Raw genomic sequence first — 72089 nt, forward strand, 5'->3', positions numbered from 1 at the left:
CTTTTATACAAATATTTATCCCCCCCAAACCGACCCCACTTCAATCTGCCCCACTCAAAACCAAAACAATCTTCTCCAATCCAAAACAATCTGCCCCACTCCAGTCCAAAACAACCAGCCCCTTTCAAATAATAAACAACCCAACCCACTACAAACACTCAGCCCCACGCAAATCTGCCCAACTACAATATAAAACAATCTGCCCCACTCAATCCAAAACAATGTGCTCCACTCCAATCAGCCCCACTCCAATCCAAAACAGTCTGCCTCACTCCAATCCAAAACAATATGCCCTACTCCAGTCCAAAACAATCCACCCCACTCCAATCCAAAACAACCTACCCCACTCAATCCAAAACAATGTGCCCCAATCCAATCAGCCCCACTCCAATCCAAAGCAATCTGTCCCACTCAATCCAAAACAATCTGCCACACTCCAATCCAAAACAATCTGCCCCACTGCACCCCAATCCAATCCACCACCCTAGTTCACTCCATCTCACTCAATACAATCCATCTAACCCACCATACTACAATTCACCCCACTCGAATCAAATCTAATCTAATCCAATCCAACCCATTCCAATTCAATCCAATACACTCCACTCCAATTCAGTCCACTCCCCTCCAGTCCAATTCACCCCCTCAACTCTAATCCACTTCACTCCAAACCACCCTACTCTAATCCAAATTACCCCACTTCAATCCAGTGCACCCCAACCCAATACAATACACCCCAACCCAAGTCAATCTAATCCACCCCACTGCAATGCACCCCACTCCAATCCAACACAATCCAATCCACTGAACCTCATTTCAATCCACCCCACTCCAATCCAATCCACCCCATCCAGTCCACACACTCCAGTGCAACCCACTGTATCCCAATACAATACACCTCAATACAATAAACCTGACCACTTCAATACACCGGTGAAAAGACCCCCAACTTCATTCTCTAGTCGTTGGTTCCCTTCGTCCAGTCTTCTGACTCCAGCCTGCAGTCCTTTTCCTCGACCGGCATCCTCCATAGGAAAGCATTGGCCTCCCGACACCTCCTAAGCACCCTGCACCCGGCTGCCCTTGCGCTGCTGGCGGTGTGGACTTGGTGCCAACCTGCGAAGTGGCGTAGCAAGGGGGGGGGGTCCGCCCCAGGCGGCACAAGAGTTGGGGGCGGAGGGCTCATCACCCACCCTATCTGTGGCCGTGGTGGGCGGCCACAGCAGGAATCACCAGAACCCCACGCCGCTCTTTGAGACTGCAGCTTCAGGGTGGCAAATGTAGGGGCTGCCATGGCGGCCGAAGGTCTAGCTCTGCCACTGAACCTAGGACCCCCTTTGCTGTACCCTTAACCCAGGAGCTTGCCTCCAAAGACCAAGGGGACTGCCTGTGAGCAGCCCCCAACTGGGGTGCCTCCATCCTCATTGGCTAACATTGGCGCTCTGCACCCGCCGCCCTGTTGCCATTGGTGGTGCCCTTTGAGTGTCCACCTGAATCTTGGGGAAACTTGGTTCTACCCCCCCCCCATAACTCCATTCCTAAAACTGTTTACTTACCTGTAAACCTAACCCTTCGTTTTTCTCCATAGGTTTGTATGGTGGGTTTTCTAAGTGTTGAACTACCTTCTACTGCCCAAAAGTAACTTAGGGGCTAATTAGGCTGACAGGCGGACTTTGTCCTCCCGCCATCCTGTTGGAATTCGGGACCGCCCGCCATTAGGGCGGGGGACCCCTGGGGGTATTAGGATGTGCCCACCACAGTGGCGGGCACATCCTACATTTATATGCTATAAATGAAGGGGGGGTACCACAGGTACCCCCCATGTGCAACCCCCACCCGTCCTTCACTCTGGGGGCCCGCAGGGGGCCCCCAGAGTGAAGACTCCATGCCCCACTTCAATCTGCCCCACTCGAAACCAAAACAATCTTCCCCACTCCAATCCAAAACAATCTGCCCCACTCCAGTCCAAAACAACCAGCACCTTTCAAATAATAAACAAACCAACCCACTCCAAACACTCAGCCCCACGCAAATCTGCCCAACTACAATATAAAACAATCTGCCCCACTCAATCCAAAACAATGTGCTCCACTCCAATCAGCCCCACTCCAATCCAAAACAGTCTGCCTCACTCCAATCCAAAACAATATGCCCTACTCCAGTCCAAAACAATCCACCCCACTCCAATCCAAAACAACCTACCCCACTCAATCCAAAACAATGTGCCCCAATCCAATCAGCCCCACTCCAATCCAAAGCAATCTGTTCCACTCAATCCAAAACAATCTGCCACCCTCCAATCCAAAACAATCTGCCCCACTGCACCCCAATCCAATCCACCACCCTAGTTCACTCCATCTCACTCAATACAATCCATCTAGCCCACCATACTACAATTCACCCCACTCGAATCAAATCTAATCTAATCCAATCCAACCCATTCCAATTCAATCCAATACACTCCACTCCAATTCAGTCCACTCCCCTCCAATCCAATTCACCCCCTCAACTCTAATCCACTTCACTCCAAACCACCTTACTCTAATCCAAATTACCCCACTTCAATCCAGTGCACCCCAACCCAATACAATACACCCCAACCCAAGCCAATCTAATCCACTCCACTGCAATGCACCCCACTCCAATCCAACACAATCCAATCCACTGAACCTCATTTCAATCCACCCCACTCCAATCCAATCCACCCCATCCAGTCCACACACTCCAGTGCAACCCACTGTACCCCAATACAATACACCTCAATACAATAAACCTGACCTCCTCAATACACCGGTGAAAAGACCCCCAACTTCATTCTCTAGTCGTTGGTTCGCTTCGTCCAGTCTTCTGACTCCAGCCTGCAGTCCTTTTCCTCGACCTGCATCCTCCATAGGAAAGCATTGGCTTCCCGACACCTCCTAAGCACCCTGCACCCGGCTGCCCTTGCGCTGCTGGCGGTGTGGACTTGGTGCCAACCTGCGAAGTGGCGTAGCAAGGGGGGGGTCCGCCCCAGGCGGCACAAGAGTTGGGGGCGGAGGGCTCCTCACCCACCCTATCTGTGGCCGTGGTGGGCGGCCACAGCAGGAATCACCAGAACTTCACGCCGCTCTTTGAGACTGCAGCTTCAGGGTGGCAAATGTAGGGGCTGCCATGGCGGCCGAAGGTCTAGCTCTGCCACTGAACCTAGGACCCCCTTTGCTGTGCCCTTAACCCAGGAGCTTGCGTCCAAAGACCTAGCTCTGCCACTGAACCTAGGACCCCCTTTGCTGTGCCCTTAACCCAGGAGCTTGCGTCCAAAGACGAAGGGGACTGCCTGTGAGCAGCCCCCAACTGGGGTGCCTCCATCCTCATTGGCTAACATTGGCACTCTGCACCCGCCGCCCTGTTGCCATTGGTGGTGCCCTTTGAGTGCCCACCTGAATCTTGGGGCAACTTGGTTCTACCCCCCCCCCATAACTCCATTCCTAAAACTGTTTACTTACCTGTAAACCTAACCCTTCGTTTTTCTCCATAGGATTGTATGGTGGGTTTTTTAAGTGGTGAACTACCTTCTACTGCCCAAAAGTAACTTAGGGGCTAATTAGGATGACGGGCGGACTTTGTCCTCCCGCCATCCTGTTGGAATTCGGGACCGCCCGCCATTAGGGCGGGGGACCCCTGGGGGTATTAGGATGTGCCCACCACAGTGGCGGGCACATCCTACATTTATATGCTATAAATGCACTTGCATAAACAAAGCGGCAGGCACCGCGCGGTGCCTGCCGCTTTGTTTATGCAAATGAAGGGGGGCACCACAGGTACCCCCCATGTGCAACCCCCACCCCTCCTTCACTCTGGGGGCCCGCAGGCGGCACAAGAGTTGGGGGCGTAGGGCTCCTCACCCACCCTGTCTATGGCCGTGGTGGGCGGCCACAGCAGGAATCACCAGAACCCCACGCCGCTCTTTGAGACTGCAGCTTCAGGGTGGCAAATGTAGGGGCTGCCATGGCGGCCGAAGGTCTAGCTCTGCCACTGAACCTAGGACCCCCTTTGCTGTGCCCTTAACCCAGGAGCTTGCGTCCAAAGACCAAGGGGACTGCATGTGAGCAGCCCCCAACTGGGGTGCCTCCATCCTCATTGGCTAACATTGGCACTCTGCACCCGCCGCCCTGTTGCCATTGGTGGTGCCCTTTGAGTGCCCACCTGAATCTTGGGGCAACTTGGTTCTACCCCCCCCCATAACTCCATTCCTAAAACTGTTTACTTACCTGTAAACCTAACCCTTCGTTTTTCTCCATAGGATTGTATGGTGGGTTTTCTAAGTGTTGAACTACCTTCTACTGCCCAAAAGTAACTTAGGGGCTAATTAGGATGACGGGCGGACTTTGTCCTCCCGCCATCCTGTCGGAATTCGGGACCGCCCGCCATTAGGGCGGGGGACCCCTGGGGGTATTAGGATGTGCCCACCACAGTGGCGGGCACATCCTACATTTATATGCTATAAATGCACTTGCATAAACAAAGCGGCAGGCACCGCGCGGTGCCTGCCGCTTTGTTTATGCAAATGAAGGGGGGCACCACAGGTACCCCCCATGTGCAACCCCCACCCCTCCTTCACTCTGGGGGCCCGCAGGGGGCCCCCAGAGTGAAGACTCCATGCCTTTCCGTGGCGGCATTGACTCCACGGAAAGGCATTAGAGAAAAGGCATCCTAATATGGCAGGCTGTGTCTGACAGACACCGCCACCATAGAAACCCTTTTCCGTTCCGGTCGCCTTGCGACCGGGGCGGAAAAGCGACGGACGGTCTTTCCGTCCGCCGCGGTCCCCCCGCCATTCTAATATGGCGGGGGGGGAATTCTGGAGAGGATGTCGGGCAGATTGCCCCCGCCAGGCCGGCGGTGGCTACCGCAAGCCTTTCGGGGGCAATCCGCCCGACATCCTAATGGGCCCCTTAGTGTCTTTAAAAGAGTTAGCCTGCCTGGTGATGTTTTGTAATGCTCAGACTGTGTTATTAGTTTGTGTCAGGCCAAACTAGAAAAGAAACCACAAAGTAATCTGAAAGTAATTTCAAGTGTTTTGAACAGCTTACAAGCCATTGTCTTGATTGCAGAGCCTTGCCCAACTAGGCAGAAAATGACAATGAAAATGATAATAAAACACTTTTATTTTTTTTGATAATAAAACACTTTTATTATCATTTCATTTTTCATTGGCTAGGCTGAGTATGCGGAGTCCGACACATCTGGGGAGAAGCCAGGTTGCAGCATCACCAACAGGAGGAGGAGGAGTAGTGGACACTGAAAATGCGCATATCGGTTTTGCCAGCCGTCCATGGCCAGCCAAACCAACATGCGAACTTGGATATCTCGAGGCTATCCCTTGGGGATATCTGCAGGGCTCAGGAGCACAGGCTCCCAGTCCCTGTTGGAGCATGAAACCGGTCCGCTCTTCCCAATCCCAGCGCTTCTCTCATGCTGGGAGTAATAGCATGAAAGAAGTTGTGGGATTGCGCGGTAAGCAGGGAGTCTGTGCTCATGGGAACATCAGTGCTGGAAGCAGAGGAGCAGCAAGGCGTGGCGTGGAAGCAGAAGTTAACTGTATATTTATTTATTTTTACTTATTTTTCCTCACACTGCCTCGCTCTGCCTCACCATGTAGAATGTGCAGCAGCCACGACTGCTGGACACCCAAGGAAATTTGCAGCACCTGCCTTTAAACCCAAAAGTAATTTTTAACACATGCTCTCCCCCCACCCCACAAGGTCAGTGCCAGGAGCCACTGCACAATGCCCTAAATCTGGCCCTGATTGAACACACCCTGCAACAGAGCAACTCCACCAAAAAAATCACAGGAATCCATCGTGTTATCAGGTGAAACAAAGAAAACATTTTAAAAAGCAGTAAAAAAAAAGCCATGGTGAACTTTTGAAAAACAGCAATATAGCAAAATGTACCACCTTCATGCTGGGGCGAGGTCTGTACATGAACCCGGCTCCTAGTCCGATCGTAAAACACAGCAGTTTCATTATTTTATTTTTAGATTCCTCCACTGTGTTAGTGTAATCTTTACAAGAGGTTGTTCCGTACCTTAATGGATAGGGTGTGGGGGTGGAGGTGGTGGGGAGAGTCCTCAGACCTTGGTCAGAGGATGTCATTCCCCACACAGCTCAGCGGTGCTCTGTGCTGCCTTTAGTCCGTCCAGCCCCCGCTGCAGGGTTCGAGCCCCCTGTTCCCCTTTTCCACCGCAGGTCCAGCCCCGGTATTTTTCCTGATACTGTCCCTTCCTTGTACTGCCTGCATTTTGTGCCCTTATATTGTTCCCCTCACTGTACTGTCTTATTTTTTGCCTGACATAGTTATTGTGTCCTTTTCTTCTGTTCCCCCTCACTGTTGTTTCTTCCGCCCCCCCGTTTTCCCTCCGTTGCTCGCCGCTATCCCCGGACCCCTCCCCTTCGGCCCTGCTCCCGCCTCCCAGCTGCTCATCTCTCCCACCTCTCCTTAGATTGCGGCTGCGCAGCGGGCGTGCCGCTGGCGCGCGGAGCCCGTCCGTGCCTCGACCGTGCCCAGCGCCAGAACCCCTGGCCCCCACGAATGCCACACCGCCTGTCTCCGCTACAACTCCAGCACCCTCCACGCCCTCAACGCTGGACGATCACGCACCTGCTGCCTGGCCACCCCGAAGCACAACCAAAGACCCTTCTCCTGCCGGGACTGCAGCTTAACCAGCATCCGGCATGCCAACCAACCTACCAAAGAACCCAACAACCTCCGATGCATCCTTCTCAACACCCGCTCCGCCCGCAAACACTCCGTTGAACTTTGGGGACCTACTCCACACCAACACCCCAGACGTCGCCTTCCTGACGGAGACCTGGCTGAACCCCTCTTCGGCACCCGACATCGCCATAGCCATCCCGGAAGGCTACAAGATCACCCACAAGGAGCACACCAACGGAGTAGGAGGAGGAATTGCCATTGTCCACAAGAACACTCTCAAATTCTGGACAAACAACAATGACACCCTCAGCACCGCCGAACACCTCCACTTCCAGATCCACACCGACCCCAACACCACCCTCATTGGAACCCTCATCTACAGACCCCTGGACGTCGACCACAGTTCAGCGACTCCATCGCCGATTCGTCAGCACACACGCCCTCGCCTCCATGGACAACATTCTCCTCGGGGACTTGAACTTCCACCTCGAAAACAACACCGACTCCAACTCCTCCACCCTGATCGACAACGTCGCCAACCTTGGACTCAGACAACTCGTCACAACACCCACCCACTCTGCCGGCCACACGCTTGACCTCATCTTCTCAGCAAGCTCCCACATCTTCTTCAACCACACCACCGATCTCCACTGGACTGACCACCGTTGCATCCACTTCACCTTCCGGAAACCCACCACACACCACCGCACCCAACAGATGCCTCGCCGTGGCTGGAGCAAAGTCACTGAAGACCAGCTAACCACCCCCCTGGCCCTAAGCCCTCCCGCAGACCCAACCGACCCCGACGCCACAGCCCGCAACCTCAGACAGTGGATCGACGACTGCGCCAACACCCTTGCCCCGCTCAAGAAACCCTCCAACAGCCTTACCAGAAAGAAGGCGAGCTAGTTCTCCGAAGACCTCCAAGCCTCCAAGCAAACCTGCCGAAAGCTAGAGAGGAAATGGATCCATGAACAAACACCTGAAAGCTACACAGCCCACAAGAACGCCACCCGCAGACACCATCACCTCATCAGATCCGCCAAAAGGGCCTCCTTCAAAGACCGCCTAGGCAACAACGTACACAACAGCAAAGATCTCTTCAACATCGTGAAGGAACTCTCCAACCCCAGCTCCAACACCAACGACATCCCACCTTCGCAAAACCTGTGCGACCCGCTGGCCACCTTCTTCCACCGTAAGATCACAGACATCCACGACAGCTTCAACACCGCGACCACCCCGGCAACCACCGAGACCTCCACTCCCACGACCCCCACCCGCACCAGCCGCCTGATCTCCTGGACTAACATCAACGATGATGACACCATCAAGATCATGAACTCCATCCACTCTGGATCCCCTTCAGACCCATGCCCACACCACATCTTCAACAAAGCCAGCACCACCATTGCACCCCATTCCGGAAAAGCCATCAACATCTCCTTCGAAACCGCAACCTTCCCAGAGAGCTGGAAGCACGCCGAGATCAACGCCTTACTCAAGAAACTGAAGGAGGACCCTAAGGACTTCAAGAACATTCAACCCATCTCCCTGCTCCCGTTCCCAGTGGAGGTCATCGAGAAGGCCGTCAACAAACAACTGACCAGATTCCTCGAGGAGAACAGCATCCTGGACCCGTCCAGTCTGGGTTCTGCAGCAACCACAGCACCAAAACTGCCCTCAACGCCGCCACCGACAACATCAGGACCATGCTAGACAACGGAGAAACCGTGGTCCTCATCCTCCTGGACCGTCAGCTGCCTTCAACATGGTCTGCCACGGCACACTACAAATACACCTCTACGACGCCGGATCCTAGAGAAGGCCCTGGACTGGACCACCTCCTTCCTCTCCGGCAGAACACAGAGCGTCTGCCTCCCCCTTGCGCTCCGAAGTCACTGAGGTCATCTGCGGCGTATCCCAGGGCTCATCCCTCAGCCCAACGCTGTTCAACATCTACATGGCACCGCTCGCCCACGTCGCACGACTGTACGACCTCAACATCATCTCTTACGCCGATGACACCCAGCTTATCCTCTCCCTCACCAAAGACCCCTACACCGCCAAAACCCACCTCCACGAGGGAATGAAGGCCGTCGCCGACTGGATGAGAAACAGCCGACTGAAGCTGAACTCGGACAAGACGGAGGTCCTCATCCTCGGATCCACCCCCTCGGCCTGGGATGACTCCTGGTGGCCACCCGCACTAGGAACAGCTCCAATGCCCACCGACCACGCACGCAACCTAGGGGTCATCCTCAACTCCACCCTCTCCATGACGAAGCAGGTCAACGCCGTCTCTTCCTCCTGCTTCAACACCTTCCGCATGCACCGCAGGATCTACAAGTGGATCCCCACAGAAACAAAGACAGACACCCAGGCCCTCGTCAGCAGCAGACTGGACTACGGAAACGCCCTCTACGCAGGAGCCTCGGCCAAACTCCTGAAACGGCTCCAACACATCCAGAACGCCTCTGCACCCCACCTGAGAGGCCTGCACTGGCTCCCCATCAACAAAAGGATAACCTTCAAGCTCCTCACCCATGCACACAAAGCACTCTACAACACCGGACCAGCGTACCTCAACAGCCGACTCAGCTTCTACTCCGCCAGCTCCGCTCCGCCGACCACGCCATCGCCACTGTCCCCCGCATCAGAAGAGTGACCGCCGGCGACAGTTCATTCTCCCACCTCGCCGCCAAGACATGGAACGCCCTCCCCATCCGCCTACGGCAGACCCAAGAACTACTGTCCTTCAGAAGACTCCTCAAGACCTGGCTTTTCAAACAGTAGCAGCACTCCCCCTCCCCTTAGCGCCTTGAGACCCTCAAGGGTGAGTAGTGCGCTTTACAAATGCTTGATTGGTTGATTGAAAACATGACCTGCACTGTGGGTAGGCATTTAAGTGGGCCGGGTCTCACCAGTGCTAAGGACCGGCAGTTTTTTAAAGGGGGGCCTCGTAACGGGTCTCTGTCGGGCTCTGTTCTGTTCCCTGGCACAGGCAGACTGCAGTGACAGCAAGCACATGGATGTGCGCTGCTCACACTGCTCACTTCTCACTAGTGGAGAAGTTACAGCATGATGTCATTCCAGGTGAGCATTGTAGGGGAAGGGAAATCCTTTAAAGAGGGTCATTTTCTCTCTGGATTTCCCTTCTCTTTTTGGAACTCAGGAGCAGAAACATTGTCGAGGTGACACCAGGACTTTAGGTGGATGCTTTTTCAATATTATAATAAAGCCACAGTTGCTGCTTATTTATCTTATGCAACTAACAACCATTGACAAAGCCAATAGATCGGACTTGTTGTAGGTATGATGTTACTTGTTGTGTCAGACATCTGGAAGCAATGACAGAAACAGCAAAATACAAGTCGGGCGGCACACTATGCTAAGCAGAGATTTTTTGCTTATCTGTTTTTAATGCTCCAAAAGAAAAGGAGTGACCCCAATAGCAAAGAGAGGGGGTACCACAGGTAAACAAATGCAAAAGCTCTCTTGGCTAAATTATTTGTTGCACAATAATCCCTAGTACACCAACCAAACTCCCATATTCATACCATTCAGTCAGAGACTCCCAGACCCTACTAGTCAATTATCATATATATGAGAAGTGGTAAAGCAATACATAAAAAGGTTTCTTTTATTTTAAATTCAGTTTCTCTATCAGGTTCTTCAGATAAAAACACTTCCAATACATTAAAAATTACATTAAAAAACAATATATCATCATTAAAACTGTGAGAGACAGCAAATTTCTAGTGCAAACAATAAATCACATCAATAATGGGTTGCTGGGAGAAACGTGTGACAAGCGCCTGAGCAGCATCAAACCTCGTTATTGGTATACACGGCCACCTATTTGTGAGCTTCTTCCAGTTATTAGTATTTTTTGACTTTGACAAATATCTTTCTCACCTATTAAGGATACTGAACTATTCAGTGGTTGAGCCCTCCGGCCACCAATGTAACATCCATGTGACCCTGATTGGGTGAGTTTCTTCGGATGTTAGGAGATTCCACACTCTACATGTATGCTCCTTAGTCCACATCATCATTTTTAAACTCTGCTGTTTTCTCATTGCAGTGGATGATCACTACCACTGAGTGATGCATGCCTTTTTATCACTATTTTAGAACACTGAATATATTAAGATGGTTCATACTATGCCTTGATGTACCTTGCCTTCTAATTGAAGTAGTGGCAAGAAACATGTTGACCCTAAATGCACACAATCTTTGACCTACAACAGGGGTGTGCTAACTTTCATGTTTTTAATCAGGATAGTGGCCACAATCATTAAAATAGTTCTGGGGTGGACCATTACTTCCTGTTTTAACCTCACTTCTACACATCTACACTCACTAGGGCCCTCACACACATGGCACCTTACAGCAAAGGAAATAAAGATCTCCGCCAAAAGGCCCCCGCCAAGGGCGCCAATTGGGTATTGCAGCGCTGATCCGATTAGGAGCAGAGCCGATGATGAAGCAAGACCCCACACTGTTGGGGGATGTGTGAGGGTCTCCTTTCCGAAAGGAGGAAATTTCCTCCTGTCTTCAAGTGTGTGTCCCACCGTACACCCACTGCATGTTGACCTACAGTGTTCGCTAGGAACTGCATACCTTTCTGCTTATAATTACTCTGGGAATGTATGCTGGACCTGGATAAATACTGCCCATAGTCCTCCCTTTTTGTTCAAAAAGCTAAAAGAGAACTCAGAGAAAAATCTAAATCAACTGTACGTAGATATTGCTCAGGATTCTTTGAACAAGGCATCCAAAGGCACCTGATTACTGTAACCAAGGTACAATACAGGTTTTATCTACCCCAAAATGGGGATGAAAAAGCCCATAAATGCCCTTGTGATGGGAAAATGACACAATCCACACTGCACTTTATTTTGTAAATTGTATAAAGATGTAAGAAAGCATTTTTGCAGCGATTATTATTTTATAGCAGGCGGGGAAGCTGAAAGATGCCAGAGAGGATGCTGTCATACAGCCGTAAGCCCTCACCCAGCACGAAGTCGGTGATCCCCAGATACCGAGGCCCGCTCAAAGATGGAAGGAAGACGGAAGCTGATGTCCTGGCATGTATACCCAAGGGAAAGGGGAAGAAGGACCTGTGGTACACCTCTTGGAGTCTCAGTCGGACTTACCCAGGTGTGTACCACTACTTCCTTGGTTGCATAGATAGACTGGGTATTGTGGGAAGGACTGGGGGTATAAAGACCAACAAGACACATATAAAGAAAGGAAGGGAGGAAGCAAAAGGAAAAAAAAGGACCAGTCCCATTACCTTATCTCTAAAGACACTGACAGGAAGGGGGCAACAGCTAAAAGGTGAACAGTTACTTATTTAAAAGAGGGTTTTGAGGAATCCGAAATAGGCTATAAAGCACCCCAGGTATTGGTAAAGTCTACCAATACAAGTAGAAAGAAAGGACAGGGGGTTAAATTACATATAAAAGCTGCATAACAAGCGACTAAAGGGAGGAAAGACAAGACAAACTTACACCTACCTAATTTGTTGTTTTTTTGCTATTATTTAGGTACCTACACTTATCATGTTTCTTTTCCTGAGAACCTTAGGAGTAGAAGTGGGCACCTCACCAGGAAAACAGATCTACCACCAGCAGAACTCCTAAAAGGGAAAAGAGATGGAGAAGAACACATTGTTCAGATGCTTCCATAAGAACCAAGAACTTCACAAGGGCATTAGGGCTGTTTGGGTTGCTAATTGTTTTGGACAAAGCCCCCACTCACAAGCCGGAAAAAAGTATTTGCTTTATTTTTATTTTTAAATCCTGTTATTTTGGCCCTAATTTGGGGACAAGGTCACATCTCTTTACACACTCCCACTGGATCCAGTAAAATAGCAAGTGCTCATTGACACCTATAACACCTTGCCTTGTGCCTCACAGAACATCTCTAGCACACTGGCCTTCAAGAATTTCTCATTGTCCATGTTAGGCACATACCAGGGTAGCTAATGTATATATTTGGACCCTCCAGCGCTAAGCTAAAATCAGCACCCTTCCAATCATGTCAGGTTTTACTTTTAATACTGTACTAATGAAGCCTGCTACAAATAGTTGTTACTGTCTTCTTCCTTTATGGTACATGAGCATTTACAGGGGCTCTTGGTTTGCCACTGGCAATATATTTGTTCAGTTTGTGTTCTGCTTCTTCCACGAATCCCAAGATTTCTTGAACTATCATTAAGGATCATACACCCACCATCTTATTTGCCCAGGTGACCATGAACCTCCGGGGCGGTCCGAGTAGTATGGAATGTCCTGCTGCCTAATATATTCTATGATCTCTATGATCATGTGCTGTTGTTATGTTATGCGGATTTGTATGGCACACTAATCACCAGTGCAAGGAATCCAGGCGATGGAGTAGGCATAGGTTTTTGGGTTGGATGTTAGGTGTCTGACCTGCAAAGTTACTTAAGAAGTGAGGAGTAGGCCCTGATGTGTTGGGGGTGGTTGTTCCTCGTCTTGGGTGCAAAGCAGAGGAATTCTTGACCTCCCGTTCTGCTTCTGTGGATGCGGGCAAGGGGTGCAAATGAGACAGTGGCTGAACGTAGGTGTCTGGTATGTTGGTGAAAGTGCAGGCGTTATTTAGGTATGCTAGTCTGTCTGATGCTGTGCAGTCTTCAGTGGGTGTATTTGTGTCACAGCCACAATTTTATACCACAGGGTATTGGGTTAGCACATATACGGTTTATCATGGGGATTGATGTCTTTCTCTGTTATTTTATGATTTTATTTACAGATGGATGTTTAAATGTTATGTTTCTGTGTTTTTATAGATATTCTTTTGGGAGGTGTGAAATTATATATTTTTCCTGAAGAAGGTGGTATATTTCAATTAAGGCCACTGCAACGCGTCAACAGATTTTACAAACATGACCCACAGTTTTTGGAAAAGTATAATATGTCATTGAACATATTCTATGATACCCAATGACACATTTAGTGGGAGTGTAACTCTTTCTGAATAACTGATTGGAGTTTTCTAGATACTTTGCCTCCCCCTGGGGTTTCAACCATTTGGGATGTATTGTTTTTATCTACATCTGCTGTATTGTTGATCACTGTCATTTATATGTGATGTTTTGTTGACTGTACTATTTATGGTACATATGAAGATACACTATTGGATATCTTCATAATATTTTTGGGATTTTTGTTTGATTAAATATTTTAAATTCATTATGTAAATGTGTTTTCATAAGGTCCAGTGATAGCACATTTTGGTTGAGCGTGGAGACTGGATGTAAGGAGGTTGCTTCTTTAAGGTCTTGTAAGGGAAATCTTTTGGTAATTTGCTGATGTTGTGCAGTGCCCTTAATGCACGCGTGTGGAGTCTGAATTGGCTACGTATGTGGATGGGGAGCCAGTGGAGCTTTCTAAGGTGTGCCAAGGATGAGTCTCGCTGCTGCGGTCTGGATGGTCTAGAGATAGTGTAGGAGTTGGTTGGAGATCCACACATAGAGAGCAATGTTATAGTCTATTCTGCTTGTGATGAGGACTTAAGTGACGTACGTCTGATGTTCAGGGGTACCCTTTTAAATATCTTTTGGAACATACGAAGACTGTGGAAGCAGGAGGAGCTGACAGCGTAGACCAGAGCTGTCATGTTAAACTTGTGATCCAGGATGATTCTCAAATTTCTTATGTGGTTGGTCAGTGTGGGTCCAAGCTCTGATGGCCTCCAGGTAGAGTCCCATGGGGAGTTCTTGTTCCTGAAAATCAGCACTTTTGTCTTCCTAGGGTTTAAGTTTCAGGCAGTTAGATCTCATCCAGTCTGCTACGTTGATCATGCAGTTGGAGAAGTTGGTTCTAGTGGTGGTCGGCTTGTCGGTTAGAAAAAGGATGAGTTGGGTGTCATCAGCGTAGGATATGATGGTGATGCCTTGGGATCTGAGGATGTTGGCAAACAGAGTCATGTAGATGTTGAATAGGGTTGAGCTGAGCGATGAACCCCTAGGGACTCTGCATATCAGATTCTTGGATTCCGATGTGTAGGGTGGTAGCCTGTGCTCTTTCTACGAGGAAAGAGCCTAATTATTTGAGGGACGGTCCTTTGATGTCTATGTCGTGCAGTCTTCTGACAAGGGTGTTGTGGGAGACTGTGTCAAATGCTGTAGAGAGGTCGAGTAGGATGAGGGATGAGGGATGAGGTTTCTCCATGATGCAATTTAGTGTGGATGTTGTCTGTGACCACGATGAGTGCTGTTTCTCTGTTGTGGCTGCTCCAGAATCCCATGATTCAACACACCTACTTGAAGGGAATGGGGTTATCAGACACAAAATGATTTGTGGGTAGGTTGGTTTAATTAGGGTAAGGCTAATAATTTGGAATTCAATTAGAGGTATGCTGTATTCTAGTTATTATGTCACCAGATGGTTGTAAGATGTTAAAACCTTCTGAATTGTTGTGACTGCAATGATAAAGTAAACACAATAAAATAACTTGAAAAACCACTCTAGCTCTTCCCTGATCTCTGCAATGAAAATGTGGAAGAGCAGAGACTTTCATGGGATTCTGGAGCAGCCACAACAGATAAACAGCACTCATCGTGGTCACAGACAACATCCACACTAAATTGCATCATGGAGATCGGCGGAGGGTGGCCTGTGCCTGCGGGGCTCCCCTGGCTTCGGCTGCCGCAGGAGCGAGCCGGGAGAGGATTGCGGTGAGGAGAGGCGGAGGATCGGTGTTGGCCCCGGGACCGGGGACCAAACGGGAGCCGAGACGGGCGTCTGCGGAACGGCCCAGCAGCGCGGCACCCAGGAGGCGAGAGGGACGGCGGCCCACCACAGCAACTGAGCCCCCGGCTTCGGGCCTAGTCTGGGCCCGGAGCGGAAGGGGGTGCGATCACCGCGAGAAGCGGCCCGGCGGCAGAGACAGTGGCAGCGACCCCCCCAGTGGCAAGAGGTTCCTCCGGTAAGGTGTGGAGGGAGGCACAGCGGGACGGCTGAGAGAACTGGGGAAGGCCGAGCCTGCGCAAGAGACCCCCGAACGCGCGCAGGGCGCGACACTGGCACCGCTGCACCCAGAATTCATGCTATGCCGGCGATTGCTCCCAGGACTGTGCCTGAGTGGGGGCCGCGGTAGAGTCTAAGGGGAACGAGCGGGCAGCTGCGCCACCTGGCTCCCCGGCTTGGAGCCTGGTCCTGGAGCAACACGCGCAGCACTCACCGGGCGGCCCATGCGGGCCCTATGGACAGTAGCCCTCACAGGAGTGGGTGGGAAAGGCATGTCGGCTCACTAGGGTGCGAGAGGAAGCCAAGGTCGGTGTGACAGTCCCGCCGCCAGTATACACCAGATAGGCCCTCCCTGGGGCCCAAGACGGTTGGGCCCAACGTGGCGAGTTCTGGTGCTGCGGTCGCTGTCCCCGAGAGTAGGCGAGCAGACGACGAAGAGTGCTGACACCCACACCGGAAATGGACGACGTGGGGTCCCCCCCCCCCGACCCGCGCAGCAACCTCCTAGGCCCGGAACGAGCGTTGGCGACCCGGACTGAGCGGGCCCTTCCTGGGACAACCAACGCAACTGGACCAGAGCTACCTGCAACTTTTTGCAGCAAAGGAGCAAGGAGCCCGGACCCCCGGGCCGGGAAGCCCGACACGGATAGAAGGCCCAGCTCCCTCCACTCCGCCACCCCTGCCTGATCACCGACATGGCCAACGCGGGGCGCAAAGGCAACCGCACCATATCGGACTTGCTCCACAAAAATGCCGCTAAGACGGAGAAAGCCCCGGCGCAATCGCCCCCCAAGACACCGGTTGCCGCCTCGACCACGGACAACGACTCTGCACCCATCATGAAGGCCTTCTTGGCCTCCCTCTTCAACACCCTGAGAGATGACTTTCAGACCTTGAAGCAGGAGCTTGCGGGAGAGCAGAAGGAACTGCGCAGAGACGTGGACGGCCTGGGAGAGCGGGTGGCGGCGCTGGAAGAGGCAGATCAGACCCGCAGCATGGAAGTGGAACGGCTCCAACAAGAGATCATACGCCTACAGGACCAGCAGGTGGATCTCCAAACCCATTCGGAGGATCTGCAGAACCGTTCCCGGCGGAACAACATCCGAGTCTGGGGAGTTCCATCGAAATCGGAAGGGAACAGCGTCACAACGTATGTACAGGACCTTTTACGGGAGATCCTTGGGGAACCCAGCGAATTTGAAATCCGAATTGACCGCGCTCACAGGGTCGGCCCAGTGCGCCGAGCACCAGCCCCCCCTCCGGATACACTGGCCTTTCTCCCGGACTTCCTTCTGAAAGAACGTATCTTGAGAGAGGCCCGAGTGCGACAGCCGGTCATCTTCCGAGGAGACAAAGTGGCCCTCTTTCAAGATCTCTCCGCCATTACCTTGAAAAAAAGACGCTCTTTCAAGGTGGCAACTGACTTCCTGAGAGACAAAAACGTGCCCTACACCTGGGGCCACCCGTTCCGTCTCATCTTCAAATGGAAGGGGTCTTTACATCAGCTTCGTTCCCTCCAGGACACTTGTGCCGTTCTAGACATTGACCTACCGGAGGACGAGGCCACGAACGAGACCCCCCCACTCAGATCTACGGACGGAGCAAGCCAGAGGTCCAGGGGCAGCTGGCAGACAGTGCGGAGACGACGATCCCCTAAATCCTTCCGGAGGCCGGACCCTCTCCTAGCCGCCCAGGAACGAGAAGAGGCAGTGCAAGAGGTGGCAGACAATACTGCTGCTAAACAGTGATGTGTCAGACACAGGGGTTTGCCCTCATTAGCCTCTCTCACCGGGGGGGAGGGGTCGGGGGCCGAAGGGTCGTCCGCCACCATGCCCTCACTCTCTATGATGATCTACGGACCTGGACTCTGTCCCGATAGGCCCGAGACTTTGGGAGTTGTTTTGGGGGGGAGTTCAGGGGGGTGATGGAGGGAGGGGTTGGGAGTTGGGGGGGAGTGGGATGGGGAGACAGTTGGGGAAGTTGGGGTCAGGGGTGGGTGGGGAAGGAGATATCAGGTCCCTCCCGGTGTGGTACAATAGAGTCGGGACAGGCCGACATGGGGACCTGGCAGACCCCGGGCAAGCTGTACATGCTGCGCTACTTACACTACTCCCATGAATGGCTAGCTCCACGCTGAAGATTCTCACCTTAAATGTGAAGGGGCTTAATAACCCCGTTAAACGCAGGGCTGTCCTGTCCTTCTTAGAAAACTCAGGAGCGGAAATTTGTCTGCTCCAAGAAACTCACCTGCTCTTCAAAGATTGGCACAGGATGCGCTCAAGGGCCTTCCTGATCCAGCACTACTCCTCGACCCTAGAGAAGAAAGCGGGGGTGGCCTTACTGGTGGCACGTCATTTTAAGGGGACAGTTGGGGACAAGGTGGCTGAAATTAAGGGGAGATTCCTAGCCCACACCTTTCATATAGGGGGGTTGGAAATGGTTGTAGGCTCTCTTTATGCTCCAAACACCAGGCAAGAACCATTCCTCAAGGGGGCACTGGCAGACGCACTACAACCTAACACTAAGGCAATACTGGTAGGTGGGGACACAAACCTAGTGATGGACCCCAACATTGACAGGTCCGGCCACCGACAGGGGTTTGCCGGGGCGATCACACAGGAGGGGAGCCAATGGTTATCGGAGGAGGGGTTCGTGGACCTATGGCGCAAACACCATCCCGTCACCCCGGGATACACTTTCTACTCCCACGTACACCGCACTTACGCACGCATCGACCATTTTTTCGGCAACGCAGACGTGTCTTACCTGATAGAGGATGTGGAGGTGCTCCCGGCGGCTTTGTCCGACCACGATGCGCTCTTGCTACACATGCAAGCCCCTAGAGTCACACAAAGGAAAGGCAGATGGCGCCTCAATGATGCACTCCTGCAACATGAGGGGGTAACGCAGCGGCTTCAAGACCACATCACAGAATATCTGCAGACCAATGACACTCCGGAGGTTTCCCTGGCCGCGGTGTGGGGGGGCGCTTAAGGCGGTAGCGAGGGGGGAACTGATTTCGGTGGCCGCGGCGGAAGCCTAGGTACGGAGGAAAAGGAGGCAATCCTTGTCCGCACAAGCGCTTGAACTTGAGCAAGCTCACAGTCGAACCGGGGCTCCCAGGATATGGAGACAGCTTAAGGCGGTCAGGGTCCAACTCGCCAGCTTAGATTTAGATAGGGCAGAATACGCAGCCCTGCGACTGCGCCACACTTACTATGTGGGTGGTGATAAGACGGGGCGCCTGCTTGCGAGTTGCCTTAAAGCTAAGACCCTGCGGGCAAAAGTCCCCATCATCCGTACCCAAGACGGGAAGGTCGTCCGAGACGATGACCAAATAGCAGAAGCCTTCCGCGAGTTTTATGCCTCGCTGTATACGGCGGAGCCACCAGACGAGCGGATTTCCACCGACGCTTATCTCCAAGACACGGAGATAACGCCCCTGGATGAACCCACCAGGGCCTCCCTCGAAGCTCCCATCAGAACTGAGGAGGTCATCTCCGCGATCGCGCGTCTCAAGCCTCTGAAGGCCCCAGGCCGGGATGGCTTTTCGGCAAGCTTCTACAAGGCTTTCTGACCCCAAGTCGCACCGGTATTAACCAGACTTTTCAACTCATTCCAGGGCAGAGGCTCCATCCCTCAAGACATGCTGGAAGCTGACATCGTGGTCATCCCCAAGCCGGGCAAAGACCCGTCCCAATGCAAAGCATATAGGCCCATCTCCCTACTTAACCTCGACCTAAAACTGTTCACAAGCGTGCTGGCAGCCAGACTGGGCCCGTGCCTACCGGGAATCATTGAGCCGGACCAAGCGGGATTTATCCCCAACAGACAGTTTGCGGACAATACCAAGCGCCTGCTTCATGTCATTGATAAAGCCCACTACAATGACTCCGATGCGGTCCTACTGTCAGTAGATGCCGAAAAGGCATTCGACAGGGTGGACTGGGGATATTTGGACGCCGTCCTGGCGCGCTATGGGTTCGGAGACCGGTTCCGCACCTGGGTCGCCAGCTTCTACGCTGCCCCGCAGGCCAAGATCACAGTTAATGGGGTACGCTCTAGACCTTTAGACATCCGAAAGGGAACCAGGCAAGGGTGTCCTCTTTCACCACTGCTATTCGCTCTGTATATCGAACCATTAGCCCAACGGATCCGAGACAACGGGTCCATTACAGGCGTCCGTTTAGGCGGAGAACAGCAGACCATAAGTCTGTACGCAGACGACGTCCTGGCGGCCCTGGAGAACCCCTCAGCGTCAGTACCGGCTTTCCTTTCGGAGATAGAGAGTTTCGGGAATGTATTGGGGTTCAAGATGAACGTGGAGAAATCCCTAATCCTGCCTCTTGGTCAGAACGCAAAAGCGACGCGGCGCGACCACCAGAAATACGTGGACCTTCAAGTTCAGATATCCATACCCTACTTGGGCATCTCTCTAACCCCGAGCACAACCCAAACGGTCGAACGGAACGATACGGCTCTACTGGCTGCCCTAAAAGGGGACCTGGCAAGATGGAGTCGTCAACCGCTTTCCTGGTTGGGATGGGTGGCAGCGATAAAAATGACCCTACTACCAAAGGTCTTGTACTTGTTCCAGACCATTCCGGTAACTCCCCCGATTGGCGTGCTCAAACAATTGCAGGACTCCATCACACACTTCGTGTGGGCTGGTAAGCGCCCGCGTCTACGCAGGGACCTGAACACGCGGACCACAGCGGAAGGCAGACTCGGGGTCCCTGACTTACTTTGCTACTTCCACGCGTCACAACTTCGCTACCTCCTAGAATGGAGCAGGCCCGAATCGGAAAAGCGATGGTTATCTCAAGACCTAGCCATGGGTCAGATGTCCCTATGGAAAGTCCCATTCCTGAGACGAAAAGACAGGCCCTCATACCTCAGGAAATCACCTATTACGAGGACGGGAATGCAGGTATGGGACAAAGTAGCGGTTCCGAGGGGCCTTACCACATTCCCGTCCCCGATGTCCCCTCTGTTTGAAAACCCAGCGTTCCCTTCGGGATTGACCCCCGGGTCGTTTTCGCAGTGGCGGGAGTCAGAATGCAAGTCAGCCGGCGACCTCTTCGACCCCATGGGCTTCATGCAGATACGCACTTTGCAAGACTGCTACACACTCCCACAGATCCAACGCTTCCAATTCTTCCAGATCAGACACTGGCTCACAGAGAAAAGTGTGCTACCTCACGTGAGCAGACCCCTAACAGACTACGAAAAATGGCTCCACACGAAAAAAACGGACAGACACGCAATCACTGACCTCTACATGATGCTCGGCCCACCTCCCCCTGCTGCGCGATCGGCGGGACAGAATAGATGGGAACGCTAATTAGGACGCTCCTTCACAGATAAGGAATGGCAGGACATATACTTCAGGGCTCATCACACCGCCCGTAATGTAGCCAGTAAGGAGGCGGCGGTGAAAATAGCGTACTATTGGCACCTTACACCGGCGCGGCTCCATCAAGGCAACCCACGTAGGGACCCTGGGTGCTGGAGGGGATGCGGCCAACAAGGGACACTCACTCACATCCTGTGGGAATGCACAGAGGTTCAGGGGTACTGGGAGGAGGTGCTCAAGAGCTTTGACACACACTTTGACACCGAAATTCCCCGGTTTCCGGCATACATGCTCCTTGGCCTTCCTAACGCCATCACATTCCCTCTCAAATCGATCAGGGGGAGACAGATGGGGCTAGCGATGGGGGCAGCCACCCAACACATCCTATCTCTCTGGGGCACCCCTAGGAAACCTACCCACACGGGATGGCTCCATCGCCTGTGGTATATTATGGGAATGGAGAAGATACAGGCCTCCCTTACCCAAACACGGGACACATTCCTGGATACATGGCAGCCCCTCGTCTCTCTCCTGTCAGAGGAATTCAATGAAATCACCTGCCCAAAATACCTTCGGCTTCCAGACGACTTCTGGGGGGAACCTCGATCACCCAACTGAATGCCGCCTACCCTGCCGGCCTTATGAGAACTGATATCACTGCACTTACCACACCGGGGAAGGGGAAGCGTGGGTGGGATACGGGTGGGAGCGGGGAGGGGGAGGGATGGTTGGATGTTCATGGGACCGGATCAGAGCTTCACTTCGCCTACGGGGCCTCCCCAGAACTCAAGGACACATTCTACGCAGCACCAATGGGCCCCGCCATTTGGGAAGGGCGGGATAGCTGTTCCTTGATGGGCGATCGCATGCACGCCCGTTTTATTGATGTGTCCTATGTCTGTCCTATGTCTGTCTTGTCAAAACTTCAATAAAAAGACTTAAAACAAAAACAAAAAAATGTTTTAGCAAATATTCTTGGCATGGTATGAATGTGTACTGCTGCCCCGAGCAGGAATGTTCTCGAGTGACAAATACCAATAACAGATCAGTGTACCCTTCCCTGGGCTCCGTCTCCTCAGATGCTCTTCAAGGGTCGGGTGCAAAGGTTGGAAGATGATATCTGTGGACTGAGCCTAGAGCCAAGCTCTTTCTTCGCATTCTAGAGCGCAGGCAAAATCTTGCATTTCAGTATTCTTTTTTTTCATCCTTCGTTTCGCCATTTTCTTACTTTCCTTTTCCTTAATTTTGTTACTTTTTACTATTTACTTTTTACTCTTACTTCCATTTTCACTCTCGCCTTTTGAATATGTTTGCAAACTGCAGAAGCTTCTTTACAGGTACTGAGGAATTATGCTATAAAATCGCATCTGTGAAACCCTTTCAGCAACAAAATGTATTATTCAAGCTACTGATAACACTTTCAAAAAGAGAAATCAAGAAGAATTATTGCTTTTTAGCTTGCAGGGAAATATTAACAAAATGAATTTTAATAAAACATAACTAATCTTCGCTGTGGTAACATTCTAAAACCATCACTGTTCAGAATAAAAAACAATGTCTAATGGGGACTATACCACATATATAAATATATGTCTATATGTTTGTGCATATTTATATAAGAAAGATGTGTTAATATTACAACATACATATTCGAAAAGGGGCAAAGAACACACATTATTTAAAGAAAGCACTAAGGGCCAGATGTAGCTAAATCACATTTACCGATCTTGAAATACCGAATTTTACCGATTCGGTATTTCAAAATCGGTAAATGGGATGTAGGTACCAACATCTGGATTTTTTACCGATACCTTAAAACTCGGTATTTACCGATTCGGTAAATACCAAATCGGTATTTGCTATTGAATCCTATGGGCCTTGAAGCCCATAGGATTCAATGCAAATACTGATTCGGTATTTACCGAATCGGTAAATACCGAGTTTGTCAAGGGTGCAGGGGGTGTCACTTTGACACCCTCTAGCACCCCAATACGGGCATGTGTGCAATGTGGCACACAGACATGCCCTAAGGGCACGTCTGTCTGTCACATGGCACATGTGTACATGCACAGATGTGCATGTACACAGGAATCGGTATTTTACCATGGATTTGTATTCCATGGTAAAATACCGATTCTGAAAGCCATGTGCCAATGGAAAATTGGCTACCCACATTTCAATTTAGCATTTTCGGTAATTTTACCGAATCGGTAAATATTACCGAATCGGTAAATATTACTGATTCGGTAAATTTACCGATTCGGTAATAATACCGATTCGGTAAAATTACTGAATATGTGCACCTACATCTCCATAGCCCTTTACCGATCGGAAACGGCCGAAAATCGGTATTTTCGGCCGATTCCGATCGGTAAAGGGCTACCTACATCTGGCCCTAAATGTGTTTGCTAGATCAGTCCATTTAAATCAAGAATTCAATGATACTTTTATGGTGGTCACTTTATTTGGGCGACTCAGGCAATAATCTCAAATAATCCAGATTTTGAATTAATGAAATAGCTGGATAGTATTGTTTTTGCATTTTAAATTAAAGAATTCATTGAATTCAGTTACAACATGGCATTCAGTGAAACCTCAATGTAAAATGACACCAGAAGAAAGAAAACCACAGGTGCGGAATCAGTAACAGCCCTAATCCAAGAAGTGAACCCGGTGATGAGCCGCCTGGAAAAGACTCGTCATCTTTGAGGGTACGTGCCATTATTTTAATGGAAGCAAAGTAATAATTTAAAGATTTACCTGTCCGGAGGCAGCTTTCTTAGTGCAAATCCATGTCCCTCTTGATTCAGAAAAGCAGTTACTGCTGGATTACGTGTTTTAAAACCACAACCAACAGTAAATCAGTGAATCTAAACAGTAAATCTCAGAGAAGCGCATTCTCCTCTGGGAGGTTTTATCTAATAATAGGGCAAACAGTGCAGTATATATAGAGGAGGCGGGAGAGCCCAGCCTGTGTTTAACCAGGTACTATGCATTACAATTTCACCTGTGGGTGGTTTGGGGATTAGCCTGAGTGTGAATGATAAGGGTACCCCCGGGACTCATCCCTCTGCCTTGCCTCATGCTGGGAGCAGGAATGGGTAACTGCGTGTTTTAATCAGATATGCTAATGAAGGGATTCTGAGCAGCAACCAGCTCACAGCGGCAACCCTTTCACGAAGAATGTACCTCTGCGGTATTCGTCCCTGCAGCCTGTTTGCAGCTTCGCTACCAGTGAGAGTCTAAAACGCCTCACCTCCTCCTCTCACCAGGCACCCCACCACCCCAGGGTGCACACTGACCACATCCCGTTGTGAAGATACGACAGGCTGCTGACAGGCCCGCCACTCTCCTCCCAAAATACACTGCAGTCCCTCCAGAGCCCTCTGCGATGATTATTTCTTGTGGTGTCAAGGATGTACTTTTAAAAGGGGTCCACCGGTAAACTAGAGTGGCACAGACAAACAAGTTCCTATTTTGTAATAAAATCAGCACCAACATGTATTTCACGAAGCGTTCTCCGAGGCAGAGTTTTAGAATCAAAGCTAACCCTGCTAATCAGAAAGAGAGGGAAGGCAGCTGAGATCGTTTACGTATTGCAGGATTCCGCATTTGAACCTCCATTTAGTTTTTTTTTGCTGTGCAATTCGTACTTACTGTAATTAATTTAGAGACATTATTTTTCAGAGCACATGGGCCCCTGCGTTTTATGCTACACTGCACAAGCAATTGAAAGATGCAGATGACAAAAAATCGAAGTACCAACTATTCACAAGGCTTTCCTCCTGCTTCAAACGAGCAACCTATTTAAATCAATTCCCAGCTCAAAATGAGCAGCCTCGTCTAATTAGCGTTTACCCCTAGGGGGTTACTGAATGAATGGGGTGGGGTGGGGGGTTCGGTGGGCAGACGGACGCTACCACTATCTTCTTTCTTTATGGACACTGCTCTCGCACACTCACACTGGCAGAATCGGGGCATGTATTAAATACTTATACTTTCATCGACTATCGTGGTTCTGTAATAAATGAAAATGTTTAATCATGAGGATTGTCACGGTCAGAGTGCACTGAGGGGTCTCCTGGAGCGCAGGGGCCTGTGTTACGCTCCTGGGGATCTAAGGGTATTTGTGGATTCTCTGCAGCTTCAGCCCGGACAAAACCGATGATAATTGTCCAGTTTCTACAAAGCTGAAAGTTGGTTTCCGAGGGGCAGGGAATGTGTTGTGTCAACTGCTATTTAAACGCGTGGGCAGGAAACTCAACTGCCTCTTCGTTAATGCCAAAGTAAGTATCTTTTATGCGGTAAAGCTCACATTCACATTGTAATGATTTGGCTCCATCAAGTGGCCAAATGGAGCAACAACTATGCAACAACTATGAAAATCAGTGAGACTCTGTTTAAACCGGGTCAGCTGATTTTCATCCGGTAGGGTACTGTCGGGCAGAGTCGGGTTTTAACCGAATTCCGGACAGCCTAGATATGATGTTTAGTCCATGGGTCCTGACAATGTTGGCCAAAGGCGTCATCTAAGCACTAAGCAAGGTAGGGCTGAGGGAGTACCTTGGGGGACGCCGCAGATGATGTTCTTGGAGTCCGAGATGTAGGGTGGGAGGTGGACCCTCTGGGTTCTTCCAGTGAGGAAGAATGTGATCCCCTTGAGGGCATCCCCTTGAATCCTGATTTGCTAGAGCCTTTTTATTAAATGATGTTGAAGACTGATGAGAGGTCGAGGAAGATCTGGGCGGCAGTCCTTCTAGGTCTAGGTGAGTCCTGATGTTGTCCGCGGCTGTGATTAGGGCAGTGTCTGTGCTGCGGTTCGACATAGAACCCAGACTGAGATGGATCAAGGAGTCGTCATTCTCTAGGTAGTGTGTGAGTTGGAGGGTGATAGACTTGGCTTTTTCAGCGGAGTTACCAACAGACTTTTTTGGCCTCCTGTTTTTGACCATGTTTTTGTTGGTTTTAGCATTCTGGGCACTTTACCACTGCTATTCAGTGCTAAAGTGCATATGCTCTTCTGGTAAATTATGTAAATGATTAGTGCCTCCATGTTTGGCTTATTTGATTTACTACTAAGTCCCTAGTATAGTGCACTGTGTGTGCCCAGGGCCCTGTAAATGAATTGCTGCTAGTGGGCCTGAAGCACTGATTGTGCCACCCACACAAGCAGCCTTTCAAGTGGTTCTCAGGCTTGGCACTACAGTGTCTGCGCGCAGTTGTGACTGCCATGTTGACCTGGCAAGTACACCCACTTGCCAGGCACTAACCTTCCCTTTTATTACATGTGAGTCACCCCTAAGGTAGGCCGCAGGTACCCCTATGAGCAAGGTGCAGTGAATGTGAAAGGTAGGCCGCGTACTGGTGTGTGTGACATGTCCTTATAGTGAAATACAGTGTATTTACTTTTTTTCTATTGAACAGCTATCTGTCCCATAGGATAGAATGGGAGGTACTTTGTAACATCTTACAAGTATAACTTCCCATTGGGAAGAGATTGAGAAATGGAGTTTAGTATGCTTGAACTCAGAATGTAAAAACGCATCCTTCAGTAAAAATGATTTTTATGTTGTGTATTTCTGTACTCGGGAGGCACACGGGAGTAACGAGAGAGGCGGAATCAGAGGATAAACGGGCGGCGGCGAGACGTGCGGTTGGTTTACAGAATCATGGTAGAAAGATTGGATAATCACCAATCTTACATAAAGTGGGACACACAGAGAACTAGTGATAACGCCGCATTACACGCCCAGCTTGTCATATACAGGACAACGGATTTGTTATTGATGGAATCTAGATATTAGAGAGAGGATACTGGAGAGGAGTTTATTTCCAGAACAGGAGGTTGAATTACTAAGCAAAGTTGAGCGCTGATGAAGCCGGAGGGTTATCAATAACCTCAGGGAAACGCGTTGGGATTGGAGTTGGATATATAAAAAAATAAAATAAGAAATTCTCAAGAGCCTTTGGACTATTTGATATTGCTGGAGTGCTAAACTAATTAACGAAAGACTTTATATGTTGTGATAAGCGGAGTGCTGCAATACTATATTTTTGTCAAGTGTGCCTAACCTGTTGATTACGCGGTGGGAAGTGGGGTGCTGCCTTCCTCAATTGCATTGCAAGCACCCTGACCTTTAATAGTAACAATATCATGATATTTTGTGTATTCCTTCTAGAGCGCCGTAAATCTCCGTTAGCACCTGAAGTTGATATAGAATGGGAGGTACATTGTACCATCTTACAAGTATAACTTCCCATTGGGAATAGATTGAGAAATGGAGTTTAGTATGCTTGAACTCAGAATGTAAAAATGCATCCTTCAGTAAAAATGATTTTTATGTTGTGTATTTGAAAATACGACTTTCAGAAAGTCTGTATTTTCTAGTTTAGCCATCCTGTGTGGGATCAAGGTGCGTCCTGCCTTTCTTGGATGAGTCATGGCTGGGCTGAGTAGATCTGGACTGCATTTAGAGTAGTGGGAGGAGTTTCACTAGCACCTGAATAGGCCTGGTCTGCATTTAGAGTGGTGGGAGGAGTTTTCCCTTGCACCTGAAGAGGCACTGTCTCCCTTGCACAATGCTGCCTCCACCTCCTGCCAGGAAGCTGGGCCATAGAGGACAGAACTGGTTTAGACTGAATTGAGAGACTTTTACCACAAGAGAACAAAGGAAAATGTGGTATAAATATTGGGGCCCAGACCCCAGAACTTTAGATTACTGCTAACCTCAGGAACCTGCCAGGAAGAAGAGCTAGAAAAGCTGTCAGGAGGAACTGCCACTTTGCTGCGTGCTCTGCTGTGTTGGCCTGCTGCTTGCTGCTTCTGTCTTGGGCAGGGAAAGGACTGGGTTCTGCTTTCATCATCCTGGTGTTAGAGTTTTCTCCAAGGGCTTGAAGTAGAGCTTGCCTACTGTTGAAAGTCTCTGGGAGATAAAAGACTTCAGAGAACCTGCTTGGATCAAGGAACCTGCCATGAAGAAGAGCTAGAAGAACTGCCAGGAGGAGCACTGCCCCTGTGCTGTGTTGTTGATTTGCTGGGTTGGCCTGCAGTTGTTGCTTCTTTCTTGGGCAGTAAAAGGACTGGGCTGAACTTTCTTCACGTGTCGCTGAGTATCTCCAATGGCTTGAAATAGAGCTTGCCTCCTGTTCACAAACTCTCAGGGACAGCAAAGATTTCACTTACCTCTGGGAACCACCTCTGGAACCATGGGTTGAAGTTGCCATGGAGGAAGAAAGCAGTCAACACCGCCACTGACACCACTGCTGGTTCAGGGTCCTGAAGACACCACAGAAAGCGTTGCACTTCGCACAGCAACCCTGGTCTTACCGGTGACAATGACCGCCATCGCCACCGTGCCTCTGCGTGCACCATTACCTGTAGGCACCGCACTCTGCACCGCCTCTGATCACTCTGCTGCCATAGTCTCACTGACGACCATGTGGAACGCTGACCTCGACACCTGTGGTTTGGGGGCACCGTTCATAAGTCACACGATGCACCTCCCTGTCCCACACCGCAGCCGGGGCCGACCAACGCCAGTGATGGAGCAGATTTCCTCTGCAGTCAGGCATTGTTTTATTTTTTGTGCTTCAGACAGACTGCATTTAAATTGCCACGCACCTTTTGGTGCAAGTTATAAACATGGCACTTGAAAAATATGAAAGTTAGGCCAAATCAGTCTGACATGCTTTTGCTGAATTAACATGTGTTTTTGCAGTGTAGAGAAAAGTGGCCTTTTTAGCTTTGAAGATTAATAGAATGTGTTTCTCTCTTCCCAGTGCATCCCATGTAATCTAAATCCACTATTTCTGTCTAAAGAGACTTTGACTTGTTGCATATTTTGATAAATATTTTCAGTTAATAACATCTCTATTTCTTTGTGCACATTGCACATTTATTTTACATTTTGTCATAAATAATAGAAAAACTGCTTTACACTAGTAGCTTGGCTAGGAAAACATTTATAATGAGTATTAGTATGGAGTTTGGAAACATAATGTGCTGATTTACATGAAACTAATATTATCTTTGTGTTTATTTTATTTTGGGGCCTACCATTAAATGGCTGCCTGTGAAACCATCAAAAGCTATGGCTTGCTTTGAATGAGAAGGGAGCATGCGCAGACTGTGGCAGCTTTCCTCATGCCAAGAAGTCAAGAACACCTTGAACTGTACATCCTTGTGATTCTGCTAAATGTACCAGTGTTAGTTAAAAGTGTCCATCTGACTGCGCTTTGGCAGGAAGGAAGACTATTGAAAATTTTCCCTAGCAATTGTTGCAAACTTATAAAATGTATTTATTATGTATGCTTCATTTGTTAAAAACTGGCATGGTCAGGTTTTTAGAATGCGTCAGGGTGATGAGAACTCATGCCACCATGACTAACCAATCAACTTACAGGTTTTCCTGAAATGCAACATTTTGTGTAGTCTGCCAAAATTTTGTGTATAAAAACTGACAGGGGCGGGCTTTCTCAGCTCAGCTGGCTTCTTGCTCATTTTGGCTTAGGCTTCTATGGGTTAGGTACGAGAAACGTCCCGGGAGATTGCTGAGGGTTTGCGTCCGAGGAGAATCAGGGGGAGGTTTCTTGCTTCCATGCCATATCTTGGCCACATTCCTTTGAGGTCTTGTGAAGGGCGGGCTATCTCACTCCCTGCTTGCTCTTTAGACACAGACAGATGCAGAAGAACAGCTGATTAAATAGAATTAGATGCTAAACTTCAAGTTATGCTTAGACAAATTAATTAGGTCTGAAAGGATTTATTTGACTTATGCATTTATTTTTCTTAATGGGAGATTTTTGCAAACTATTTGATTTTTGATTAGCCTTGCAAGACTATATTTTTCTTAGAAACTCTTTGAGTCTTGAATGACATTTTGCGCCACATTCCTACATGTTATGCCTATATGCAGACTGTAATGTGCTCTGTATTAATGCTATTTTTCCTGTTTTCCAAATTCTGTAACCTGATTGATATTTTATTAATGAATAAAGGGTCAGAGAAAATTAACTTTTGACTAGAAAATAAAACCCTTTAAATACTCAACAACTCTCTTTATTGGCTTAAAATAATAATTGCATTTTTGACTGTTCATCTTTATTTAAAGTCTCCTGAAGGTATTACATGGTGTGAAGGGCCCAACACCTTTTGAGCGGTAAATTAGAGGTAGCATGAGGGTTTTGCATTGAGAAATTACCAGAAGAAATTACCGCTCCATCAGTTTTTGGTAATCAGAGGATGGTCATTATTGATTAGTTTGGTGATTAATGATTATTGATTTCACCATCAACTACTCAACTAATGGATCATTGACCTTAAGTAGGGAAATAAAATAATTGCCCAAGTTAGATAAATGTCCAAGTCCTGATTCCTGACTCCAATGCTCAAAACCTGAAGACTGGCAAAGCAGTACTGAAAGGTGATGCAAGAAGTGGTGTGAGTATAAATAGGGTTGTGAAATGTTGTTAATATGCTAGCATGTTTTTTTAATGCATGTTTTTTTAAAGTGTTGAAAATAGTAAGGATTTTTACTGTTGGTGACATTTTGCTCATTTTGAATTGATGGTGTTATTGATTATATTGGTAATTTCATAGGACATAATTTTTTGGTTATTGATTACATGTTTTAACTCTTTATGTTAAGTTAGTGTTGTGTTCCATGTTGTCTGAACACGCAGGTATGCACACCTGTGGAATCCCGGGAAGGAATAGCGGGTGGTAAATGGAAGCCACACTGCACTGAGGTTACTTGTCTGTTGGAATAGCACTGAGAAGCTAGGTAGGGCTGGCAGTGTTAAATTAGGGACTATTTTCTGTGTGAGTGATTTATAGCAAAGAGTTCGCTGGTGAAACTTTGGTCTGATATCACCTAGAAAGGGTCACACCAAAGGAGTAGCAGGTTCTTCTGAGCTTGAGTGATAGCAAAAGGGTTCGCTGGTGAAACTTTGGACTAAGATATATCCTGAAGGATAAGTCCAAAGGAGTAGCAGGTTCTTCTGAGCTTGTGTGACAGGTAAGCGGAAGGGATTTACCTGTAGTGTTTGAAGAGTAAACGGAAAGTCTTACTTTGTGAAGGGTAAGCGGAATGTGTTACTCGCAGTGAATATAAATCTATCCTTTATTTAGCACAACAGACAGAGTAGCGAATGTATTTATGTTGTTACTAACAGAGTTATTGATTCAGAGAAATATTGCAGTAAGATTTTGTGGAGGGTCAGTAGTAGGAGTAAAACTGACTAAAATTGAGATTGACAGCTTTGGAGAAAAGAAATTGCATTGAACTATTGCAAAAATGAAATTGTTTGAAGGCTTAAGGAAGCTGTTAGGAGGTAAAGTGAAAAATTCGTTTTTCATTGGTGATGCTCCTGAAGGAACACCTGTGCATTTTATGTCTACCAATTTGGGACAAAATACATGTATGTGGGTTCACCAATGGTGCAAGATTACTGAAAACGAGGGTGTTTTGAGGTTTCCAAAAGATGGTACTTTTGAATTGCAAATTATTGACAAATTAAGGGAAGTGTTATGTGAAATAAAGACACCATCCAAAGCTGTACAATTTGAGGCCTTAAGCATATGGGAAAAGGTAGCAAGAGAGAAAGCAAGTGAGGATAAAAAGGTAAAGCACCAAATGCAGGAGAAGAGAATTAATGATGATAAAGAGCTTCAAATAAATAATGATTCAGGTGATGAAATAATGGATGCATTGTTAACTGAGTGTCCACCACTTTATGTGGTTCCCATTAAAAATACTGAAAATAGTGTACTAGTGAGCACTACAGTGGCTACTGCTTCTGTTGAGCAGAGAAAAACACAGATTGAGAAAACTGTGCAAAGATTTCAGATTGACCCATTACCTGTTGATTCAGCACTGACAGTGATACCTACAGGTGTTACTGCTTCAAATGTGCCCGATTCAGTCCAAGAATTGCTAACTGCAGATGCACAGATAATGCATAGAAAAATTATGACTGTCCCAATTAATATGGTCCCTACTGAAAAGGTTCAAAGAGCTGCAGAAGGAGTGATTATGGCAGAGTTTATTTCAGAAACTCAGAATACACAGATTATTGAACAGAAATTACCCCAAGCACTGAAAGGTGAGGGAAACATGGTATTTACAACATCTGCAGCCCCAAATAAAATAAATGTAATTGAAAATGTTATTTTTCAAACCTGCTTAGAGGAAGCAGCAGTGATTAAAAAGATAGAAAACATGGGAGAACATATTAACACAGGCCCTGAAAAAGAGAAACAGCGTAGTGTTTTAAATTCAGCACTTGAACATGGAGAAAATAACAGTCCATGCTGTTTAAATAATGAAAATGTGAACAAGTGTCAGGAAAAAGAATTAATTTCCCTGAGTAAGGAAACAGTTGCATGTGCATTACCTACCCATAATGACCTGACAGATTTGTCTCAAAAATATGAAATTGATGTTTCAGGAAGTTTCCCATTTCAGAAAAGTTTTAGGGTACATATGGATGATGAAGCCAATGAGAAAATGTGTTCTTCAGGAATGCAATTGCGCATTGCAGAAATAAAGTATATTTTTAAATGCAATGGGTTTGAGAAATTAGGAGACAAATGGGAAAGAAAACATGAGAAGAAAAAGAAACCACCAGACCTAGCTAGGAAACTGGATAAGGAAAAGAAGCCACCAGATTTAATTGAGAAAAATAATAAGCAGAATGAGGGAGAAGCTTTTGCTTACTCATTGAGAGAAATAGTGGGAGAAGTGCATGTTCCTATGCTACAGAATAAAAGTGAACTTGCAGCATTTCTGAACACACTCCCACAATTGAGAGACACATTTATGCTGGGGTACCCACAAGTTGATGGCTTTGTTGAGATTTTAAAAGAGCTGTGCATTAATTTGGAAATGTTCTTTTACATTGTCATGCAGACTGAATTGTGGTTTGAATCTAAAGTTTGGCAAAGGCCAGGTGAGGAGACAGTGAAAAGGGTTTGCATGAATGCACCATCATTTTCTGTTGATATGGAGGAAAATATAGCAGTGATTACTTTCCTGAAGGGTGGAGTGCCAGTAAAGGATGTTGTTTGGGTACAGATTAAAAGAACACAGGATGGAAGTAAAGTTGGTTTGGTATGTGCATATTCAGGTATGGATGTTGTACTGCAGGAAAATGTGTCCTTTTGCCATCTTTATAGCAGATGTGAGCATTGGAAGAAGAAATATAAATTTAAACATGATGCACAAAAACATGGAGAAATGCAGATGCAAAATATGCAAGCTAAGCAAATGCAAATGTCAGTTCAGAAACAGGTACCTATGGCAGGAATTTTCCAAGCAAAGATGGTCCCACAAAATATGGAAAATGCTAAAGTTAATTTAAATAAGGTGTCCAGAGCGAGAGTGAATTATTTCCAGAGGCAAAATCAGAACCCAGTCCAACAGGTTGCTGTGTTTGAAAATGAGAGTTTTAACCCTCACAATTCTGAATTTACCAGGTTCATTGTGGAGGCAGTGGAAAGTCCAGATTTAATTGCAGGAGTTGTAAACAAAGAAATTATAAACCAAGTTTTAGAAAAATTTGCACCAAAATTAGGCCCATTTGAGGAAAACTGCAAAACTGTTGTCTGTGACTCTGGCCTAGCAGAAAACCAATTATTTTGCAAATTAAACAGCACAGAATACTGTACACCAGATAATGTTATTTTTCAGATTCCTGATGAGGAGGTACATTTTAAAAAGGCCCAACAAGAAACAGCTGTAGCATTATTTTCAGAAAAGACAGTTGAAAAATTACCTTCTGTTTTTGAAAGAATAATAAACACAGAAATAAGAGAGTTCAAAGGGAAGGATGCCAAATTAATAAAATGTGCAGAACATGTCTTATTAAAATTAGAACCAGATGACATGTATTCAGGTACACCATCAGTTGCAGACATTTTACCAATAAAAGGATTTTTGATGGAATTGATTGGGAGTTTTTGTAACTTTCTGATCACAGGCTCACAGAAAATAAATGAAAAGAACAGAATAGTGCAGGAGATTAAAAGCATATTTTTTCCATGTTGTCCTGTGGTACCGAATCCAGCCAATATATTTTTTCACATTCCATGTGCTGAAGAATGGCTTACTTTTATTGATTTTTGCAAAGTCCATGTAACAGTGCCAATGCATGAGAATAGTAAGGAGTACTGTCAAAAAGAAGACGAATACCTGGGACACAAAATTGGAAAGGGAGGTAGAAAGGTGTCACCAGAAAGGGTGGAAATGTTTTCCAAGAAAAATCCACTTCAAATTCAGAAAGAAGTCAGGACATTTTTGGGAATGGTTAGCTGCTGTAGAGAGTGGTTACTAAACCTTTCCCTAGTGGCTAAGCCTTTACTGAGGCTGACACACAAAGATGGGTCTGATCCGCTTCCATTGGACAACAATTGCACAAAAGCATTCCTAGAGTTGAAAGAGAAAGAATGTTGCGCCCCAGCACTAGGAATGAAAGTTTATTTAAAAGAAAATATACCAATTTGCAGTGAGAGGGAGGGCTGCACTCTCTCATTGCCTATTCAAAATGATGACTGTGTTAAAAGCTCTGTGATGTATTGCCCAATGACCTTTGACCCTAACTTCACAGAAATGTCAGCAAATTATTTGATTTGTGATGAAACTGAATATGAGTGTCTAAATATCATGAAAATATGCATAAAGTCGAATTCAGACTTTAATGATGAACGTCTGAGTCAGCCCAACAATGTCCATTTTGTAGATGGCCCATGTTTGAAAGGTGACACATTAAAAGCAGCACATGCTGTGCTCCTTATACATTATGTTGTCAAAGCTTCATGGCTTTTAGTAGTTGCCCCAGTCCAAAATTCGAAATTGATTGCCCTTACCATAACATGCAGTATATCTGCTCAAATGAGAGCCACTGTTGTCATGGGAGAGAGAAATGCTAATTCAGTTGCACACATTTGTGTTCTGTTAGCATGCACATTCTATGGAATCTTCACAGGTGTATTAAAAGAGGCTCAAGAAAATGTTTTTGAAGCAGCACAACAGGGTTGTATCAGAACTGTTTTTGAGAAAAGTGACAACTGCATAGTGGCAAAAGTGTTATTGCAAAGACTGATGCCCAGGTATAGATTGCCAGTTTCTCTGAAATCAGATTATAATGTGGTCACAAAGATAATGAGTGCAGAACAACAGATTGGACAAGGAATGGATTGTAGCCATCTGCCTGAAATGCCAAGCATAATAAAGCAACACAATGGCAGCACTGAGTTACCTTTTGCCAAAGACGGTGTCTCACCAACACCAAAGTGGCTTGAAAATGCATATGCAAATGCACTTGTGGAAAACACTGAGGAGAACACTAGCCATGGCTGTGTAGGTCAGTTTGATGTACAGTGTGCAGTTTCTCACCAGATTGCAGCTGCTACACAAGATCTGCATAATGGATGGTGCAACGGCTTTGGTCGGAGAGATGAAGTGGTGAATCATCTGAATCTGATCAAAGTGAAGATAAGAGTGAAAGGCATTGGTTGAAAAAGTGCAAGAGATTGATGGTGCTCTGTCAGAGTTTCTCAGCACCTAAGTAGTCTAATTTGCATTGAAAAAGGTACAGAATGCCAATGAGCCATTCTGATGGCAAGCTGATGACAAAGAGAAAAGAAATGCTGAAACTGTCCTGTTGAATTCCTTTTTTATTATTTTAGTTACTTATTTTAAAGAAGACTAACTGTTTCAAGAAGCTACTTACAGAACTCTGCACTAAAACATTTGAGCTTGGCTATATATGATCTGATTACAGATAGACTTGTGTTTGCCTTAGAAATAGATGTAAAATTGTTATATGCTCAGCTTTTGCAATTAAAAAAAAAAAAAAAAAAAAAAGTCACTTTTGAAAATGAAATGTGTGATTAATTATAAATCATTTTATTATGATTTGAATTATCAGAAGGGTGGATTGATGGAGCAGATTTCCTCTGCAGTCAGGCATTGTTTTATTTTTTGTGCTTCAGACAGACTGCATTTAAATTGCCACGCACCTTTTGGTGCAAGTTATAAACATGGCACTTGAAAAATATGAAAGTTAGGCCAAATCAGTCTGACATGCTTTTGCTGAATTAACATGTGTTTTTGCAGTGTAGAGAAAAGTGGCCTTTTTAGCTTTGAAGATTAATAGAATGTGTTTCTCTCTTCCCAGTGCATCCCATGTAATCTAAATCCACTATTTCTGTCTAAAGAGACTTTGACTTGTTGCATATTTTGATAAATATTTTCAGTTAATAACATCTCTATTTCTTTGTGCACATTGCACATTTATTTTACATTTTGTCATAAATAATAGAAAAACTGCTTTACACTAGTAGCTTGGCTAGGAAAACATTTATAATGAGTATTAGTATGGAGTTTGGAAACATAATGTGCTGATTTACATGAAACTAATATTATCTTTGTGTTTATTTTATTTTGGGGCCTACCATTAAATGGCTGCCTGTGAAACCATCAAAAGCTATGGCTTGCTTTGAATGAGAAGGGAGCATGCGCAGACTGTGGCAGCTTTCCTCATGCCAAGAAGTCAAGAACACCTTGAACTGTACATCCTTGTGATTCTGCTAAATGTACCAGTGTTAGTTAAAAGTGTCCATCTGACTGCGCTTTGGCAGGAAGGAAGACTATTGAAAATTTTCCCTAGCAATTGTTGCAAACTTATAAAATGTATTTATTATGTATGCTTCATTTGTTAAAAACTGGCATGGTCAGGTTTTTAGAATGCGTCAGGGTGATGAGAACTCATGCCACCATGACTAACCAATCAACTTACAGGTTTTCCTGAAATGCAACATTTTGTGTAGTCTGCCAAAATTTTGTGTATAAAAACTGACAGGGGCGGGCTTTCTCAGCTCAGCTGGCTTCTTGCTCATTTTGGCTTAGGCTTCTATGGGTTAGGTACGAGAAACGTCCCGGGAGATTGCTGAGGGTTTGCGTCCGAGGAGAATCAGGGGGAGGTTTCTTGCTTCCATGCCATATCTTGGCCACATTCCTTTGAGGTCTTGTGAAGGGCGGGCTATCTCACTCCCTGCTTGCTCTTTAGACACAGACAGATGCAGAAGAACAGCTGATTAAATAGAATTAGATGCTAAACTTCAAGTTATGCTTAGACAAATTAATTAGGTCTGAAAAGATTTATTTGACTTATGCATTTATTTTTCTTAATGGGAGATTTTTGCAAACTATTTGATTTTTGATTAGCCTTGCAAGACTATATTTTTCTTAGAAACTCTTTGAGTCTTGAATGACATTTTGCGCCACATTCCTACATGTTATGCCTATATGCAGACTGTAATGTGCTCTGTATTAATGCTATTTTTCCTGTTTTCCAAATTCTGTAACCTGATTGATATTTTATTAATGAATAAAGGGTCAGAGAAAATTAACTTTTGACTAGAAAATAAAACCCTTTAAATACTCAACAACTCTCTTTATTGGCTTAAAATAATAATTGCATTTTTGACTGTTCATCTTTATTTAAAGTCTCCTGAAGGTATTACATGGTGTGAAGGGCCCAACACCTTTTGAGCGGTAAATTAGAGGTAGCATGAGGGTTTTGCATTGAGAAATTACCAGAAGAAATTACCGCTCCATCACCAGCACCCATTAACCGGCACTGTTGCCTGCACTGTGACCTGTCATTACCGCAACGAGCACTGCCCCGCTTCGCACCGCAGCCTTGGTCTCACCGACGCCACTGGACGACCGTCACCGAACTGCTGCCTGCACCGTGAATTGAGGGCAACGCACGCTGCATCACTGCGCTTTACATCACAACCCCGACGGTTGTCGCAACCCACCCACACGACGCAGTCGGCCTGTAACCAAGGTACTGTTTACGAGTCTGCTGACAATGACACCGGTCTGCATCGATGGAGTCGGCCGGAACTGTTGGATTCTGTTGTTTTCAGCACCGCAGTAGCCCCAGACTGAGTTACCGGCTTTAAGGAACAGCATTTTAAAGTCATTCTTGCAAAGTGCATATTTTTGATTACTGTATGTTGGTCTTTTATTGTTTTGGTCTTGTTTGCACAGATGAATATTGGTTATTTTTCTAAAACTGGTGTGGCGTCCTAATGTAGTGTTTTAACTGTAGTACTGTGTGTTATGTGCAAATGCTTTACAAATTGCCTCTGAGATAAGCCTGACTCGTGCCAAGCTACCAAGGGGGTGAGCAGGGGTTATTTCAGTAGTGTATCTCCCTTATCCTGACTAGGAAGAAGGATCCCTACTTGGACAGGGTAACAACCTGCCAACGAGAGGTTGATGGCCTTTTCCAGGACTTTGATGGGAAAAGAGAGCAGAGATATGGACCGGTAGTACTTGAGGTCATTCAGGTCGGTGGGGTGTTTTTTGAGGAATGGTTTGACTTATGCGTATGTTTCCATTCCTACAGGATTGTCGTTGAGGTGATGAATGCATTCCAGATGGTGATGAGTTCTTTGCTGATGGCATTGTTCCGCAGGTTGAACATGTGGCGCAACAGGGGTCCCTGGGTGCTCCGGAGTGGATCCAGTTCATGATGGTTGAGGAGCTCTGTGTGGTGAGTTGATCCTATGGGGTGATCCTGAGGTTCGGGTGGAAGTCGTGGGGTTGAGGAGGCTGATGATGTTGGTGTTGGAGGATTAGGGTCACAGTGTTTGTAGATAGTGGAGATCTTGCTATGGAAGAAGTCTGCTAGGGTGTTGCAGACATTTTTTAAACGGGTGACTATGTTTTCGGTTGCTGTGGGGTTAAAGAACTCCTAGACTATGTTGAAGAGTTCTTTGCTGTGGTTAGATGTGGCTTTGAAGTGGTCGGCAAGGGGCTTCCTTTTCATATCTTTCAGGCGCTGGTGTTAGTGGATTGACAGCATGAAGGCGGAGTTGTGGTTTAACTCTTTGCTAGAGCACCAAACCCTTTCCAGTCATTGCAGTTGCTTTTGGTGGGTCTTAGTTCTGGAGTGTGCCAGCTGGTATGCATTGTGGGTGTACTTAGTTTAGTGGGTTTGATGGGGGCAATTTTGTCGGCACAGTTGGTGATCCAGGTGTTTGAATTTTGACCACCTCTTCAAGGTTGGGAGTGGGGTCTGGAAGGGAGGAGCTAGGGGTGTTGGTCCATTGGTCTTCGGGTATTTTGCTCTACCCCCTGTAGGTGATGCTGGGCTGTTTTGTGGAGATGGTGGGGGTTGCTGTGATGGTGAAGTGGACGATTGAGTGGTCTGACCAGGTGGGTTCGGTGGCATGGCTGTACCTGACTGTGTTTCTGGTTGTACAGATGGAGTTGAATGTGTGCCCAGCGTTGTGAGTGGGGTCTATGACTAGTTGGGGGAGGCCAAGGTTGTTCATGCTCTCGAGGAGTTTGGCTGTGTTTGCATCGCCAGGGTCATTGAGGTGAAAGTTGAGATCTCTGAAGAAGATTAGCTTCTCAATGTTGATGGCCAATGAATGTCCTCCAGGAGGTGGGACATAGTCCTAAAGTTCTGTAGGTGAGGGTGCCTCTTATGGTTGCCTAGTCGTCTGTGTTGAGTTGGAAGTTGAGTTGTTCCATGTTGGGGATGGTGTCTGTGGTGGCTGCGCAGCGGAGGGATTCTTTGTGGATGATGGCTATTCCACCTCGTGTTTGTTTACGCATTCAAGGTGTACTATCTTGTAGCCATTGGTTGTGGCAGTGGCGATGTCTGGTGCGGATGTCGGGTTGAGCCAAGCTGGGCTGGCTCCTCTGCTATGGCGCAGGAGCAGCACCCCACTGAAAAATAAAATTCTAATAAAACTATTTTACGATCATTTTATTTTTCTTACCGTATTGCTAGCCGAGTCGAGGTTAGAACGGGAGGCGAGGCCATGCTGACGAGCACCACAATAGCAGTAGGGAGGAGTGGTAGGCACGTATAAGTGCACGTCAGTTTGGTCGGCTGTCTTAGACAGCCAAACAGACATGTGCACTTAGGTTTCTCCAACCCAGCTGTGTTGTACAGTAGGTTTGGAGAAAAGCTGCAGGCTTCCTGTGCCTCAGCGAGCGTTAAACCAGCCCGTTCAGGCCAATCCAGGCACTGCTCTCATGCTAGTTATAGTTATAGAATGAGAGCAGCGTGTGGATTGGGGGGAGAGCCTGTGCATTTAAGCCCAACCACTTCCGGAACAAGAGGAGCAATGCAGCGGCCAGAAGCGGTAGCGGAGCGGCCGGTAAGTCTTTTTCTTTTTTTAAATTCAACCTCAAGACCCACTCCCACCCTGCCACTTTACTATAGCGGCTTCTGATACTGGAGCCAAGCCTTAGTAAGGAAGACGACGTCGGGTGAGGGAGGTAATAGTGTCCCAGATCTCCGTGGCATGTTTCTGGAGCGATGTGGCATTGATCAGGAAGCATGGGGGTTGTTCTGGCTCAGTGGCTGCGGGCAGTGGCCCGTGAGCAGGAGTTCTGATGTCACAGGAGAAGAGACTGTACTGAAAGGAAAATGGTCCTATTGTTGAGCTAGGAGATGCGCAGCTGCGGTCTTCGTTGTAAAGTCCGGGGTTCATGGCTATCATCTCTCTGCTGGTGTAGCTGTGGGTGGGTGGAACGCCAGGGTTCCTTTTGCTGGGCGCATTACATGGTGTGCATGCTGCGCTGCAGACTCCATTTAGTAGGTTCCTGGCAGGGGAGAAGGGCACTTGGTGGGGGTCTGTGAGATGCGGGAAGTGGGAGGGAGAGTGGCGCTGAAGGTGGGAAAAAACAAGCGGCAGAGAGAGACAATGTTTAGCGTGGGGAAAAACGGAAAATGAGTGATCTATAGGGAGGAAACCGATTGTTAGGTAGGAGTAACAAGCATTTGCAATGCAATAGGTCTCGCATTAGGAAAGTTTGAGCTATTGGTATTGTAAATGACAAATTTTGTATTTATGTGTTGGTTTTAAAAATAGCTAAATTAATAGATTTGTCATTTACAATGCCAATAGTTTCAACTTTCGCAAATGTGACACCTATAGCATTTGTAATGCAATATGTGTTGTATTTACGTGACTTAGATGTATTGATATTACAAATAACAATGGCTTTTATTTTTTATTAATAATTAATACTTAAATAGAAATAGAAGTTATTGTAATTTATAATGGCAATAGCTTAAACTTTTGTAAATAACTTTTGTGAAGATTATGTTCAGTGTATTTTATTGTGACAAAAATTCAAGAACAGAAGTGAAATATTAACATCTTTTTGTGACATTTGTAATAAAGCTTGAAACATTGAGAGAGCATATTTGAACCAGTTGTTGTTGAACGGTTGCACAGATTGATGCTGTGGTGGAGCTGAGTGATGTTGTGGTGGCGAACGAGTGATGCTGTAGCGCACAGTGATGTTGTGGTGCCCCTGAGTGATGCTGTGGTGGTGCTGAGTGATGCTGTATGCTATGCTATGTTTTGTTTTGCTATGCTATGTTTTGTTTTGTTATGCTATGCTATGTTTTGCTATCCTATGCTTTGATTTGTTATGTTAAGCTATGCTGTGTTTTGTTATGCTATGCTATGTTTGTTATGCTATGTTTTGTTGTGTTTGGTATGCTATGCTTTGTTTTGCTATGCTATGTTTTATTATGCTATGCTATGCTTTGTTTTGCTGTGCTATGTTTTGTTATGCTATGTTTTGTTGTGTTTTATTATGCTATGCTATGTTTTGTTATGCTATGCTGTGCTTTCTTATGCTATGTTTTGTTATGCTATGTTATGTGACGCAATGCTATGTTTTGTTGTGTTTTGTTATGCTATGCTATGTTTTGTTATGCTATGCTATGTTATGTTGTGTGAGGGGGCAGTGTGTGAGGGGGCAGTGTGTGAGTGGTCTGTGTAAGTGGGCAGTGTGTGATTGGGTTGTGTGTGTGTGTGGGGTGTGTGTGGTTTTGTGTGTGTGTGGGTATGTGTGTGTGGGGGGGTTAGTGTGTGTGTGTGGGGGGGTTGTGTGTGTGTTGCTCCAGACTGAAAGCGCTTCCCCCATAGAGGTGCCCCCGGAACAGGAGACTGTGCTCCAAAGCTACCTCAAGAAGTGATGCAATGCTCCAGGCTGGGTTTCCAGCCCTCAAGCAATGCTGGCGCGAAGCCATTAATAACGGACACAAGGCGTTTGACGAGGATGCCGCTCGCGCGCACAGGTACCGCCCGGCTAGGTGCAGTTTTCTAATGTATAGCTTTGGTAATCCTTGGACCTTCGGTAATGCCAATAAAGCATTATTGCATAGCATTGCATTGTATCGTTGACTGTTTACATTCCTGGCCTACATACATTACGCAACGTTTCTTTGAAGTTACCAGTCCGGACAGTTGTTGTTGTTTGTAATGGCTGCTTATCACCTTAATAACTCTCCCTGTCTCCACCTGCCCCCTCCCGTCCGACCGCGCAGGTCCCCCTCCCCTTGGTGTCAGGGCCCTGACCGAGCTGCCACATGGCCACTGATAAGAGTGATGGATGGGCTGTGGCTGGCTCCACTGGGTCCAGTGCTCGGCTGGGAGCATCTTAGTGCACCGGTGGCCAGGAGTCTGGCAGTGTGAGAGGAGGAGAGAGAGGGAGGGCAGGGGGGGATGGAGGGATGCGATGGAGAGAAGCAGGGCAGGGAAGGTGGTGTAGATCAGGGCAGTCTTAGAGGGAGATGAGAAGTGTGAGGGAGGGAGGGAGGAATCTGTAAAAGAAAGGATTTAAAGGAAGAATAACGGGTGGAAAAGAGGAGAGACCAGTGGAGGGAATGAAGAGGGGAAGGGGAAAAGAGAACACAGCTACGGTTGAAATAAATTGGTATATAGATGAAAGAGACGTTGGAGGGAAGAGTAGAATGGAAGAGAGAATGGAGGGAAGGAAAAGAGAGGGTTTAGATTAGGGAGGGAGGGAAAGAAGGAGAGGGCGTAGGAAGGGAGCACGGCACAGATGGAAGGAGGGACACGACACAGATGGAAGGAGGGAGGCACCACGGAGGGAGGAGGGAGAGAGGCAACACGGAAGGCAACACATCACGCAGGGAAGGGGTAGGAGGCAACGGGTGGAGGGAAGGAGGGACGAAGGGTGTGTGAGTCAACAACACGAACAGTGGGAGGATGGCCGGAGTGGGCAAATAACACAGACAGCATTCAACGGAAGGAAAAAAACTGTCAAAAGGCGAAGTTAAACTGGGAAATATTCCCAAACCTAATAAACTTAAACAAACCTTTGAGCACGCACACATATGGGCGCGTGTATATATTATAAGAAGTGCTGGTTAACCGCAGGCCGTGCAAAGTCTTTTTTGCAAAGTAGACTCTCAAGCCTGGATAAGCACACATGGGATTACGAGACAGAAATCAACTCAAATCACATCAAATTGGGAATTATTCAAAACTAATTTTACGAACCTTAAACGTCAGTTTTGCTGCTTCACTCAAACCCACATGGAATATGTAATCGGACCACCTAGTGGAGCAAGTCGAAAAGTGCAACTTGTTTTTCTCCCAAAAGCAACGTGTTCTCGATCAGCCAGCTCATCAAAAAGCTACCCTCGTCCCCAACAGACTCTCGGACTGCATATTATTATAACTACAAGGAATGGAGTCCGTCGCGGACACAGACACACAGCAGATGGATGAGTGATATGCTAGAGGGATTACAAAATAATTGTATGTTCATGCCATCATATTGTCGCAGCTGACAAAATGCGATGTTCTAGGGGTCAAAGTTCAAATCCCACAGCAAGACAGACAGCCTTTTTATCCTTAAGCGGTCGATCAATTGACTACCATACAACGGATACAAAGTAACATCGGTTATGTTGTTTAGAAACTTTACAAATCCTGATGGAAAAGGCAGAAGTGCTGAATGCAGTACTGTATGAAAATGTAGTGTGTGATGCAATACTTTTTGGGGTTATGTAACTTACAAGCAATGGTATTTGTTCTAAGTAGTTGAGTGAACCCCGATTAAAAAAAAGCTAAAATTAGCGGCCGCGAAATGAAATTAAAAGCGGCCAGGGAAATGCTCTCGGCATTGCGGGGGCGGGGTGCGCATTCCTTGAAGTGTGAAGCGGATCCCTTTGAAGTCAAGCTCTCGGCAGAGCACGGCCTCGCGGCCGTGAAACTGAAACTGCAGGGATGTAATTAGGGGGAGGAGAAGTGATGGGTTGAATGCCTGAGGACGAGCGCACACTGGGGAAGCTTCAGATGCCTGTGGGAGGGAGGCTGATGGCTTTGATGTGGACGCGCGTTCCGCACGAGTGCACCACATGAACTGGACGAAATCCACAGTGGTTTCAGAGCTTGGTTTGCCCTCTATACTCTCGTCTATTTGTCCCTTACGGGATAGAATGGTCTAGACCTAAAAATGAGATTAAAATGGAGAAAATGCAGTTAAAAGGAGAAAAATTAGATTTAATGTGGAGAAACACATTTAAGAGGAGAAAAACTAGATTAATGAGGAGAGAAAGCAGTTAGATGAAAAACGAGATTAATGGGGGAAAATGCAGTTATGAGGAGGAAACAACATTACATGAGCGAAATCCCAGTTAGGAGTAAAAGTGAGATTAATAAGGAGAAATTGCAGTTAGGAGGAAAAAGTAAGATTAATGAGGAGAAAACTCAGTTAAGTGGGGGGGAAATGGGGAGAAAAAGCGCAGCAAAGCAGAGGAAGAACGAGTTGAGGGTAGACAAAATGTGGTTGAAATGAGAAAAATAAAAGGGTTAAGGAGGAGTAAAATTAAGCAACTTGGAGGAAAAAAGGAGGCGTAAGATGGAGGCAAATCATTCAACAGTGGATGCAGAGGATCGTTGTTCAGGAGGTTCAGGCAATGATAATCGAACAGAACGCTCAAGTTGGCAGCAGCGGTGGAGAGCTGGCCTGGGGACCTGTTCAATGAGGTCCCCGGGCCAGCTCCCCACCGGGTCTTAAATCACAATGTTTCAGGAATTGCTTGAGCTAGAAACATTATTTTAATGGTTGAAATGTCATAACGACCTCATTCTCCCGATGGCAAGGGATCCTTGGGGAATAGTAGAAGTCAGGATGTCTTGAGACTCCTAGGAACAGCAGGAGAGGCAGCTTTAGGTATGGGGAGTGTCAGCGGCGATGCAGGCTCACCCTCCACAATTGTAAAGGTGATGGAGCAGCTCCTCAAACCAGATAGCATTGTTGGTTCCTGTGCCGCTGACTGGCGGGAACCCACGGCTCCTGGTTAGTTTTTTATCCTTTGAGATGTCCTCCGCATTGGCCTCTTCTGCCAGTTGAACTTCGGCGTTTTTTGTGGATCAAGCCAATTTTTCCTGGCAGGCTTGCTCCAGTTCCTCATTGAGGCATGTAACTTTTTCCTCCCCTCCACATGTGTCAATAGCTGGTCTTCTTGGCACAGTTGTTTGTAGCTTCTAGACACAGACATAAGGAAAATTGCTTCAATTTCCCTTTAAATTCAGAGTTGAAACAGCAGAGAAAAAAGAGAAGCAGGCTGACGAAAACGTCAGTTTCCTGAAAGAAAAAAATATGGTGTAGCAAAAAAACTCTAAGAAATAATAGGTAGGTCAACAGCATGCATCAAAGGCAAATCAGCAGAGCAGGAGGCTAAAGCAACAAGCAGGAGAACAAAGCTGCAATGCTATTAGCTGTTCAATCTCCTTTTTATATGCTGAGGAATCTAATGACCTGGAACAGGAAGTAGTTTTCCGCCAATTCCAGAGTCCAGACCTTTAAAGGCAATATGAAGTTTAATTCCCAAATTGAACTCAGAAATTGATTATCAAGAAATAAAAGAGGAGGACCAGGATTAAAAGATCAAACCTTTCTGAAACCTACACTCTTAGAAACTCTGCTCGGATGTATGTCACTACAACGCATACTATTACAACGCATGCTATTACAACACATTTTTTACAACGCAAGTACCTTTACAAAGCATGTTTTTACAACGCATACAATTACAACGCGAAATAATAATAGTAATGAAAAAGTACCATTACAACATATAACGCATACCATTACAACGCATATACTATGAATTTGCAATATTTTTTTTTGTAAAATAAGTCCTGGCACGGGATGCAGGGAAAATAGGGGTTTTGGGTGCGAAGTGTATTAAACTTAAGTAAAGCACTTAACGTAAATTACAAAAAATAGCACGGTATTTTAATAAATTAATACTCGAATATTAAAAATAATACTCAAGCATTAAAAAAATACTCGTTATTTAAAACATTTATATTTTAATTTTACATAAATGCACATCAATCGAATAACAAAAAATATTATTTTCAAATTAATATTAATAGTAGTAAAAAACGTAAATTTGAATAATATAAACAAAACAACAAACACATACCCGCCATTTTAGAAAGAAAGCCCAAAAAAGAGTCCTACAACTCTTTCCATGAAATCAACACCAAGAGACTCTAAACAAAATGGAGGACAAAACGCTATGTCAAACACAAAACACACACTTTTAAAGAGATAATTTAAATTACACGTTTTCACAGCAATTGTATTTAACAAAAAACAGATTTTAACAATGCTTTTCTCAAAAATTAAGAAGTCACTCACAAAAACCTATAAATACGAGTAAGACACCATTTTGAAATCAGTTTTTATTCAACTACCAGAAAGAGCAGTCGCTACTATCTGACCCTCTGACCTTTTGCCACAGAGACGACCTCGAGCCAAACAAAGACAAATCCTTTCATACATACAAGTTTGCATTAAAACACAAGTAATCATAGCTTTTTTTTTTAAATATCGTACTATAAATAATAAATGTAAAACATTATTATATTTCAGATTACTGAAAACTTTTCCATCACCTATTTAAATCGTTTCAATATTGGAATTAATTGCTCATAGGTGTAAGTCCATTTTTAATTTAAAAATGACTTTCCATTATATGGGGTTGTTTCCTTAAAACAAGTTTTTGTAATGTTGTGCTATGGATAATAAATCTCAAATGCAACAGTGTTTATTAAAGCAATATTTTAATACTATTTTTAAAAATTTCTCACGTCACAATGTCACAGTTATATTTTTTAAGAATAAATTTGTTAATGAAATATGTCTCTTTCCACCATAATCGTATTATGACTTTACCAATTTAAAATATTTAAAAATTTAAACAATTTTAATTTTTCAATTTTTTCAGCAAAATCATTACATGTGAAGCAGCAAAAAACTACATCTATCTATAGAGTGTTTTCGAATAAGGAGCAAAAGTCCATAAATCTACTTAAAATAAGGTAATTTTTTTTAAATGATTTTAAATAACTTTTTTTACAGGGATGCAAAAAATGTAAAGCCATTTTTAATGTAAAAGTACTTTTTGGAATCGTTTTTCATATTTTATTGCACTATTTTGAAATGTGTAAAAATGTTTCCAATAAAAAAGTATTTTTTTCCTTTTAAAAAATAGGGTTATAAAATTTGGAAATAACATGTAATAATTTTTTTAACCATTTACAGATAAAACGACATTGAAAACCTCATCCAACATAGAACAAAGCAAGAAATTAAAGAAGGTAAATAATACTATTAAAGTCCATCTAAACACCAGTGACATGTTTTCTGTAAACCTCTTTTTTCAGCACAACAAGCAAACGTCCCATGATTAAACAATCTGTACTAAATAATCCTTCATCTGTATCTTTCTACCAGATTAAAACCAAACTACTCTACATTTTAAACCAGAAATTCAAACCAATTCAAGAAACCAAAAACGCAAAAGTAAAGAGCCAAAGGTGAAACAAGTTAAAAAAAACAATTAAAAATTTTCATCATTAGACATCTCCATGAAAGTGAATTTAAAATGCAAGCAATGCAAAAAAATGTTTAAATGATAACTGTTTTCACACTGTTTCAAATTCAACTGCATATTTTCAAACTAGAATAGTATGTTAATCGCTAAGCAGAACAATAAAGTTTAAAAAAACTTGTTTTCAAACAAAGTCATGAAATTAAATTTTTTTTAAAGCAACACACTATTAAATGGTCTATCTTTTCATTCTAAACAGACAGACATCTTAATAACAAAGCTCAACAAAGAAGAGCAAATGAAAACACATCTTCTTCAAAGACTCAACAACTCCAAGCTAAAAAGGTAAAATTCACAAAAGTGCAGCAGTAGGGAAAATAATGGATGTTGTAAAAGTATCATTTACTATTCTAACTCCAGGAAGATGCAGCAGTAGGGAAAGTGATGGATAGTGTAGGGGTATCATTTACTATTCTAACTCCAGAAAGGTGCAGCAGTAGGGAAACTGGTGGATAGTGTTGGGTAATCATCTACTTTTCTAACTCCATGAACATGCAGCAGTAGGGAAAGTGATGGATAGTGTAGTGGTAACAATTACTATTCTAACTCCAGGAAGGTGCAACAGTAGGGAAACTGCTGTATAGTGTAGGGGTATCATTTACTATTCTAACTTCAAGAAGGTGTAGCAGTAGGGTAAAAGATTGATAGTGTAAGGGTATCAATTACTATTCTAACTCCAGGAAGGTGCAACAGTAGGGAAACTGCTGGATAGTGTAGGGGTATCAATTACTATTCTAACTCCAGGAAGGTGTAGCAGTAGGGAAAGTAATGGATAGTGTAGGGGTATCATTTACTATTCTAACTCCAGAAAGGTGCAACTGTAAGGAAAGTGATGGATAGTGAAGGGGTATCATTTACTATTCTAACTCCAGGAAGGTGCACCAGTAGGGAAACTGCTGGATAGTGTAGGGGTATCATTTCTTATTCTAACTCCAGGAAGGTGTAGCAGTAGAAAAAGTGATGGATAGTGTAGGGGTATCAATTACTATTCTAACTCCAGGAAGGTGCAACTGTAAGGAAATTGATGGATAGTGTAGTTGTATAAATTACTATTCTAACTCCAAGAAGGGGCAACAGTAGGGAAAGTGATGGATAGTGTAGGGGTATCAATTACTATTCTAACTCCAGGAAGGTGCAACAGTAAGGAAAGTGATGGATAGTGTATTTGTATTAATTACTATTCTAACTCCAGGAAGGGGCAACAGTAGGGAAAGTGATGGATAGTGTAGGGGTATCACTTACTATTCTATCTCCTGGAAGGTGCAGCAGTAGGGAAAGTGATGGATAGTGTAGGAGCATCATTTACTATTTTAACTCCAAGAAAGTGTAGAAGTAAAGAAAGTGATGGATAGTGTGGAGGTATCATTTACTATTCTAACACCAGGTAGGTGTAGCAGTAGGGAAAGTGACAGATAGTGTAGTGGTATCAATAACTATTCTAACTCCAAGAAGGTGCAACAGTGGGGAAAGTGATGGATACTGTAGGGGTATCATTTACTATTCTAACTCCATGAAATTGTAGCAGTAGGGAAAGTGATGGATAGTGTAGTGGTATCAATTTCTATTCTAACTCCAGGAAGGTGCAACAGTAGGGAAACTGCTGGATAGTGTAGGGGTATCAATTACTATTCTAACTCCAGGAAGGTGTAGCAGTAGGGAAAGTAATGGATAGTGTAGGGGTATCATTTACTATTCTAACTCCAGAAAGGTGCAACTGTAAGGAAAGTGATGGATAGTGTAGGGGTATCATTTACTATTCTAACTCCAGGAAGGTGCACCAGTAGGGAAACTGCTGGATAGTGTAGGGGTATCATTTCTTATTCTAACTACAGGAAAGTGTAGCAGTAGGGAAAGTGATGGATAGTGTTGGGGTATCATTTACTATTCTAACTCCAGGAAGGTGTAGCAGTAGAGAAAGTGATGGATAGTGTAGGGGTATCAATTACTATTCTAACTCCAGGAAGGTGCAACTGTAAGGAAAGTGATGGATAGTGTAGCTGTATTAATTACTATTCTAACTCAAAGAAGGGGCAACAGTAGGGAAAGTGATGGATAGTGTAGGGGTATCAATTACTATTCTAACTCCAGGAAGGTGCAACTGTAAGGAAAGTGATGGATAGTGTAGTTGTATTAATTACTATTCTAACTCCAGAGGGGCGTGGCTTGAGCGCCGAGGGAGATGGCGGCGTGAGCTCGAAGCTCCGTGCCTCTTCCCCGCGAAAATCCTGACACAGGGGCCGGAGAGCCCGTGGGTGCCCCGGCGCCGGCAGGGAGATCATCGGAGGCCAGCTGGGCGAGGCTTGGGCGGCCGGCGGACCCGCAGCACCGAGGCAGACCGCCGATCGCTGATGCGGAGAGGCGAACTGCGCCACACAAGATGGCTGCCGCGACGGCGCCCCGGAGCACCGAGGGCTGCACAGCAGGTCGCAACGCCGGCGGGCACTGAAGAGACGCGATAGCCGGCAGCGCCGATCCCCCGCACAGCGGGAGGCGATCCTAGGTCCGCGGCCGCGGAGTGCAGCGAGGACGTGTGGGGACGAGGAGAGCCACCCGGACGCGCCGCTGCAGGCGCGACTTCCAGACAGACTCCTTGGCAGGGAGAGCGGGACCTGGAGCATCGGCCCGGCCCTGATTGCCAGCCAACCCATCAGGTGAGCGGAGTGCCGCCTGGAGAGGGGATCCCGGGGAGACGGGGCACGGCGCTGCCCACCTTGGCGCCCCCCCCCCTACCCCCCGCAGCGGAAGCCCGGTGAGCGAGCGAGTGGGGACATAACGGAGGAGCCCATGGGCCACTGAGGGATCTCTAACAACGCCAGACGACCGAGGGCGCGACCAGCCTAACGCGCCGCTCCAGGGTAGTGAGAGCGATCCCCCACAGCACCCGGGGATCGGACACCACGGTGGACGCTCCCACTGGGGAAGTGACTGAGCAGCAAGACCCCACAGCGCGCAGGAGCTGACCGCACGAATAACAGGCGGAAGTGGCAGGCGGGAGCGAGGAGGCCGGCGGCTATGGGGAAACCGAGAACCAAGGCGGAGGAGGCGGCGTCGTCGAGTATGACAGAAGGGGGCCCCGCTGAGCAGACGGACCTGCAGAGACTGCAGGATCGGATCTTGGACGCCATTTCGGCCACCAGGGACGCGCTTCATAATGACATTGCGCAGGTGGCGTCTGGGCTGGGCCTGCTTCGAGCGGACCACGACAAACTAAAAGACAGGGTCAAGGATACCGAAGTGGCGCTGAGTGACCTGGCACCGGCTCATAAGGCGATGGAAAATAAACTAATGGACGCCCTGGACCGCATACGCACCCTGGAACGGCGAGCCGAGGACGCGGAAAATCGAAGCCGGCGCAGCAATGTGCGGATCGTAGGCGTGCCAGAGACGGAGGGGTCGGGGAACTTGGTTGCCTACATGGAGGAATGGCTGAAGTCAGTGGTGGCGCCGGAGGGGCTCTCGCCGTTCTTCACTCTGGAGCGAGCGCACAGGGTCCCCTCGGGACCGCCCAAGCCAGGGCTCCCACCTAGACCGATTATAGCCAAGTTGCTGCACCACAAGGACAGAGATCTGCTCCTACGGAAAGCTCGAGAGGATGGCCCTTTCCAGATAGCGAACAGCGCAGTCACGCTTTTCCCAGATTTCACCTTTGAGACGCAGAAGCAACGGGCCTCCTTCCTCACAATCAAGAAGGAGCTGCGGGCTGAAGGGATTGCCTACTCCTTGCTTTTCCCAGCTAGGCTCAGAATAGTAGTGGACGACAAGGCGATCTTCTTCGCGACGTCAGCGGAAGCCTGGGAGTGGTGGGAGACGTACAAGGCCGGGACTGATGGCGCCAAGGCACGAGAAGAGCGGGAAAAGGAACGAGAGCGCTCGCCCAAGCGGCTGCGGAAATCGAGGAGACTATGGAAACGAGGGCGGGGGAAGCTGGGACCCACGGCCTCCCAGACTGAGGCGGAACGGCAGGCCGCGCTACTGGAAGTCGAGAAGATTGGTCGAGCGGAGGGCCCTGAATCCAGGGGGGCCATGGACTCGGACACTCACGTATCGGCCTCTGGATCGGAGTCGGACCTTTCGGGGATTCACCGCGCAGAGGGGCCGCGGGTGACACCGCAAACGGCGGATGAGATCCTGAACATGTGAACTTCCGTTGATGCAGCATGGGTAATGTTTGAAATGACTGGGAGGGGAACCATTGCCTGAGCACACAGTGGGGGCCGGGGCACACCGCAGGGCTCGGGGCAGGGCGACCATGTGGAACGGGGGAGGAGACGGGGAGTGAGGCGGCGCAGCCCCCTCTGGACGAGGCCGCGCTCCGAAAGCCCTTAAGGCACCCACGGCTACGGCTGTGTAGTTGAGACCTGGGTCATCAGGTTTGGGAGTTTGGATGGGGACTGATATATCAATATTGGGGCCTGTTCTGGGGGAGGGGGGGGGGGTACCACAGTTGGGGACTGTTTACTTTTCTTGAGGTTGTTGACCCTGGGTGCACCATGGGGAGGGCGGATGCACTGTTTTGTTTTGTTCAGGGGGGGCACCACCACCGCCGAAGGGCAGGATCTGGGGAGAGGGTTACGACTAGACCACCGGGACAATGGCTAATGTGAATGGATTGAACTGTATTACCTGGAATGTCCGGGGCCTACACACCATGCAGCGTAGACATAAAGTGCATGCCTATTTAGTGCGGAGGGGAGTACACATTGCAATGCTGCAGGAGACGCATCTCACACGACAAGAGGGGGTGGCGTTACAGAGGAGATGGCGGGGACAGGTTTTCCACACCAGCTACTCGGCCTATGCGCGGGGAGTGCTTATATGGGTTAGAGCGGGCACCCCTTTCCAACTAACGCGCCAATGGGTGGACCAGGACGGGAGGTACGTGGTGGTGGAGGGGAAGCTAGAAGGTAAGGATATTGTGCTGGCTAGTATATACGCCCCGAACACGGACCAACTGGCTTTCCTAGCGACACTGTCAGGGACGCTGGCCCACTCCTTGGCGGGCCCGGTCCTGCTGGGAGGCGACTTTAATTCCATTGCCGACCCCTTGCTGGATAGGTCCCACCCCCCCCTACGTGACTCCCCAGTTCATAGGCTATCTAGAGGGAGGAGGGAATGGCAGGAGAGCTGGGAGCTAATAGATATTTGGAGAGGGCAACACCCGACTGACCGGGATTATTCGTTTTTCTCCGGGCTCCATGACTTGCATGTCCGTCTGGACACGATGCTCTGCTCCCGGGGGGTGCTGCCGAGCGACACCGGTTCAGAGTATCTCTCGAGAACAATTTCGGACCATAACCCGCTCCTAATCCGGCTAGCATGGATAGCGGAGAAGCCCAGGATTCCGCTCTGGAAACTGAGGCCGGAGACCCTAGAGGACCCCCTCTTCGGGGAGGCCCTAGCGGAGGGAGTGGACCTATATTTCGCAGAGAATGCAGGGACGGCGACCTCTAGAGCGACGGAATGGGACGCCTTGAAGGTAGTGGTGAGGGGTATTTGTATTAAGGATTATGTAGGTGTGCGGAAAGTACTGCTGGGCGACTTGACTAAGGCGGACACTACGCTTAGAGAGGTAGAGAAGAGGCGGCCCGGACACCCAGACCTCCAGGAGGCTCTATGTGCGGCCAAGGAGGCAGTGGCCGTTGAAGTGGAGAGACTTCGAGCCTTCGACTACAAGCGATATGTACTGCGCTCCCATGTTGAAGGCGATAAGGCGGGCACGCTCCTGGCATGGCTCTCGAACCCCACAAGACGGTGCGCTCCCATACTCCAACTGAGGGACACAGCGGGCGTGGTGCAACACACACAGCTGGGCATAGTCAACGGCTTTCAGCAATATTACGAGGGTCTATACCAGAGTACCCCGGGAGACAGGACGGGGCTGGTGGACCCCTTCCTGGCTGACCTGCCCCTGCACCGGCTGGAGGCGGACCAGGCGAAAGATTTAGGGTCTGATATAGACGTGGGGGAGATACGGGCGGCGGTGCGGCGCATGGCAAGGAACAAATCGCCGGGAATTGATGGACTCCCTATAGAGTTCTATAGCAAGTACCTGGACGCGCTGGCACCACGGCTCCTGACTGTCTATAGAGAGGCCAAGGCGACGGGCCGGCTGCCGCAGTCGATGCGGGAGGCGTTAGTGGTCCCACTATTGAAACCCGGCAGGGAGGGCGCTGACCCTGCGTCCTACCGACCACTCTCCATGCTCACAGCGGATTATAAAATCCTGAGCTCCATACTAGCGGCGAGGCTCCTGCCTCATATGACGGGGCTTGTACACGGCGACCAGAACGGATTTATACCACAGCGCAACACCTCACTGAATATCAGAAGGCTTGTCCGTATCATGGATGGGCTCGACGGCGGGGCAGGGACGGAGCTGGTCCTCTCAGTCGACATCGAAAAGGCCTTCGACAGCCTCGAGTGGGACTACCTATATGCTGTTATGGAGCGCCTCGGGCTGGGTGCCGGTTACATTCACTGGACGAAGGTCCTTTATGCGGGGGCGATGGCAAGAGTGAAGGTGGGTTCGACTGTATCCCTCCGCTACCCAGTGGAGCGGGGCACACGTCAGGGCTGTTCCCTCTCGCCGCTGTTATTTGCGCTGGCTATTGAGCCGCTGGCGGCTGCGGCCCGGACAGGGCAGCATACTCGTGGAGTGCGGGCCCGAGACGGACACCATTTCATCTCGCTATATGCCGATGACCTACTGCTGTTCCTCAGCGACGGTGTGGAGGACCTGCAGAGAGCGGAAGCCCTGCTGGAGAGCTTCGGAGAGATGTCGGGCCTAAGGGTTAACTGGCCCAAAACGAGCTTGTTCCCGCTCCTGGAGGGCACTGCCCAGCCACAGCACCGATCCGAGGCGGTCTGGAGCCCTACCTGTATAAAATATCTGGGGGTCCACGTTTACCACAAACCGGGAGACTTGCTTGAGGGCAACCTGGGGCGCTGCATACGTGGACTGAAGGGCTGTATGGCCTTTTGGGCCACGTTACCACTGTCGGTAGCGGGCCGGATATCACTACTTAAGATGGTCGCCCTGCCGAGATTACTGTATTATTTCCGGACGCTCCCAATCTGGCTACCCGGCTCTTTCTTTAGACAACTTAAGTCTCTGATTACGGCGTTCATCTGGGGAACGGGTCGGTGCAGAGTAGCGCTGGCCACGCTTTCTCGTCCGAAGGATGAGGGGGGGCTTGCGGTACCGGACTTTGAGCTATATTACCTAGCAGCCCAACTGCAAGTCTTCACGCAGGAAGTAGCGCGGGTGTTCCGGGGCCCAGAGGATGAAAGCTTACGGGGGACGCCCAGACATGTCCTAGCATATGTAACCCTCCGACAGCGGCTGGACAGTCGGGATTTGTCACTGGAGCAGCGCACGTACCGACAATGCTGGAACCGGGCCCAAAAGAGAGCGGGTATCCAGCGCCCATATGCGCCCGAGATCCCCCTGGGCATGCTTACGGCCCTACCACATGGCGGCGACTGGTCGCACCTACAGGAATGGGAGGAAGCGGGAATACAGGTGGTTGGGGACCTGTTTGAAAATGGCGCACTGCTCCCATTCCAGGAGCTGACAGATCGCTTTGGCATCCCGAGAGGGGGATTTCTGCTGCACGCAGCCGTAACCAGGGCGATGCAGGCCCACTGGGGCACGGGATTGGAGGAACCTGGGACGGCAGCGGCGTGCCAATACACCATGATGGCGGCAGGCACGATCAAGGCGGTAACGTGCCTCTATAATCGGATGCTCAGAGCGAATACCCCTCCACTCGCATCCCTCAAAGCCAAATGGGAAGCGGACCTAGGAAGGGAAATACCTGACACAACGTGGGAGCAACTTGTCCGCAGGGCTCGCAACAGCACGAGGAACGCTAGGTTCCAGCTAATCCACTACTATGTGCTGCACAGGGCGTACATGACCCCGGGCAGAATCAGGCGGTATTTTGGAGATGAGACAGCGGCCTGCCCTAGGTGCCCGGAAGAGGGGGCCGAACTGGTGCACATGCTGTGGGCATGCCCGGCCCTGCGGGAATATTGGCAGGACATAGGAGAGGTGTTGAATGAGGTGACTGACAGATCCATAGAATACGGTCCAGCGGAATGTCTCTTGCACTGGTTCCCCCACACCCCCAAGAATAAACTCACCAGTAAGTTTATAGACATGGGACTGATGGTGGCCAAGAGGGAGATCACGAAGAACTGGAAGGCGAGAGTGGGGCCAACTCCGCGGAGGTGGCGGCAGGAATTTCTGAAATGGGCCGCGGCAGACAGCACACATAGGTACCAGCTTGCGCGTAGGACCCCTAGCCCAACAGCAGCTGACACTGCTACCTCGTGGGAAGTAATGGTGCAGGCACTTAGGGACAGCGAGGCTGATGATGAGGGGGAGGCCCCCGGGGCGGATGGGACGGAGGAGGTGGACTGAGGCCCTAGGCGCAGCAGGTATGCAGGGGGGATGACACTAGCAATCCAGGAATGGTCGCAATGGAACCTCAGGCAGGTGGTGGTGGGTGGGATTGGTTGGGGGGGGAGTTCGGGGCTTTGCGCAGGGGAGGGGAGTTGGGGATTAGCGCGTAGTTAGGTAGGACTATAAAAGTAGGCATACACAGTAATCCGGACACTGATTACTCCTTCATATGGAACGTCAGGTGTGGACGAGCAGAGACATCATTGCCGCCCAACCCCAGGGTTGTGGGCATGTAGGCTGTGTACAGATTGATGAAGCAAGTTGAAAGTCTGCTACATTTATGATGATACTTCTATGTGTAATGACCTGTACAGGTATGTCTACAATAAAAATTATTTCAAAAAAAAAAAAAAAAATTACTATTCTAACTCCAGGAAGGGGCAACAGTAGGGAAAGTGATGGATAGTGTAGGGGTATCACTTAATATTCTATCTCCTGGAAGGTGCAGCAGTAGGGAAAGTGATGGATAGTGTAGGAGCATCATTTACTATTCTAACTCCAAGAAGGTGTAGAAGTAAAGAAAGTGATGGATAGTGTGGAGGTATCATTTACTATTCTAACACCAGATAGGTGTAGCAGTAGGGAAAGTGACAGATAGTGTAGGGGTATCAATAACTATTCTAACTCCAAGAAGGTGCAACAGTGGGGAAAGTGATGGATACTGTAGGGGTATCATTTACTATTCTAACTCCATGAAATTGTAGCAGTAGGGAAAGTGATGGATAGTGTAGTGGTATCAATTTCTATTCTAACTCCAGGAAGGTGCAACAGTAGGGAAACTGCTGGATAGTGTAGGGGCATCAATTACTATTCTAACTCCAGGAAGGTGTAGCAGTAGGGAAAGTAATGGATAGTGTAGGGGTATCATTTACTATTTTAACTCCAGAAAGGTGCAACTGTAAGGAAAGTGATGGATAGTGTAGGTGTATGATTTACTATTCTAACTCCAGGAAGGTGCACCAGTAAGGACACTGCTGGATAGTGTAGGGGTATCATTGCTTATTCTAACTACAGGAAAGTGTAGCAGTAGGGAAAGTGATGGATAGTGTTGGGGTATCATTTACTATTCTAACTCCAGGAAGGTGTAGCAGTAGAGAAAGTGATGGATAGTGTAGGGGTATCATTTACTATTCTAACTCCAGGAAGGTGCAACAGTAGGGAAACTGCTGTATAGTGTAGGGGTATCATTTACTATTCTAACTTCAAGAAGGTGTAGCAGTAGGGTAAAAGATTGATAGTGTAAGGGTATCAATTACTATTCTAACTCCAGGAAGGTGCAACAGTAGGGAAACTGCTGGATAGTGTAGGGGTATCAATTACTATTCTAACTCCAGGAAGGTGTAGCAGTAGGGAAAGTAATGGATAGTGTAGGGGTATCATTTACTATTCTAACTCCAGAAAGGTGCAACTGTAAGGAAAGTGATGGATAGTGAAGGGGTATCATTTACTATTCTAACTCCAGGAAGGTGCACCAGTAGGGAAACTGCTGGATAGTGTAGGGGTATCATTTCTTATTCTAACTCCAGGAAAGTGTAGCAGTAGAAAAAGTGATGGATAGTGTAGGGGTATCAATTACTATTCTAACTCCAGGAAGGTGCAACTGTAAGGAAAGTGATGGATAGTGTAGTTGTATAAATTACTATTCTAACTCCAAGAAGGGGCAACAGTAGGGAAAGTGATGGATAGTGTAGGGGTATCAATTACTATTCTAACTCCAGGAAGGTGCAACAGTAAGGAAAGTGATGGATAGTGTATTTGTATTAATTACTATTCTAACTCCAGGAAGGGGCAACAGTAGGGAAAGTGATGGATAGTGTAGGGGTATCACTTACTATTCTATCTCCTGGAAGGTGCAGCAGTAGGGAAAGTGATGGATAGTGTAGGAGCATCATTTACTATTTTCACTCCAAGAAAGTGTAGAAGTAAAGAAAGTGATGGATAGTGTGGAGGTATCATTTACTATTCTAACACCAGGTAGGTGTAGCAGTAGGGAAAGTGACAGATAGTGTAGTGGTATCAATAACTATTCTAACTCCAAGAAGGTGCAACAGTGGGGAAAGTGATGGATACTGTAGGGGTATCATTTACTATTCTAACTCCATGAAATTGTAGCAGTAGGGAAAGTGATGGATAGTGTAGTGGTATCAATTTCTATTCTAACTCCAGGAAGGTGCAACAGTAGGGAAACTGCTGGATAGTGTAGGGGTATCAATTACTATTCTAACTCCAGGAAGGTGTAGCAGTAGGGAACGTAATGGATAGTGTAGGGGTATCATTTACTATTCTAACTCCAGAAAGGTGCAACTGTAAGGAAAGTGATGGATAGTGTAGGGGTATCATTTACTATTCTAACTCCAGGAAGGTGCACCAGTAGGGAAACTGCTGGATAGTGTAGGGGTATCATTTCTTATTCTAACTACAGGAAAGTGTAGCAGTAGGGAAAGTGATGGATAGTGTTGGGGTATTATTTACTATTCTAACTCCAGGAAAGTGTAGCAGTAGAGAAAGTGATGGATAGTGTAGGGGTATCAATTACTATTCTAACTCCAGGAAGGTGCAACTGTAAGGAAAGTGATGGATAGTGTAGCTGTATTAATTACTATTCTAACTCAAAGAAGGGGCAACAGTAGGGAAAGTGATGGATAGTGTAGGGGTATCAATTACTATTCTAACTCCAGGAAGGTGCAACTGTAAGGAAAGTGATGGATAGTGTAGTTGTATTAATTACTATTCTAACTCCAGGAAGGGGCAACAGTAGGGAAAGTGATGGATAGTGTAGGGGTATCACTTAATATTCTATCTCCTGGAAGGTGCAGCAGTAGGGAAAGTGATGGATAGTGTAGGAGCATCATTTACTATTCTAACTCCAAGAAGGTGTAGAAGTAAAGAAAGTGATGGATAGTGTGGAGGTATCATTTACTATTCTAACACCAGATAGGTGTAGCAGTAGGGAAAGTGACAGATAGTGTAGGGGTATCAATAACTATTCTAACTCCATGAAGGTGCAACAGTGGGGAAAGTGATGGATACTGTAGGGGTATCATTTACTATTCTAACTCCATGAAATTGTAGCAGTAGGGAAAGTGATGGATAGTGTAGTGGTATCAATTTCTATTCTAACTCCAGGAAGGTGCAACAGTAGGGAAACTGCTGGATAGTGTAGGGGTATCAATTACTATTCTAACTCCAGGAAGGTGTAGCAGTAGGGAAAGTAATGGATAGTGTAGGGGTATCATTTACTATTTTAACTCCAGAAAGGTGCAACTGTAAGGAAAGTGATGGATAGTGTAGGTGTATCATTTACTATTCTAACTCCAGGAAGGTGCACCTGTAAGGAAACTGCTGGATAGTGTAGGGGTATCATTGCTTATTCTAACTACAGGAAAGTGTAGCAGTAGGGAAAGTGATGGATAGTGTTGGGGTATCATTTACTATTCTAACTCCAGGAAGGTGTAGCAGTAGAGAAAGTGATGGATAGTGTAGGGGTATCAATTACTATTCTAACTCCAGGAAGGTGCAACTGTAAGGAAAGTGATGGATAGTGTAGTTGTATTAATTACTATTCTAACTCCAAGAAGGGGCAACAGTAGGGAAAGTTATGGATAGTGTAGGGGTATCAATTACTATTCTAAATCCAGGAAGGTGCAACTGTAAGGAAAGTGAAGGATAGTGTAGTTGTATTAATTACTATTCTAACTCCAGGAAGGGGCAACAGTAGGGAAAGTGATGGATAGTGTAGGGGTATCACTTACTATTCTATCTCCTGAAAGGTGCAGCAGTAGGGAAACTGGTGGATAGTGTTGGGTAATCATCTACTTTTCTAACTCCATGAACATGCAGCAGTAGGGAAAGTGATGGATAGTGTAGTGGTAACAATTACTATTCTAACTCCAGGAAGGTGCAACAGTAGGGAAACTGCTGTATAGTGTAGGGGTATCATTTACTATTCTAACTTCAAGAAGGTGTAGCAGTAGGGTAAAAGATTGATAGTGTAAGGGTATCAATTACTATTCTAACTCCAGGAAGGTGCAACAGTAGGGAAACTGCTGGATAGTGTAGGGGTATCAATTACTATTCTAACTCCAGGAAGGTGTAGCAGTAGGGAAAGTAATGGATAGTGTAGGGGTATCATTTACTATTCTAACTCCAGAAAGGTGCAACTGTAAGGAAAGTGATGGATAGTGAAGGGGTATCATTTACTATTCTAACTCCAGGAAGGTGCACCAGTAGGGAAACTGCTGGATAGTGTAGGGGTATCATTTCTTATTCTAACTCCAGGAAGGTGTAGCAGTAGAAAAAGTGATGGATAGTGTAGGGGTATCAATTACTATTCTAACTCCAGGAAGGTGCAACTGTAAGGAAAGTGATGGATAGTGTAGTTGTATTAATTACTATTCTAACTCCAAGAAGGGGCAACAGTAGGGAAAGTGATGGATAGTGTAGGGGTATCAATTACTATTCTAACTCCAGGAAGGTGCAACAGTAAGGAAAGTGATGGATAGTGTATTTGTATTAATTACTATTCTAACTCCAGGAAGGGGCAACAGTAGGGAAAGTGATGGATAGTGTAGGGGTATCACTTACTATTCTATCTCCTGGAAGGTGCAGCAGTAGGGAAAGTGATGGATAGTGTAGGAGCATCATTTACTATTTTAACTCCAAGAAAGTGTAGAAGTAAAGAAAGTGTTGGATAGTGTGGAGGTATCATTTACTATTCTAACACCAGGTAGGTGTAGCAGTAGGGAAAGTGACAGATAGTGTAGTGGTATCAATAACTATTCTAACTCCAAGAAGGTGCAACAGTGGGGACAGTGATGGATACTGTAGGGGTATCATTTACTATTCTAACTCCATGAAATTGTAGCAGTAGGGAAAGTGATGGATAGTGTAGTGGTATCAATTTCTATTCTAACTCCAGGAAGGTGCAACAGTAGGGAAACTGCTGGATAGTGTAGGGGTATCAATTACTATTCTAACTCCAGGAAGGTGTAGCAGTAGGGAAAGTAATGGATAGTGTAGGGGTATCATTTACTATTCTAACTCCAGAAAGGTGCAACTGTAAGGAAAGTGATGGATAGTGTAGGGGTATCATTTACTATTCTAACTCCAGGAAGGTGCACCAGTAGGGAAACTGCTGGATAGTGTAGGGGTATCATTTCTTATTCTAACTACAGGAAAGTGTAGCAGTAGGGAAAGTGATGGATAGTGTTGGGGTATCATTTACTATTCTAACTCCAGGAAGGTGTAGCAGTAGAGAAAGTGATGGATAGTGTAGGGGTATCAATTACTATTCTAACTCCAGGAAGGTGCAACTGTAAGGAAAGTGATGGATAGTGTAGCTGTATTAATTACTATTCTAACTCAAAGAAGGGGCAACAGTAGGGAAAGTGATGGATAGTGTAGGGGTATCAATTACTATTCTAACTCCAGGAAGGTGCAACTGTAAGGAAAGTGATGGATAGTGTAGTTGTATTAATTACTATTCTAACTCTAGGAAGGGGCAACAGTAGGGAAAGTGATGGATAGTGTAGGGGTATCACTTAATATTCTATCTCCTGGAAGGTGCAGCAGTAGGGAAAGTGATGGATAGTGTAGGAGCATCATTTACTATTCTAACTCCAAGAAGGTGTAGAAGTAAAGAAAGTGATGGATAGTGTGGAGGTATCATTTACTATTCTAACACCAGATAGGTGTAGCAGTAGGGAAAGTGACAGATAGTGTAGGGGTATCAATAACTATTCTAACTCCAAGAAGGTGCAACAGTGGGGAAAGTGATGGATACTGTAGGGGTATCATTTACTATTCTAACTCCATGAAATTGTAGCAGTAGGGAAAGTGATGGATAGTGTAGTGGTATCAATTTCTATTCTAACTCCAGGAAGGTGCAACAGTAGGGAAACTGCTGGATAGTGTAGGGGTATCAATTACTATTCTAACTCCAGGAAGGTGTAGCAGTAGGGAAAGTAATGGATAGTGTAGGGGTATCATTTACTATTTTAACTCCAGAAAGGTGCAACTGTAAGGAAAGTGATGGATAGTGTAGGTGTATCATTTACTATTCTAACTCCAGGAAGGTGCACCAGTAAGGAAACTGCTGGATAGTGTAGGGGTATCATTGCTTATTCTAACTACAGGAAAGTGTAGCAGTAGGGAAAGTGATGGATAGTGTTGGGGTATCATTTACTATTCTAACTCCAGGAAGGTGTAGCAGTAGAGAAAGTGATGGATAGTGTAGGGGTATCAATTACTATTCTAACTCCAGGAAGGTGCAACTGTAAGGAAAGTGATGGATAGTGTAGTTGTATTAATTACTATTCTAACTCCAAGAAGGGGCAACAGTAGGGAAAGTGATGGATAGTGTAGGGGTATCAATTACTATTCTAACTCCAGGAAGGTGCAACTGTAAGGAAAGTGAAGGATAGTGTAGTTGTATTAATTACTATTCTAACTCCAGGAAGGGGCAACAGTAGGGAAAGTGATGGATAGTGTAGGGGTTTCACTTACTATTCTATCTCCTGGAAGGTGCAGCAGTAGGGAAAGTGATGGATAGTGTAGGAGCATCATTTACTATTCTAACTCCAAGAAGGTGTAGAAGTAAAGAAAGTGATGGATAGTGTGGAGGTATCATTTACTATTCTAACACCAGGTAGGTGTAGCAGTAGGGAAAGTGACAGATAGTGTAGGGGTATCAATAACTATTCTAACTCCAAGAAGGTGCAACAGTGGGGAAAGTGATGGATACTGTAGGGGTATCGTTTACTATTCTAACTCCATGGAGGTGTAGCAGTAGTGAAAGTGATGGATAGTGTAGGTGTATCATTTACTATTCTAACTCCAGGAAGGCGTAGCAGTAAGGAAAGTGATGAATAGTGTAGGGGTATAATTTACTATTCTAACTCCAGGAAGGTGCAGTAGTAGGGAAAGTGATGGATAGTGTAGGGGCATCATTTACTATTCTAACTCCAAGAAGGTGTAGCAGTAAGGAAAGTGATGGATAGTGTGGAGGTATTATTTACTATTCTAACACCAGGTAGGTGTAGCAGTAGGGAAAGTGACAGACAGTGTAGGGGTATCAATAACTATTCTAACTCCAAAAAGGTGCAACAGTAGGGAAAGTGATTGATACTGTAGGGGTATCATTTACTATTCTAACTCCATGAAGGTGTAGCAGTAGTGAAAGTGATGGATAGTGTAGGTATATCAATTACTATTCTAACTCCAGGAAGGTGTATCAGTAGGGAAAGTGATGGATAGTGTAGGGGTATCATTTACTATTCTAACTCCAGGAAGGTGTAGCAGTAGGGAAAGTGATGGATTGTGTAGGGGTATCATTACAATTCTAACTCCAAGAAGGTGCAACTGTAAGGAAAGTGATGGATAGTGTAGGGGTATCATTAACTATTCTAACTCCAGGAGGTGCAACTGTAAGGAAAGTGATGGATAGTGTAGGGTGTATCATTTACTATTCTAACTCCAGGAAGGTGCACCAGTAGGGAAAGTGATGGATAGTGTAGGGGTATAACTTACTATTCTAACTCCTGGAAGGTGCAGCAGTAGTGAAAGTGATGGATAGTGTACAGATATTAAATGCTGTCTTAAAATTTTAAACGTTTATACAAATATAATTAATTGCAATTTTTTTTCTTTTTCTTAACAGATAATGTCTACTGAACAGACTGCCTCATACATCAAATCCAAGAAAGGAAACCACTTACTGAAACATGCAGGATATATATTGTAAAGAGAGGATAAGTGGACCACGAAGACATTGGAGGTGTGTGCAATATTACTCAAGCCATTGCAGTGGCAGAGCGGTTACTCTTGGAGAGACCATCATTAAGACAACTGACCATAACCACCTTGCCTCTGCAACGGAGATTGAGGTTCGTGAAACAATCAATGAAATGAAGGAAATTGCATGCACCTCCAATGACACTTCAGGTTCTATTTTAAGAGAGGTTGCACAGCATGACCCCAGTCATGTAGCTAGCAGTATACCTATAATTCCCAATTTGAGAAGGATTATTCAAAGACAAAAGCAGGTAAGTAAGACACATACTACAACTCCTCATACCTTTTCTGAATTCACATTCTTCCTGAACTCTCTGTTTCTTTTACCAATGAACCTTTCCTCCTGCATGACAACCAAAGCCCTCTGAAACGTATTCTTATCTTTAGTACACCCCGCAACCTTGTTAAATTAGAGAATAGTGAAATTTGGATGATGGATGGGACGTTTAAAAGTACACCCCGGGGGCGTGGCCAAGATGGCGGAGTAGGAGGACGCGACCTCGGCGAGCTCCTCCGGCCCAGGCCCCTGAGCACCTTATTCACTGCTGATCTCCCCCCATCGTCGCTGGCCGGCGACGGCGGGTGCAGTGGAGAACTAGCGGACTTTGCTGGGAGGAAAATCTGCGCACCAGAAGACACTGTTAGCAGACTGTGGAAGCCGAGCCGCGACCTTCGAAAGCTGCGGCTCGACCAGAAGTGCCGTTGGGTCCGCCCTGTGAGCAAACTCGAGCCTGAGGCGCTGCGCGGAGGCCGCCGGCGCGGCCCGGAGAGGAGCGGGGACCAGCTCGGGTCCGCCCACTACTGCAGTGCGGAGCCGCTGATTGTGGCGCTGAGCGAAAGCGAACGAGGCGGCGAGAGGTTGGTGCCCCGCCAAGAAGAAAGGCCGATTTACGGCCGTGGGTGGGACTGGAGCGGTGCTGAGGATTTCGGGGGCCTTGCCTGGACTGGCTTGGGGCACGAGATCGTCCCACCCGCTGAAGCCAAACAGGAGGTGGTGTGTGCCTGGCGGTGCAACTCGAGCCCAGTGGGGTCTCAGAAGCCATTGAAGCGGCTGGCCGCGGTGACTTGTTGGCTCCCTTATTGTGAACGGATTGGGGTCCGATCGGGAGCTACTTGCGAGGCAGCGTGCTACGGATTGTGGACGCCATTTTGGACTGGAAGCTACATTCCACCGGCCTAACACCGAGGTGGAGTTGGCAGGAGCTGACGCCCGAGGAGCACGAGGAGGTGGAGAACGGGTGTTGGACTGCACCACAGGAGCGGACGGACGGCCTAACCGGTTAGGGCGGTCACCCAGCGGGTAGCTAGGTGGTGTGGTGAACGCTACTGTCGCTGGTAAGGATTGAACACTTTCATTCGGCGCCTAAGATGGCCGGCAACAAGGGGAACAGGAAGGGTGACCGCACCCTACCGGAAATGCTGAACAGGAGCAATGCACGGCAGGACCGCGGACAGCCCTCCCCAAGTCAGTCTAGCAGTTCACAGGGGGCGAGCGGAGGGGAGCCGCCAGTTACCAGGTCATTCCTTGAGTCACTTTTTAGCTCCTTACGAGAGGACTTCCAGACTCTAAAGCAGGAAGTGGCGGGGGAGGTGCGAGAGGTCCGGAGAGAGGTTGATGGCCTAGGAGAACGGGTCTCATCTGTGGAAGAAGCGGGACATGCCCGGGGCGAGGAACTCACACAGCTCCAGCAGGAAGTGATCAGGCTCCGGGACCAGCAGATTGATCTACAATCCTATGTGGAGGACCTCGAGAACCGTTCCCGGAGGAACAACATCAGGGTCCGGGGCGTTCCGCTCGGAGAAGAAGGGGAAGAGGCGGCCACCTACCTGCAGGATCTCTTCCGGGAAGTCCTGGGTGAGCCGACAGACTTTACTCTCAGGATCAATAGGGCACATAGAGTGGGCCCACGATGCAGAGCCCCGGCGCCTCCCCCCGATCTTCTGGCCTACCTGCCGGACTATCCCCTGAAGGAAAGGATTCTAATTGTGGCTCGCACTAAGCCCTCCTTGGAGTTCAGAGGCTATAGGGGGGCCCTCTTTCAAGATCTCTCAGTGGTCACCCTACAGAAACGCAAGTCCTTTAAAATTTTGACTGACTTCCTGCGGGAGCATGACATTCAATATTCTTGGGGCCACCCTTTTCGTATTATCTTCCGCTGGAACGGAATATTGCATCAGCTGCGCTCCCTTCAGGACACCTGTACTGTATTGAGCATCACGGCGACTGACGAAGATGCCCCCACTCCACGTCGTCGCCGGATCACCAGGGATGGCTGGCAATCGATCCCAGGCCGCAGGTCTTCGACTTCTTCAGTGAGACCGGACTCGCCTACTATCCGGGCTGAAATGGATAATGCTGTGCGAGAGGTCGCTAGAGAAACGGCGACAGGAGAGGTTGCTTTGACCGCCTAGGAATTCTCCGGGGGGAGATCGACATCGCTTCTTCTTTTTTGAGCTGCAGGTTTGGGGGCCTGGGGGGGTGGGGGGGGGGGTGGACGGGGGTGCTGTTGTGGCTGGACGTCCACTTTCGAGACTTTTCCATAGACTTGCCTTTTTGGGCCAGCCTTGGACAAGGGTTTCCTTGACTCCTTTCTTGGGGGGGACGGGGACAGTGTTTTGGGTTTGGAAGGGGTTGTTTTTGGGTGTTGGTGTACCGGGAGGGGTCGTGGGAGTTGGGTGTGGGGGAAGGAGTTGTCCAGTGCGCTGTGCTAAGATTTGTTGCTTTGCCTGAGTTTCTCCACCTTGTCTTGCTCTGTGACGATGAGGAGGCGCATGTGGAGGTGTATTGTGGGGTTGGAGGATGTGTGGTAGGAGACCTGGTCACATTGGAGCTGGGGGTTGGTACTGGGCCGCGCTGCGCAGGGGGGAGAGGCTTTGCATACTGTTGTTGGGAGACTGATTTGCTGTTTGAGTTGAGGGGAGTATTGTCGCCCACTACGTTCACCACGCAGGACACTTGCGCCTTTACACACCTTTACTCCTATGCCTCCTCATACCTTTAAAATCGTGACCTTGAATGTCAGGGGTCTGAACAATCCCGTTAAGCGACGAGCGGTGCTTTCCCTGTTAGAAAACGCCCAAGCGGACATATGCCTCCTTCAGGAAACCCACCTGTTACCACAGGACACACATAGGCTACGCTCTTGTAAATTTCCGACGCAGTTCTTTTCTTCCGGTACTACCAAGACAGCCGGGGTAGCGATTCTAGTGGCTTGACATTTCAGGGGGGAGCACATCCACAAATTCGCAGAAATTAAAGGGAGGATGTTGGCACATAGGTTTCGGGTGGGGGGCATTACATTCACGATAGGCTCCCTTTATAGTCCCAATGATAAACAGGAGCGGTTCTTGCAATCTGCGGTGGAAGAGATTTCGGCCTCGCCGGATAGGCATGTTATGCTCGGGGGCGACCTCAACATGGTCTTTGATTCGGTAGTCGACAGATCGGCGCAGCGCTCCCCGCAAGTCGGGGAATTCTCAGCTGGTTGTAAGGCTAGACTTGCGGAGGTGGACCTCCAGGACCTCTGGCGTCATAAGCACCCCGTAGACAGGGATTACTCGTACTACTCCCACACGCATAAGACCTACGCGAGGCTTGATCACCTCCTGGTCACCTCACCGGTGCAGGCCCTGGCGTCTGCCGTGGACATGGGGGTTATTTCCTTGTCGGATCATGCCCCTGTTGAGGCCTCCTTCTGCTTGCCACCGTCTGCCGCCCCGGCGAGGGTCTGGCGCCTCCGGGATACTCTGCTCCACAGGAAAACGGTAACGGACCGTATTGAGCAGGTACTTCGTGAATATTTGGCGCACAATGACAACACAGATACCACCAGAGCCACCCAGTGGGCAGCTTTGAAGGCGGTCCTCCGGGGGGAGTTTTTGTCAATCTCCGCGGCTGAAAATAGGGAGCGCAGGATAAAGAGGGATGAGCTTACTGACAGAGTCCGGGAACTGGAGTTGATCCACCGCAGAACTGGGGCTCCGAGGATTTGGCGGCAGCTTAAAGAAGCAAGGAAACTTCTTACCGCCTTAGATGTGGACCGGGCGAAATATGCGGCCCTCCGACTGCGCCACGCTTTTTATACTGGGGGGGATCGCTGTGGCAAACTTTTGGCCAATAGACTCCGGGCCACTAGGCAGAGCCAGTTGGTGAAAGAACTCTCTGACCCCACGGGCGGTGCAGTAACAGATGATGCCTGCATCTCGGCCGCGTTCCGAGGGTTCTACGGAAACCTCTACGCGGGTGACCCGCCGGATGTAGCGGCTATGACTTCCTACCTGGACTCGGTCACTCTGCCCTCCTTGGACCCTCTACAGGTGGACCACCTGAACAGGGATATTAGCATAGAGGAAGTAGTGACAGCCATTGCCAGACCAAAGCACGGCAAAGCACCAGGTCCAGATGGCTACTCGCCCCTCTTCTATAAGACGTTCTGCGGGTCGTTAGCCCCAATCCTCACCCGCCTTTTCAACTCTTTCGCGGAACCTGGAGCCATCCCGCCTGACCTCCTGAGGGCTTCCGTCACTGTCATCCCCAAACCGGGGAAAGATCCTAAACACTGTGGATCTTATAGGCCGATATCTCTCCTGTATGTCGACCTGAAACTCTATACTGGGATTTTGGCGAGCCGCCTGGCGCTCCATCTACCCGGCCTTGTCGACCCGGATCAGGCGGGTTTTGTTCCGGGACGGCAGACGGTGGATAATACCAAACGGGTGGGCCACCTGCTGGAAAAGGCTTCCCGGATCCCGGGTGAGAGGATGATGCTCGCGGTTGACGCAGAAAAGGCGTTTGATCGCGTGCATTGGCCCTTCTTGGAACAAGTGCTGGTGAAGGCAGGTATTGGAGAACGGTTTCGCACTATGATCCTCAACTGCTATAAGGAGCCCTCAGCAGTGGTCCGGGTTAACGGCCACACCTCTGCAGCCTTCCCCATCGAGAGAGGCACCAGGCAGGGCTGTCCACTTTCGCCCTTGCTCTTCGCTTTCTACATGGAGCCGCTCGCTCAAAGGGTGCGGACGTGACCGGCAGTGGAGGGGATACGGATGGGTGGATTTACCCATGCGGTCAGTCTCTACGCTGATGACGTCATCTTCACATTGGCTACACCCCGGACATCACTTCCGGCCTGTATGGAAGAACTGGCAGCGTTCGGCACGGTCTCGGGCTTTAAAGTAAATATGGGGGAGTCGGTGGCTTTGGATATCTCCCTGGCGCCTGATACCAAGGCATATTTGCAGAACAGGTTCCCGTTACTTTGGTCCTCAGAGGCGATACCATATTTAGGGATTCAGATTGCCCCAACGTTGCCAGCCATGGTCGCAGCCAACTACTTGGCCTTGGGTGCCAAGATCAAACACGAGCTAGGCCGCTGGAATCGCGGCATCCTCTCCTGGTTGGGTAGGATTGCTGCCATCAAGATGACGATTTTGCCACAAGTGCTCTACTTATTCAGGGCCCTGCCGCTGCTGCCGCCGAAGGGGTGGATACAGCAGTTGCAGTCGGACGTAGCCCGTTTAATTTGGCAGGGGAAAAAGCCTAGGTTACGCAGGACCCTCTCCCTTTCGTCTCCTGACGCTGGAGGCCTAGGCATTCCCGACTTCCGTAAATACTTTCAGGCGACGCAATTGCGGTACTTGGTCGAATGGTGCAGGTGGGAGTCGGATAAGCATTGGCTTTTCCAGGACCAAGCGGTGGCGGGCGGCCTCTACAGGAGATACCGTTCTACTCCGGACCCACCGGCCTAAGAATCTCTACGCCTCTTTCATTACTAGGGTACCTTTGCGGGTCTGGGATGCGACCTACCTTAGGTATGACCTCACCACATTTCATTCGCCGCTTTCGCCGATAGTGGATAATCCTGCCTTCACCCCTGGGATGGAGAAAGGAGCCTTCACACATTGGCGGCAGGCAGGATGCAGAGCATTATGTCACCTGTATGGCCCCGACGGTGTCATCCCGTTCACACAGTTTCGGCAGGAATTCTCACTCCCCGAAACGGAGAGACACCGTTATATGCAGGTTCGGAATTGGGCCCTTCAGCCACAGGTGAGGGATGTGGCGGATAGGATGCTCTCACCGTGTGAGAGATGGCTGTTGTCCCGTACATCGGACTCGAAACTAATCTCGGACCTGTATACGTTTTTGCAACTACCCTCAACACACTTCCACAATTCAGGGACGGTTAGATGGGAACGGGAGCTTGGGAGGACACTGAGCCCCAAGGACTGGGACCACATATCTTATAGGGCACGCCACTCAGCATATCATATGGGCCTCACAGATACCTTTACTAAAGTGTCCACTTACTGGTATTATACGCCTGAGCGGATCCATGAGTTTGACCATAGTAAGACAGACACATGCTGGCGGCGGTGCGGACAACGGGGTACGCTCACGCACATTCTCTGGGACTGTCCTCTCTTAACTGGCTACTGGAAGGAAGTGCTGGATGAAATTGATTCTCATTTCGACATAGAGCTCCCGCGCTTCCCAGCATATACCCTGCTAGGACTCCCAAATGATCTAATGTATCCCCTCAAGTCCAGAAGAGGCAGGCAGATCGCCATTGCACTCGGCTCTGCAGTTCAGAATATCTTGATATACTGGCGTACGGACACAGTTCCCACGATAACGGGCTGGCTCCATAGACTTTGGCACGTGCTGGGTATGGAGAAATTGTCTCTGGTGGTGGCTGGGGATGTAACGCAATTTAATGAACTGTGGCAACCATTCCACTCTTTGCTGCTCACAGAGTTCAGGGAGCTCACCTGCCCGAGGTACCTTCGCCTCCTGCGGCTTACGAACCCGCTAGCGACAGATCAGTGAGAGGGATGAGACCCTCCTCCCCAATTACCTATAGCTTTGGGAGATAGGCTGCATGTTAGTAGCGCACTGGACAGTGGGTGGGGTGGGTGGGGGGGGAGTTGGGTGGGGCATTGGGACGTTGGGGTGGCGGGGGGCGTTTGTACTAAAATGTTGTGTCATGCCGGACTTTTGCTCCTTTTCATTTCCCGATCTTATACTGCTGTATATAAGTTTGGATGTGTCACGCTGAATGAATAAAATACTTTAAACCTAAAAGTACACCCCATTCTTTCACTCAAATTTACACTATTCATGCAAAGATTAATCACAATGTTATTCCCTTAGTCTACAGTTTGCTACCTGATAAACAATCTGCAATCTACACTGAACTTTTATCAGTGATTAAAAGCAAAACATCAAACAAAAGTCCTAGGAAAATAATTGTTGATTTTGAATTTGCAATGATTAATGTGATCACCGTTTTGATACCCAAATTCAGGGATGTTTTTTTCCTTTTTCCCAGGCTTTTTGGCGTAAACTTCAAAAAACATCCCTGGTTGCAGATTATTCATCAGATAGCAAACTACAGTTTGAACTTAATAAGCTAACAGCTCTTTGCTTTGTTCCTCCTGAAAGTGTAGACGAGTACTACACTGCAATTACAGAATCAGAAGTTTTTCATGAAAACGAAGATAAATTGGCACCCTTACTAAATTATTTTGAGGACACATGTATTGGACATCTAAGCAGGTCGGGTCGCAGGAGGAAACCACGTTTCCATGTGGAGTGGTGGAACTGCTACACAAGCTGCTTAGAGGGAGAAGCAAAGACAAACAATGCCATAGAGGGATGGCATAACTCCTTCAACCATACAATTGGAAAACCTCACCCCAACTTTTATAATTTTTTGGAAACTTTGAGGAAGGAGCAAAGTTTCCAGGAAATGAGAATCTCTCAAACATTAACAGGTAGTCTAAACCCACGCATCTCCCAAAAATCTAAAGAAATGTCCGAGAGACTAATGGCTATTTTACAACAGTTTACGTTGTGTGTGGCTTTAGACTACCTTGATAATGTTGCTAACATACTAGATTTTTAATAAAAAATAACATATTACTTTCCTGCTTTGCCCTAAATTAAAATTACATTTCAATTCAATTGGCATTTTTATTTTACAAAAATATTTTTTAAATT

This window comes from Lissotriton vulgaris, chromosome 8 (assembly GCF_964263255.1).
Source record: "Lissotriton vulgaris chromosome 8, aLisVul1.2, whole genome shotgun sequence".
Lineage (NCBI taxonomy): Eukaryota > Metazoa > Chordata > Amphibia > Caudata > Salamandridae > Lissotriton > Lissotriton vulgaris.